Source organism: Pseudonaja textilis, chromosome 14 (genome assembly GCF_049901715.1).
Source record: "Pseudonaja textilis isolate UNSWEBS1 chromosome 14, rPseTex1.2, whole genome shotgun sequence".
Lineage (NCBI taxonomy): Eukaryota > Metazoa > Chordata > Lepidosauria > Squamata > Elapidae > Pseudonaja > Pseudonaja textilis.
This window is the reverse complement of record NC_142003.1, coordinates 1,348,505-1,418,951: the sequence shown is the minus strand read 5'-3', so window position 1 is coordinate 1,418,951 and position 70,447 is coordinate 1,348,505. Positions and strand designations below refer to the sequence as shown.

At 49.2% G+C, this 70,447-nt stretch overlaps 1 protein-coding gene across 9 annotated transcripts; it reads right to left on the bottom strand.

Annotated features, from left to right (window-relative positions):
* Window positions 1–15,172: 15,172 nt before the first annotated feature.
* Window positions 15,173–51,201, bottom strand: PEMT (phosphatidylethanolamine N-methyltransferase). Of its 9 annotated transcripts, none has more exons than XM_087912844.1 (8): window positions 50,913–51,006; window positions 46,858–46,965; window positions 38,271–38,386; window positions 35,958–36,017; window positions 32,028–32,173; window positions 27,337–27,448; window positions 20,020–20,094; window positions 15,173–17,336 (listed from the first exon to the last, which is right to left on the bottom strand). In XM_087912844.1, the coding sequence occupies exons 2-8, from the start codon at window positions 46,948–46,950 to the stop codon at window positions 17,291–17,293; spliced, it is 648 nt and encodes a 215-aa protein (XP_087768970.1). In that variant the 5' UTR covers window positions 46,951–46,965; window positions 50,913–51,006; the 3' UTR covers window positions 15,173–17,290. The 9 variants fall into 9 exon arrangements, with proteins under 9 accessions (XP_087768970.1, XP_087768969.1, XP_087768968.1 ...); XM_087912843.1 differs by lacking the exon at window positions 50,913–51,006 and adding an exon at window positions 50,623–50,760; XM_087912842.1 differs by lacking the exon at window positions 50,913–51,006 and adding an exon at window positions 49,046–49,231.
* Window positions 51,202–70,447: the final 19,246 nt, after the last annotated feature.

Sequence of the window (70,447 nt, the reverse complement as noted above, 5' to 3'; positions counted from 1 at the left end):
ATCGAGGCGTGAAGCAATCCAGAAAGAAGAAGGAATTTTCTGACAGCCAGAACAATGGATCAGTGGAACGGCCCCCCTCCAGAAGTTGTGCGTGCTCCATCCCTGGAGGTCTTGAAGAAGAGATTGGACAGACATACCAGAATGGTGTAGGGTCTCCCGCTTGGGCGGGCGGGCTGGACTAGAAGACCTCCAAGGTCCCTCATTCTGCTCTGTCATTCTGCTAAACCAGCACCGAGGGCTGTAGCCATTTCCCTCTCCTGCCACTAGGGAGTTCCAGAGGGCCCTCCAAGGTGCAACCAAGCCTTTCCCCAGAAATTCTTATCATAAGCGCTTAAGCTTCTTTGCAAGTTTTGGGGAGCAGGGATATTTTCTGCACCCCTTTCAGGAACCCAGGTGGAGGTGATTTTACGCATCGCTTGTTAGCTCCAAAATTTTGTTGTCTGCCTGCATCTGGGAGGGAGAGAAGAAAAAAAAAGAACTGAAAACAGCAACACCCTCACCCGGAGAGAGAGAGAGAGAGATTTTACGTGCACCCCGTCAAGCAAATAAGACACACGGCTGGTGTGGGAAACGGGCAGCTGGGAGGGCAGAAATGGAGGAACACAGCGAGGAGCAGAAATAACAGGCGCCCTTTGACCTGGGGGTGAGAACTGATGGAAAATTAATCCTTCCCAGCCAGCAGTTCAGACCCCGGGGCTTTGTTTTGTTCAGGCGATTCAAACAGGGAAAGTGGTTTATGAGCTAATTATAAAAGCCACCCACAGGATACCCTCCTGCCCAACCCATAAACACCGTGTGGATAACAAGAGTTAGCAGCAACAACCACGGAGAACTGCTATTCCTCTGGGCCCAAATTAAACCATTGATTATGATTCTATCCTTAATGACTTAGACTGCAGCTAGGGCACTGTGTTTGTGTGCGTGTCTGTGTTTATGTGTGTGTGTTATACAAATAACCAGCTCCTCTGAGCATAGCTGGCATCAGGCAACATTGGCTTTTGTTTGCTCCGTTGATAGTTGGAGGTGGTTTGGGTGGGAGGGGTCTCTGACAAGCTTTGGGGTGCTGGATCAGCAGAAGAGAAGCAGGAGCCACAGAAGGTTCTGGAAGAAGCCGGAAGAAGCCTTCAAAGAACATTGTACCCCTAAATACCCATGAAATTCCTCCTAGGGACTTTGTAGGGGTCGTGTTTGGCTCCCTTGAGGTCAGAGGTCCTCAAGAAAAGAAGCTCAAGCAGTGGAGAAAGAGATGGATTGAGTCCAGGGATTTTCCTTGGCCCATCCTTGAAGGCCACCTTCGGTCACTTCTGCCCTGGACTGACAAGTTAATTCTGCCCCTCAGATTAGATGACACGAATCCTAAACCACCCAACAATGCACAGTATCTGATTCACTTTCCATAACTCCAAGCGTTTTGATGTCCCTTAGTTGACCGGATGGAGCCTTAGAAAGTTACCTATAGACGTCCTTCAAAAACTTGGCAGCTGCGGTGGGGTCGCTATCCAGGGTCCTGAAGTCCATCCATTGCTGTCCCCCTAGAACAGGGGTGTCCAACCTTGGCTACTTTTAAGAGCTGTGGACTTCAATTCCCCGAATTCCCAGCCAGCTGGAGACTTGGTCCCTGCATGCTGGCTGGGGGATTCTGGGAGTTGAAGTCCACAGATCTTAAAAGTTCCCCAAGCTGTGGACAGCCTTGCTCTAGATGAGCCTTTGAACTTCTAAAATGGATTCGCCTGGGCTCCCCCCCCCTCTGAAAGGCAGCGTGTTTTCAAATATTGCCCTTTTCTAACCACTTGGGAAAGCCATCCTTTCTTCTCAACAGGAAAGAAAGCAATATTTTTCTCGTATAATAAGGCAGAAGATGATAACCTGCAAGGACAAATTATCACTTTTCTTGGCTCTGGGGGTTTTAGGGGATTATTCTTCATTGGGTCTCTTCCCATCCAGACCAACCCCAGCCTTTCTTGCTGGGGTTTCTTGTTTCTCTACACCTGCCAGGGGAGCCTCTGATTCATTCAGTCCACACTATTTCCATTTAGCATGCAGAGAGTTATGAGAACCTTAGATTGGCTTTGAGAATAAAAACCATTTCCAGTCAGCTGAGCCCCAGGAGGTCTGCTTTTGTACAAATCAGCAATATACCCCACACTATTCTCTGAGGCTCCTGGTGGCATTTTGTCCCCTCAAAACCATCCAGGAGTTGCAATCCCAGGAAAATAAGCGTTTTCTGGCAGTGCAGAAAATATCATTCTCAGAAATTATCGGACCAGTTTCCCTGTGTCTGACTAAAAGACGTTTGTCATGTCTTCCTTTTAGAAACAGCCCCAAGCACAGAAATCCAACAGGTAAATGTTTCCCTGGCAATCTCATTTCCAATCCAGTCTGGAAGAAAAAGGTATAAATCAAATATAATGTGGTCATGTGCCTAATAAAGGAGAGAATTTCCAAGAATTGGACATGATAAAACTGGTGCAGTTTTATTTGGGCCTTTTGCTTTGTTCAGAAAGACTGTTTCTCAGAAAGTTAAAAAAAATAATTATTGCGACAAAAAGAAAAAGGAAAATGTGTTTCTCTGCTATTCACAGGCTGTGTTCACACAACGCATTAACCAGGTTAGTGAAAGACCTAACAGATAGACTTGCAAAATAAACGAAGGTGGGACGTCACTACCAATCTTTCTTTCATTTTGCTTCTTCTAGCCAAACATGTTGTGGCAATCCAGGCAACTGCTTAGGCTGTGACTCAGGGCATTGTAGAAACCGAGACAGTGATTAAATAATTCACATTAAGAGTGTTGCGGGAACAAAGTCCACACTAGAATTAAATAGGTGGTAGCAATTAAAGAAAAGAACGGGATTGTTTTCTGCAGCACAAAGCTATATTAAGGAATTTGATGCCATCCTGGCCCGCAGATTTGAAGCAAGCCGGACAAAATCAGGGGGGTTGTTCCTGATGGTTTCTGGAGTCCATATCTGGGGATGCGGGGGAGAATGTTGGTTTATGATGCTCCACATCCATGGTAGCTAAAGCGGCACTGAGAAAGTCAATGGGCTTTCTTATCTTATCTGGAAGTCGGTGGGGTCTCTAGGAGTGCTGAGGACACAAGCCCTGGAGGTCATTCATCCCTCTTAAAGTCCCTATGAATGAACATTTGTGGATGAAATTGAATCTATTCAGCTATCTAGCAGACCCATTGAAGACGAATCTTCAATGGACATTGAAGCGTATTTTGAAGTTGAAGGCTGGAGCTTGTATGTTCTCATTTCTTCCAGGGATACGACCTTCCGGCCTATTCTCTTTTTAATAGGAATATCTGGGAAATAATGATCTTCTTCCAGCTCATTGTCCACAAAAAGGGGCCAGATGACCTATCAAAGCATCTTGACTTTGGCCTCCAGGGGACTTCAGATCAAAGGGATGCTGGCGGCAAATGCATGCAGTCCGAGGTCAACACAACCATTTTGCTAAGACTTCAAATCTAATTCTGGGTCACTTGTACAGCCTGCGACTTCCTGAACTTCGGTAGCCTTCGTCTCTCTTCTTTCTTTCTCTTTCTCTCTCCTCCTCCCGACCTTTGCAGCCTCCTGTGCCTGAAGTCAAGGAGGACTGGGGAACGAAGGAAACATGACTTGTAAATATTTCTCCTTCACAAGTCGCGCACAAAGGCAGCCGTTGACGTTTGCATGCTGCCAGTTGCTATTAGCTGAGGAGTTCGCAGCACCTTCTGAAATATGAGTTATCCCTTTGAGGTAGTCGAGAAAGCCATTCAAAACGATGGCGTACCTGCCTCGAAGCTTCCCCTTGGCTTTTGACACCTGCCCTATAATGCAGGGCTCTCCAACCTTGGCAGGTTTTAAGACTTGTGGGCTTCAACTTCAGCTACGCTGTCTGGGGGATTCTGGGAGTCGAAGTTCACAAGTCTTAAAGTTGGAGAGCCCCGCTATGATATAGAAAGACAACCAGAATCCACTTTAACCTGCTGGAGGGCTCTAGGTGGGACAAATAAGGGCAGGGATCATACAGAAGAGGCAGCATTCGTGTTTCCTAGAATGGGCAACCTATTCTGGGCACTTTCTAATTTTGGGGCTTTTTTTTGCATTCCTCTGAACTGGTCTTCAGAGGTAGATTGCCTCTGGATATGGAGGGTTCATACAGTCCAAAACAGTAACTGGGTTGGGTAAATTTATTGTGCAATGGTCCTGTACTGGACAAAAGAATTTTACATTGTCTACTTTGGGGGGGGGAGGGGCATTCCTCTGAACTGGCATGCAGGGGTAGACTGCCTCTGGATATGGAGGATTCAAACAACCCGAACTGTGCCAGCAGTAGGTAAATTTATTGTGCAGTTGTTCTGCACACAAAGAATTTTACAAGGTTCCAGAGTCCATAATGGAGTTTTTCTTCTTCTCTTTTTCTCCTAGCTTGTTTAACTACAAGCATTCTTTTCAACTAATTTTTTTCCCTTCCTTTTGCCAATACCCACCAAGCAGAAGAGGGGCAATAAATTTGGGAGCCACTCAGACAAACTGGGGGTTTGCATTTGGCCAAGAAAAAACAAAAAGGCAGACCACGCCTAACGGGCCAAATCCTGCAGCTTGGCCTTTTATTTTTGTATTTTCAATTCTTTTCTCATTAGCCAAGCCATTGAGCTCACCTCTAACCTGCTCGACCTGCAAAGTTTGGGCCTGTCACAGGGGGAGCCATCGATGGCCTGGAGTTTCTCATTTCCTTCCCAAAGGAAGTAAACAGGTGAACACACCTGCCAAACAGGCAGATGGAGAAAACAGTTCAGCATCCTCTTAAAAAGCACCAAGGAGGCCAAACCAGGACACGGGGGCCTCTCAGCCTTGGCCACTTGAAGCCACGAGGACTTCGATTCCCAGAATTCCTCGGCTGGCAACAGGCAGTCCTCCTTTAGCAATGGCCTCATTTAGCGACCATCAGCGTTACGACCGGTTCTCACCACTTACGACCTTGGCAGGCCTGTAAAGCAAAGGAAAGCTGAAGGAAGATGGTAAGCTGGTTTCACTTCGCGACTGCTTTGGTTGGTGGCAGAATTGCCCCTCCCAGTGTGGTCACTAAACGAAGAACCCCCCCCGTAAAGAAATGGCCAAGGAAAAGGCAGCAGATGGCCACATGGGTGCCCTTCCTCCCATCTAGGCCAGTAATAAACTAATTAAGCTGCACTCATTTATCTGCTTGACCCCGGGCATTGTGCCTGCTCCATCCCTGGAGGCTTTGAAGAAACGACCAGACAGCCACTTGTCTGAAATGGTGTCGGGACTCCTGCTAGATCAGGGGGTTGGACTAGATGACCTCTAGGGTCCCTCCTTACTCCGTTATGCGGTTAATTTCATGCTTTTCCCTGCCAGAAAAGTGACTTTTGCACGTCCACGGAGAAGCCGCCGGTGACCGTTTCTTGCCAAGGCCTTGCTGAGTCACCGAGGGTACCTCCTTCGCCAAAGGGTGGCGGGGGGCGGACCGGGCCCCCACCCCACCTCTCTCCCCCACAGGTGTGCCCTGGCGGGGACTGACTCATTGCTTTTGACCTGCCGAGGGCCTTGGGGAAAAGCCAGCCAGAGCTCCCTGGTCAGGGCAACACGTGGGAACCGTTGTGTCAAAGAGCTTTGGTGTACACTCATGTCATCCCACGGGGTTCGGAGCATCCTGCTCGGATCAGGACGTCCCAGCAGGACCAATGCGGGGGCGGGGGGAGCATCTCCCTCCTCCTTCCGCCCCATGTTTGCCGCTGGGGCGAAGGTGTCAGAGGCCGGCGTCAAAATCCAAAGCCGTCATGTTGATAAACATTGGCCGTTGAGCTCCTAGTGGGAAAAACTCCCACACCGAGACCTTGAAAAGCACACGGTGTTTATAGATAAGACGGAAGGCGCTCCGTTTCCAAGTTGGTGCTCACAACAGGAACGGGGTAGAATAACAACCTGGACTCGACTATCTAAGAATCTCTCGGCTCCTGAACAAGGCAGAAGGCCTGCCCACTTGGGCCGGGAGATTTGAACTCGCGGTCGAGTTCACCCATCACGTTTAGCCAAGGCTTTCGCCCCTCTTGCCCCGGGAGACCCAACACACTAAGTCGTAAATCACGATTCACTCGGCTCTCTCTTGATTGCAACTGCGACCAGAACTGCCCTTGCTAAGCGGTTACTAAGTGAGTCGCATTCAAGTCTGTGATCTTTTTCCCAATGGATGAGTGAAGCCTGCGGTCGTTAAGCAGATCGGGATGCCCCCCCCTCATTGCCTTTGCTTGTCAGGAACCAGCTGGGAAGGTCACGAACGGTCCTCCTATGACCCTGGGACATCACAACCGCCATAAATAAAGAAATAATCGCCCATTGCCAAAGGTCCAAATTTGGAGCACGCGGCCATGGAGATCGTGGAAAATGCAAGCGCTGGTTGTAACTCATGGTTTCCCAGGGCTGTTGCAACCTTGAGCAGTCACTAAACAAGCCATTGTAAATCAAGGATCACCCCAGTCCATGCCACAAAGGCCGCGTGCAATACGCAAGTGGAAACCCACCAACCATGTTCCGACCCAGCCAAGGTAACAGCTGAGTCAGAGGAATGAAGAGAAATATTTCATTGCCTCGCAAATAATGAAGGCCCCAAATCAGCCTCTCTTGGAAAGGGGACAAGGACAAAAATGTGGATTTTTTTTTTTCAGACCATAGGAAGAAGGACAAGCAAGGTTTGGCTTGTTTGGAGACCAAGGGATTAGGTTTGTGTGGCCAGCAGCCCTGTGCGATGAAGCCCTTGGGATCCCACTGGCCGTGGGCTTGGAACAGAACTGAATAACTGAATAGTAAAGTCCTACACTTAGGCAAGAAAAACCCAAAGGACACATATAATAGACTGGGTGGAACCAGGCTCAATAGCAGGAACTGTGAGAGGGATCCTGGAGTCTTAGTGGACAACCAGCTAAATAGGAGCCAGCCGTGTTCAGCAGCAGCCAAAAAAGCCAATGCAACCCTAAGTTGCATTAACAGAGGGATACAATCAAGATCAAGTGAGGTACTAATACCACTCCATAAAGCCCTAGTAAGACCACACCTAGAGTACTGCATCCAGCTTTGGTCACCACATTATAAAAAAGATGTTGAGACTCTAAAGTACAGAGAAGAGCAACCAGGATGATGAGGGGACTGGAGACTAAAACATACGATGGACATTTGCAGGAACTGGGCCTGGCTAGTCTAGGGAAGAGAAGGACCAGCGGAGACTGGAAAGCATCTTCCAATATTTGAGGGAGGGCCTGCCACAGAGAGGAGGAGGAGGGGGTCAAGCTATTCTCCAAAGCACCTAAAAGCCAGACAAGGAATAACGGATAGAAACTGATCCAGGAGAGATTCAACCTGGAAATAAGGAGAAACTTTCTGACAGTGAGAACAATCAACCCATGGAACAGAAGTTGCTCTCAGAAGTTGTGGGAGCTTCATCCCTGGAAGCTTTCAAGAAGAGCTTCAAGAACAGAGCTGGGAGGGACCTTGGAGGTCTTCTAGTCCAACCCTCTGGCTAAGTAGGAGAACTTTTCCCATTCCGAACAAATGGCTCTCCAATCTCTTCTTCTGAAGGCAACTCGCTCCACTGATGAATCGTTCTGCTAGGAAGTTTCTCCTTAGTTCTAGGTCGGTGCTTGGATGATTCCTCCCCCCACTTTTGACTGTGTTCATATCCCCCCTTCTCCACCCCCCCAATTTTCACCCTCATGTTCAACTTTCTCCTCTCTGCTTGGTTACAAAGGCACGCACTCAATGTTCCAGCCTGATCCTCGGTTGAAATTATCACCCCCTGGTTAGCTGGCAGCGACGCCGCTTCTTCAGAACACGATGTTTAGAAACAGGACCCCACTGTGTTTCAAATTCCTGGGGGGCAGGGGGGGCGGAGAGAGAAAAGCAGGTTTTTGTTCCCTCTGGTGGTGGAGACCGAAGCATTAGCAGGTTGTGCAGCTGTCCCCAGAAAGTGAGTGCCATTCTAACACCTCGGGCTGGCTTTAAAAGAGGGCAGGATTAGGTGGCAAATGTCAGCGGTAACCAGAGACAGCCTGAAGTCTGCACATAACTGTGAAATATAGGCCACGGAGAACAGGGAGGCCAGCTGTTGAGCTCCAAAACACCAAAGCAGATGTTCTGGTCTCAACCATTGGCTTGGTTGTCGTCTTCTTGAGGACTCGAGAACTCAAGATGTTCTTGTAGGCTTTCAAGCCAGGAAGGTCAAGTTTTTCCCTCTACAAGAAATCTTGGGTTGCTGCATCACTGGAGAGTTTCAAGAAGGGCTTGGATTCATTCGGAATCCTATTGGGTCTCTAGCCAGAGCAGGTTAGGTTGGACTAGAACAGGGGTCTCCAACCTTGGCACCTTTAAGGCTGGTGGACTTCTGGGAGTTGAAGTTCTAGTGGATGAGAATTCTGGGAGTTGAAGTCCACCAGCCTTAAAGTTGCCAAGGTTGGAGACCCCTGATCTGGAGGATGGAGAACCTCCATAGACCTCAACAACCATTGTCCAAGGAGCAGCCACTTCCTTTTTGCAGGATGCCCCGTCCTTCTCCTCCTCTTTCCAGGATTCCTTTGCTGGCTGAGGAACTCTGGGAGTTGAAGTCCACCAGCCTTAAAGTTGCCAAGGTTGGAGACCCCTGGACTAGAAGTCCTCCAAGACCCCTTCCCTCCTTATTATTCTAAGTTCTCCTTCCCTTCCAATATGAAGTCTCTTAGGAGATACTTTCCAGAAATTCTGATTTATGAACATATCTGGACAATTGTTCTTTGTGGTCTTCTTCTAAGATCATACGGTGACTTGGCTGAAAATTATCCAGCCTGTTTGACACCCCAGGGTAAACCTTGGCATGCTTAAACTACCATGGTTTATGGTGGAACCACCTTGCTGGTCACCCAAGGTACAAAGACACCAACAAGGTTTACCCACAGCCACCCTAAGGCCAAACAAACCATATTATGACTGATACATGAATTGAGGCATAAAAGATGACACTTAAGCGTTGAGATCTTGGAGATGTGAATAGGTTTGATTCCCTCTGTTTAGCACCAAGGTTATTATGTTGGTTTTAAATGCAAATGGTAGCTCCTTCAAATCATCCCCGGCCTATGAGAAAGAATCCGCACTTTGCAATAAATGGCACTTTGTTTAGCAAATGAGTTAAGCCAAATTGGTTTGCTAACCTTTTCAAGAGTTGCTTCAACCGTCAGATGGGTAGCATATAAATTTAATGAATAAATCCGGATGCCTTTTTTGAAAGCACCAAGTTGGGTTTTGTTGCAAAAGGAAGATCTAATCAAAAGAAATCAGCCCAAAATTTGTCAAGAACCAAGCTCAGAGAGCATCAAAGACCCCGTAGTCCTCCTCCTCCTCCTCCTCCTCTTCGAAGTGATGATGTTACCTAGTTGGGTCATGAAATGTCCACAAGAAAACCTCCCAACCTCATAGAGCACCAAGGACCTCAATTCAACCCTGAGCTACAAACATGCTCCTGGATTGAAACCAAATCACAAATTATCACCCGGGGAGCGAATCCAGCATTAACTGAGTCAGATCGGAACCCGTTTCCCCATCTTTGCAGGCATTTCGCTGTTTATTTATTTCCTGTGAGCTGGATCGCACACACACACCCCGCCCCACGTGGATCCATTTATTTGTTTGGCGTGAGAAATGTTTGCTCGCCCTGAACTGGGGGGACTCTTAGTTTATGTGGAAAAGCAAATACGGGCCCGGGTTCAGAAAGGGCCAGGCAAATATTAACGCTGATTGGACCAGATGGAGAGAGTGGAGGAAAACAAAAAGAGAGAGAGAGAGAGAGAGAGAAATCGGGGAACCGCGGGCCTTTCTGCAAAAGGGCACTTTTGTAACGTCTACGAAACAGGAAGAAAACACTGATAAGAGTTACTAGCAAAACACTTCAATCACTGTCCCAGGCAGGAAGCAGCGTAGAGCAGGCAAGGATTCTGCATTCTGCAAACGAAGGAAGGGTGTCATGGCGTCCCTGGGAGCAAGAGGGAACCGCATGGCAGCTCTTTTTCAGAAACCCGGGCAGGAAACGTTCCGAGGACATGACGAAGGGGAGCAGTGAAGACCCCACCCCTGCCTCTTCTCCAAACAGGGGGGGGGGGTTATACACACACACAGAGACACACAGACACGTCTTTGTAACAGATAACTGATAATCAGAGTTGGAAGGGGCCTTGTAGGTCATCTAGTCCACCACCACCACCACCCGTCCAAGATTCGTTATTATAGATTCGGTAGAGCTGTAGTACAGCTAGTCCTTGCACTTACGACTGCCCCTTGAGCGACTGTTTGAAATAAGGCACTGGAAAAAGGGGGCTTGAGACCGGTCCTCGCGCTTACGACAGTTCCAGCGTTCCCAGGGCCACGTGACCCAAATTCAGACCCTTGGCAATGCTTGGGTTCATATTTATGATGGTTGCAGCGTCCCGGGGAGCGAGTGTCACGGCACGCGATCCCCTGTTGCGACCTTTTCACAAGCAGAGGGAATGGCGGGGGGAGGGGTAGCCAGATTCGCTTAATGACCGTGTGACCAATTTAACAACCGCAGGGATTCTCTGAACAAACCTGGCAAGAAAAGTCATAAAAAATGGGGGCCGGGGGAGGGAAACTCACTTAACAAATTTCTCACTTAGCAACAAAAACGTGGTCCCCTTTCCCCTTTCCCCCAAACCCACCATTCTCGGTCAATCCTTGGCAGGAATCAGGGAAACACCAGCCTCTCCACCTGCCGATTAGCCAGAGCAGGTTGGATCTGATACCGACTATCCAGGCTCCAATTAATCTGCACCCCACCAGGCAGAAATTCAAACACAACCATCTCTTAAATCAACAACAAGCAGGGCTCAACACAGCTTTGCCCCGGGCCTTTCAATCTGCTTCTCTTCCCTCCTGCTGAGCCTTCATTCATAAATGTCATTGAGCTGCTTAATTAAGTCCCCGGAGAATGTGATGTTGTTTCTCTCTCTCTCTCTCTCTCTCTCTCTCCCTCTTGAAGGATTATTTGCAGGGGACGCGCTCTGGAAAAAGGCCAGCGTTGAGCAGATCACAGGGAGGACAACTGGGGACCAGAAGTTGGGGTGCAGAGGCAGAAAGTTGTGCAAAGCTGTAAGATATTTTAATGGAAAGGGGCACCCCCCCTCTATCGGGTAGAACTCAGACCACCCATCTTGGCTTTGGCCCTCAAACCGGCTGCAACCGATGCTTTACAGGCAGGGCCAGAAGTTAAGTTTCTAGTCCTTGGCATCCCAGAACCTGAGATATTTGCATTTCCAAGTTCTTGGTTTTGCCGTTGTTACCTGCCTTCCTTCTTGTTTTGGTTTGTGTGCGCATGTAAAAAACAACAACCCACAAACTCTGCAGCTGCTTTAAGACTAATGCTCCGCCTTTATAAAGTGACCCTGGCAGTGTATGCTGCAAAGTTTGGCGATGCCATCTTGGGGGTCTCTGGAAGCTGTTTAAAAAGGGTTGGGTGGGCTGGGCAATGCTGTGAGTCCAGCTTGCTCAACACCCCGACTTTACAAAACACATGTGAGCCAAGAGTTACTAAACTTCACTACAGCAATAAATCCATGGGTTTGATCCTGCTTTATGTACAGTAAGGAAGTCCTTCCTAGGTTTGATCTGAATCTTCTGCCATGACAAATTAAAGATCCCCAAGATTATTTTGTTAGAAGGGAAGGAAAGTGCAAGTCGGGAGGTCTTTAAAAAATGGCGACAAACAAGCTAAACGTTGGACTTTTTGAAGGAAGATCTAACCACGTATCTGTTGCTAGAAATAATGCCCAAACACCCTCACACGTTGAAGGAAATAAGATCAACGTTGCCTCACTGGGCTGAACCTGAAGATGAGAAATGAGACTTCAGCCTGGCACTCTGACAAATCAGCCATCAACGGGCACGTAAGACATTAATAGCATCTATGATTAGATTAATTCGTAATTAATACATTAAGTAAGGAGATTACAAATGATGAAATAAAATGTATATATGTATAACAAAGTTAAGTTGGATGTGTTGTGTTGTATTATCATAATTAAAATTAAAAATAACTTTAAAAAACAACAACAATGGCCCAATCAAGGAACTGCCAAAGAAGCCAACAGCAAACAAAGAATCAAAGCATCTCTACAGTCGTTGCCACTAATACTGACAGGTCAAGCCATTAGGCTATAAATTGATGGCAAACATCACTCCTTACTAGCTCTGATGATGTTACCTAGTTTGGTAAAGAAACATCTGCAAGAAAACAAGCCAGCCCAGAGAGCCCCAAGGACCCCTCAAACCAAGACTTGTATTTGCACAAACACAACTTAGTAGGTCTGAAGGTGTGTATTCATCAGCCTTTGTTAGCTTCTTTGGGGGCCAAGACACCAGACTGTGGGTTTTGAGTTCTGCTAAGCATGGTCAAGAGAAGACTAGCAAGGACAGAGTCCACCAGAATTTTCTTTCGGTTGAAAAACCCATGCCAAAAAAAGAGGAATTAAGAGTTGAATAGAGAAAATATGATGTGAGTGGTCATTAACATTTCCTCTGCACAAGAAGTTACGATTTCTGCCAAGGAGCACAAAACAATGTGCTGAAGCTCTCCAGGGAAGGCTGAGCAAGAATCTTCAACAAGGATTAGGTCTGACCAAGAGTAAGGAAGTTGAAACTAGCCCGGTCTGCTTCTGTAGGTAGAGCAATTATCGATCAATTATTTTTGTTTTTAGCACCTAGGCAACATTTAGCAAAATTCAGGCAAGCTTCTTGCCTCTTCTGGTTTTGCAGAATATCATGAACAGCTTGACATTGATATTAATTAGAGAGATCTACCCTCTTCGTATTTTTTTTAAAAGCCTCCTTTCCGGCCCATCTCTAGCACCTTACAATGTTTATCCTGCCCTCCAAAGGATGATCGGCGAGGCCTCTATTGAGTCATAGTTGCTGCACGCAAAAGTATTAACCAAGTCCTGCTGTTCACACATTATACTTCTCCCTGGTAACTTTTAACCGAGTTTATTCAATTCGCCTGATTTTCTGGGTTCACACAGAGCCCCCGTTCCCCGAGTTAACCCATTTCCTGAGTTCACACAGTACAACTAACCCAAGGAGCTAGTTTTCTAGGACATTTCTGTACTAATCCACTCTAAACTAGCCCGTCCTGTGCTTTGCAAAATGCCTGTTGGCATCTCTGATTCTTAGAAACAGATCCTGGCCTGCGCCCAAACAACGGCAGCCATAATTCCATCATGTTAATACGCCCTATTTGTTCGATTTTAGGCTTCGGCGTATCCAGACTTGAACATTAAAACTGGCACAGACAACAGGACAATGGGGTGATATAAGCAATAAAACACCACTGCGGTCCATGTTTAGAGAAAAAGGATTGCATTATTTGGAAACAATCCTCTTGAAAGCTAATTAGAACAGCTGCTGCTATGGCTTTTTCCTAGAAAAAGGAGAAAAACTTGTCCCTTTTGCTTCTGGCAATTGTTCTTTCGACAAACACAAGATACTTTTAGGTCGGATGGGCTTGGCTGGTGCAGATCAGAGGACCGGAGCCCCAGTGACCCAAAGGAAGGTGACTCTGCTCAACTTACCTGTCTTGGGTTTATGAAATGGAGAGAGAAGGGGAGGAGTCCACTTTAGCCATCCTTTAGATCAGGGTCCTTGGCCATTTTTAACACAGGTGGACTTCAATTCCCAGAATCCCTCAGTAAGTCTTATAGTTGCCAAGGTTGGGCAGCCCTGCTTTAGGCAAGAATTTGGAGCTGCATCGTGTTTTGATGGAGACAAGAGGCAGAATGGACAATGGCAGCAGATTAACAGATTAAGAAAGCTGGAAGGGACCTTGTAGGTCATCTAGTCCAACCCCCTGCCCAAGTAGGAGACCCTGCACCATTTCTGACAGAGGGCAGTCCGGTCTCTTCCTGAAAGCTTTCAGGGATGAAGCTCCCTCAACCTCTGAAGGCAACTTCTATTCCATGGGTTGATTGTTCTCCCTGTCAGAAAGTTTCTCCTTATTTCCAGGTTGAATCTCTCCTTGTTCAGTTTTCATCCATTGTTCCTTGTCTGGCCTACAGGCGCTTTAAAAAATAGCTTGACCCCCCCCCCCCCTCCTCTCTGTGGCAGCCCCTCAAATATTGGAAGTCTGCTCTCCTGTCTCCCCTGGTCCTTCTCTTCCCTAGACTAGCCAGGCCCAGTTCCTGCAACCGTTCATCGTATGGTTTAGCCTCCAGTGGAGGCTAAATAGTAGAAACTGGGTTTCCTCCGGTTGAGCCAAAATAGTATTTCTTTGTGGTTTAGGGTTGAGCATAACCTTGTAGGACTAAGAATTGCTCTCCATCCCAAACAGCTGAATTGCGTCAGATTTAGGGATGGCTTTCATTTATAAAACAGAGTTTATAAAGTGGGTTGGCATTTATATCTGACACGGGCAATGTATTTTGTTCTAGGCACTAGACTGCCTTTTGCCTGTGGCTGGTTTACTGGTGGCAGGAGGAAAATTGAAAGAGACGTCATCTGCATTTAAATGGAAAGAAAATGACCCAATTCCTCTCCATTCGTGTATAAAACAAGTAGAATTTGGGATCAACTTTTGAAGGGTTTCAAGTCCACTCTGAAAGCTTAGGGACACCAAATTTCACATTGCCAGTTTACAAGCCATAGACAGGGGAAAAAAAAATAGGTTAGATTGTACAATTGGTGGCTACAGAGGCCAAGGACAAATGTTTAAAAATGGAGCAGTCATTCTTGCAAACAAAATGTGAATCATCTTCTTTTAAAGCTGAGGTAAAGAGAGATAAAACAGAAAAAAATAAGAGATAAAAATGGGACTGTCTTTGTAAACAGTTCGAGAAAGACAACAGATTCTTTTTCCTTCCAGAAAATTCCTCTTCATGATAAAAGAACAAATTTAAACCCATTACTGTAACTCAGATTGACAGTCTGGTAACGGTTGCCTGAATAATGCAGCGTATTTCTGCTTGTTCGGTTGTTATGGGTACAGCATGCATGAGAAGTGGCTACAGAAAAGGACTCTAAATATAAATATTCCTTTGCAAGAAAGATCATTATGAATAATAGGGATCAGAAAGTAAGACAGGCAGCAGACAATATGTAGGAAAGAAGGAGTGCATACCAATAAACTTTCTTGGAGATTGTGGTGCTTCTCTTTTGAAATTTATTTTGAAATGGTATTTTGTCTGCAAGGTACTTCAGTTGCAACTATTATGGACACAGTGAAAAATAAGGACATAAAATCCGTGTGACGTACCGCCCTAACGTGCTTTGTCTCATAGCGAGTCCAACATGATGGTTAAACCATCTCTTCTTCAGCTCCTGCTGGGCCAGATAAGCCAAACTTAGCTAGGACAGGATATAAGGGAGAGAGGGAGATGGAAGGAATTTATATAATTCTCAGAAGTTGGTATCTGGAGTTCGTTTGGAAAAAAACTGGAAAACAATGGGACGTGAAAGGAATTTACAATGTTTTTGTGATAGCTGGGAGAAGGAAAAAAGGATAGTAACGGAGAACAAAGAGAAAGGAATTTATAACACCCTAGGACACAAAGACAAAATCTTGTGAAAGGGCTTAGTTCACCTGATGGCTTTCCATTCTTTGATCTTCAAAGGATTTCGGAGATGCCACCAGTTGCTCAAATGAAGGTGCAAGGGTCTTTAGACAGACACAAAGGGAGCACTTTTCGTGGGTGACGAATCCAGGCCATCACAGAAGCGGCCTACATATCTGAGAATCCGTTCATCAGATGTTCACTTCAGCGAAGAACGGCTGTTTTTGGAGCTTCCGGGGAAGTTTGGGGAGATGAACTTCATGAATGAGGGTGAAAAATGGGTGACAAAACTCTTGCACTAGTCAAGCAATGGGAAAAATACTGCTGTTTTTTTGTTCCTTTCCCAGAAATGAACACTTGAGATTAACTAACCGCACCCCTGAATCTGACCTATTCCTACATATCTGAGTAAAACTCACAGCAGCTAAAGCAACACTTTGGGGCTTACGGATATCTGTAGGGATATGCTCTCAATATCTCGCATTCTCTGCAACATCACAGAAACTAAATCACAGTTGCTTTGGCTGCAGAAGTCCACCAACCTTGTTGAGAAAATACACAGTCTGTGGTGAGGCCCAGAAGCCAGGAAGGTGCTTTCAGAAGTCAAGGCATCATAGCACATAGAGGAAAGGCAGCGATAGCAATAAATGGGGTGTATCTGAAACCCCCGAACTGAAAAAGTCATCTGGTGCAGCTTTTGAAGGGGTGCACTATTTCAGCTGGACGAGATACAATGCAAATACTGTTTTCTAGCAAATTCTGGAGAACTTGGATTTTAATCTTCTTCCTGACATCACTGGTTATCCAGAGAGAATCTTCGCATTTTCATTTAAAGAGCAACGTTTGCTCAAAATTTGCCACAAGCTACATTCCCTTCTAGCAGGTTGATGATGTTGCCTAGTTGGGTCATGAAACGTCGGCAAGAAAACAACCAAGCCTCAGAGAGCACCAATTACACCTCATGCTAAAGGATATCAGATCAAGCCTTCCTAAAAACACACTAATCTTGGTTTGGGATCAACATGGTTAAGGTTTGTTTATGGCTTTGCGTATCTGAATAATCTCAGCCCTTTGGTGATGACCTTAAGGCATGGCGCTAATCCGGAAAATGGATGAATTCAGTTCATCCAGTTGCATGTCTGTTGCATGACTACAGAGGCTGCACGATCACAGGTAGTCCATGCCTCCCCACTGAAGCATCCAATCCCTTCCCCCCACCCACAAATACGGGCAAGCAGCATTAGCGCCTATGCACCCTCGTGGCTTTGTTCTCCTGTCAAGGAATGTATGCGTGCTTTTTCATTGTTTCAATCTCTCCCTTTGTACGTGTCCTACACGTGGTTGCAGTTACATCAACCGCTCCTGCCTGGGCCACCTTTTTTTGATGCTCTCCAGCCTATAATCAGAACATCCCAGAATTACGTAGCTAATGGAAACGGCGTTCGAAAGCACCCTTGCTGTGCCTGGCTTGGCCTTGCGCTTGTCAAGTCTTTCCTTTCGGAGTTGGGCGTTCCCATCAAACCGAAACAAAAAAAAAAGGAGGGAGCTGTTTGTGTGTTTTGTGTATTCGTCGTCGAGGGGTTGGAGGAACGTGACAGAAGTCAGGCTGAAGTTCTCTCATCCTATCCAATTGTCCCATCTTGGAGCCACCAGCAGGCTGGCTCTCTTGTGTCCAGCATCGGGGAGGTCTTTGCAACTGGTGCTGTGGCCTTATTCACCCTTCGGTGCTTTGCGGTAGATCTCTTCGGTGAAAGGCCTAGGAGAGAGAGAGATGGGAGATGGGGTGAGGGAACAGCAGGCACCAGAGTTTGGTGGGAAGAAGAACAAGAAAAAAGAGGGGTGAATACTCCCAGGCCCCACTCCCCTCGCCATGTCTTCTTCATCCTGCCTAGATCAAGGTTCTCAACCTTAGCAACTTTAAGCTGTGTGGACTCCCAGCGTTCCCCAGCTGACATCCAGGCAGCTTCAAGTTGCTGAAGTTGAGAAATGCTGCCCTATGTTCTTCCTTTTTTCCCACGGGCAAAGAGTTCATCATACCCGAAAGAGAACAAATGGTGAGGCAGAGAGATCTCCACCCCTGTCCTCCTTCTCTAGTGTCCTGTGAGAAAACTATGCAAGAAAGATCGTAAGCAGAAAAAAAATATATATGTTCCATTTGTCAGTGGAGGGAACTCATAAGTACCAACCCTCTGAACCTCTAAGCTCAATTTATCATGCTGAGAGGGAGGTGGAGCTCCAGGTGTAAAGTTCTGGTGGATCTCCATTCTCCCTTCTCTACCGAAATCCCTTCGGGTGAATGCCTGGAACCCTCTTCCATAGAAACCACAGAAAGTCACCATTTATGCTTGAAATACCTATGGAGACTCTCAGTCATCCAGGTCATGGTTGGCCCAGAGGTGCTTTTTGAAAGACAACTGGCCTTTCTTTTTTCCTTGAAATGTCTTCAAGGAGAAACAAAGACTTTTGAAAAAGCATCTCTGGGATTTTTCCTCCAGGCAACCTGCTTTCTATCCACAACCATCTCTTTTGTTGGACTAGAGTACCTGGGATGCTAGGAGGACTATCAGCTGGAAACAGAGCGTGGGTGGCTTGTTCTGGCCTAGTGATTTAGAATAGAATAGAGCTGGAAGGGACCTTGGAGGTCTTCTAGTCCAGCCCACTGCTCAATCAGGAGAACCTATATACCATCTCAGACAAGTGACTGTCCAGTCTCTTCTTAAAAACCTCCAGGGATGGAGCATCCATGATTTCTGAAGGCAACTTCTGATTAACTGTCCTCACTGTTAGCCAGTTTCTCCTTAGTTCTAGGTTGCTTCTCTCTTTGATCAGTTAGACTGATGTTCCGCTATTGAGCAACGTCAATATTGGCCTTTGATCAGTGAGAAGTTATTGATCAGTTGAGCTTGATCAAAAGGCAGAACCTCTACTGTAACTAAACCCAAGTCCAGGGTTGAACAGGGTTGAACACGCTCAGCATCCTAGAACATAAACAGTGAACAACACAATGGACACAGCTTGCCCCGCTCTTCAGGTTGATGGCATTGAGCCGGCATGGAAGGAAAGGCACAGAGGGTAGCTACCTCAAGGCCCTTCATGTGCTCCGAAGAACTCAAGGTAAACCTCCCCTTCCTTTTATGAATCACTTCTGAATGAATGACCTGGAAATATCCATAACTGCTAGCATACGATTAGCGCAGCTGGAAAGGCTTATTCTAAGTACGTGTGGGTAAATGCATCGACACGTCAATGAAACTTGCAAAACACAAGGTTTCATGGAACAGTTGGACCACGCATTGTTATATATGTTATAAATGTTCTCTCTGCTGGGTTGTTCCCATCAGGAGTTTCAATTGACCAAATGAAACATCAGCTCCAGGTTGGCCCAACCCAGCTCCATCTGTCAGTCAAACTCTGAAAAACAACCTCAGGTGTTGACATTGAAATGGCCTTGATTCTCCAAAGTTCTAGAATTCCTCAGTCTCATTGACCCAAAACATGTTTATCATTTCATAGGAGAAAAATCCAAACGTGGGTCCGAACCTATTGAGCTGGAAGGTCTGTTACGGCAGATTAAGAATGACTTTTTTCTCATGTAGGTTGAATCAGAATTGAGCTGGAAGGGACCTTGGAGGTCTTCTAGTCCAGCCCACTGCTCAATCAGGAGATCCTATGCCATTTCAGACAAGTGACTGTCTCTTCTTAAAAGCCTCCAGTGATGAAGCACCTTCAACTTCTAGAGTCAAGCTGTTCCACCGGTTCATTGTCCTCCTCTCCTCAATTCCAGGTTGCTTCTCTCCTTGATCAGTTTCCATCCCTTGTTTCTTGTCCTGCCTTCTGGTGCTTTGGAGAATAAATTGACCCCTTCCTCTTCTTTGGGGCAGCCCCTCAAACACTGGAATGGTGCTATCACCCCACCGCCCTCCCTTAGTTCTTCTTTTCTCCAGACTAGCCAAACCCAAATCCTCCAACCGTTCATTGTAGGTTTTGGCCTCCAGGCCTACAATCCTCTCAGTGGCTCTTCTTTGCAACTTTTTCCAAAGTCTCAACATCTTTTTTTGGGGTAACGTGGTGACCAAAACCGGACGCAGTATTCCAGGCGTGGCCACCACGTTACAAAACAGGATTCTGAGAGCAGGAGATGGCAACCTCTGTTCTAAGTAAGATGTTCCCCACTACAACTTGTATCAACCCCAACCTGCCTGTCCAAGGATGAAGGTTATGGAAATATCTGCCAGTGAAAACATCCGGAGAAGAATGGTAGATTTGATGACCAGGGTAGATAATACCAAACCCCCGCTCTGAATCATCTTTATATTACATCTGCTGGGAAAACACAGCAAGTAGGTTAACTGAAGGCAGCGAGGGAGGAGGGGAAACACACCATCCCTTTTCTCATGATGAAATCGTTATTTTTTCCATCCCGCATGGAGGCAACTCACCCTTCGTACAGCAGAGCAACTGCGTAGCACAGAGCCACCACCACGGTTAGGACGAGGCCCACTGGGCTGGCGTTCCTGATTGGAAAAAGCAGAGGAAGACACAAAAGTTGGGAAGAGAAGAGAAGGCGGAGTCGGCAAGAGAGACACGGGGGTCCCCTCCGTCCCCAATACCCGCACTGGGAACCTGCCTGCCCACAAGCTAATTAGGTCACCCGGTCAAAAAGTTGCTGGCTTCTTTGCACAAAAAGAACAACAATAACAATAACAATAACAACAACAACAATAACAACAACAACAACAATAATAATAATAATAATAATAATAATAATAATAATAATAATAACAATAATAATAATATTTATCCTGACCTAATTGAGTCATAACTCCATCAAGTCTTGGAGGGTGTCAGCAGCTTTGGCTATGTTAAATAATGTGATTTGGCTCCGTGAAGATGGAGCTACGAGAACAAAGCTGGAAAATTATGACGGCTCTGAAGAAGTCGGTCATGCAAGATGGGGAGCGGGCGGAGAGTGGCTACAGCGGAGCAGAAATCTCCCCAAATCTAGGGCAAAAATGTAGGTCGAGCTCAGAAAAGGCATGAGAAATGATCAAAAGCTCAACAGGCTGAGATGGGTCTCCAAAGGAAGACCACGGCCCAGTAGAATGAAGGCAGGGCCAACAGATCTTTTTTTCCCCCTATAACAATTAGTCCTCTTGGCAACTTTCTGCCAAGATTGGTTTATCATCCAACTTCTGAAGCTTTGTAGACCTCTACCTCTCTGTGATGGAAAATGATGGAAAGATGATAGCCGGTGGGTAGAATGATGGGTTGACTATTTAGGAAAGACCAATAGGAGAGAGTATTTGTAGCTCAGGGTTGAACTGTGGCGTTCTCTGGGCTTGGATGTTTTCTGGCAGATGTTTCATGACCCAACTAGGTAGCATCATCAGGACTAAAAGGGAGTGGGATCTGCAGAGAGGAGGAGGAATACTGTGGGGTCCTTGGTGCTCCCTCAGCCTGATTGCTTTCTTGCAGATGGGAAACATCTGCTAGAGAACAACCAAGCTCCAAGAGCACCAAGGACCCCATATTTAGGAGGCAACTGGATGGTCTTCCAGATGTTGCTTGACTGGACCTCTGGCAGTGCTGAGACAATCCAGGCAATGGTGAAGGACCTCTAGAGGGTCTTCACGTCCTCTGATTCAACTTTAAACCCGTAAACTGCTCAGGTCTGGCTTTCAAATTAGACAATCCTTGCCACACTATGAGCTGGAGGCGCCTGGCCTCCTTCCACCCCCCACCCTCAGATCTCCTTTCCAAGCTCCGACCGGTCCCAGCTCACGTGGCAATTTAGAAGAAGAGCAGACTCTTCCATTTGGCCTTCTAAAGTGCCCAGCAGTGATATTTTTTCTTTCAATCTGGCATTTAATGAGTAGTGTTGATTTAATTATTTATGCTTACGAGACTGCATTGCTGTCTTCCACATTGCCTTGGTGTTTTTCAGAAAGTTGGCCCCGAAATATCTTATGTTAGGCTACTGTTGTCTGACGGAAATCTCAAGTGAAAGCTTTTGAAGAACGGCCAACGGATCAATCCCAAAAGTGCTTTTTCCAAGAGGCGAGTGGTTTTTCTTTGAAGACATTTTGCTTCTCATCCAAGAAGCTTCTTCAGCTCTGACTGGATGGTGGATGGATGGATCCAGTCAGAGCTGAAGAAGCTTCTTGGATGAGAAGCACAATGTCTTCAAAGAAAAACCAGAAAGTCCGTCTGCCTCTTGAAAACAGCACTTTTGGGACAACCATGACCTGGAGGGCTGAGACTCTCCATAGGATCAAAAGTAAATACATTCAATCCATCTAATCTCCAAAGAGGCACCCAACAAAAGGCTGTCTTTAATTCTCAAAATTGCTACTTAGATAGGATTTGTGAAACCTTGTGGGAAAGCGCTGTAAGTTTGCGATGAGTTCTTATCCAATTTGACACCCTAAAGCAGGCAGGCTAACCGGGAATCAACCCAGTTTCCCAAGACAATCTTTTGACCGTTTAAGCAACCAGCTTTGATCTCACCTCCCCGTAATTGGCCCCTTTCTTCAGCCAAGACTAACTCATGACATTGTTTCTGCCTCAATCTTAAATATGTGTAGGGGGGAGACCTTCATCCGTTTGGCCCCCTCTAACCCGACTTGACTGCTCCAGAAGAAATGGGTCATTGGCCAAAGGAGGAATGACTGGTCGTGACTAAGCAGGAGCTAAGAAGGGCTCGCTGAGAGGCAGAACTTAGTGGGTTACTGTGTCCAGTTTCACAGATGCCACACTGGGAAGTGCTGAGAGAGAGGACATTTAAACACCAGGGAGTGGAGATCAGAGGGCCTAACTCTATGGAGCACAAAACAGAATCGGTCAACAACGCATCTAAATGAAGTCTGAGGATGAAAGATTCATTCCTTGGTTCCTCTGTCAAATTCACCCACAGGGATCCTTCCCTCCCAACAAGCCAAACACCGAGGTGACTGAGATTTTCAAAAATTATTGAGCCACAAAAGGGACAGGGGCCTGAAGGGTGGCCTCCTTCCCCTCCCCAAATTATGAAAGCCAAAGAATCCAAAAGAAAAGGGGGTCCCCCTATAGCTATTGAGGAACCTGTATAGGAGAAGGTGCCCCAGCTGTGAGACGTTCACAACCACTGGAGACGAACAGCAGGACCATAAATCTGAGTGCTGTGAAAGCCAAGAACTGGTGGAAATCCGGTGTCCTCCTTAAGACCGCTGGGCTGTCCAGACGGGGCAGAGAAAGCGTGCAAAAATATGGACTCCCTAAAGACCCCCTTCTCTTGAAGCACCCAGCAATCTTTGGAATTCTTTTATTAGGGCTTCTTAATGTTCTTCAATAAATACGGCAGATCAGAATTTCTTCTAGCTTTGAGTTTGAGTCCAGCCTGCAGGTTTAAGCTCCAGCCAAGCTCTGGAAGAGGGTTGAAGCTAAACTGTTGTGGGTGCGCCATCACGGGAGATTGTTTTAAGAAGCGTCCATTATGGTCCGTTGTCTGAAATGGAGTCTCCTGCTTGAGCAAGAGGTTGGACTAGAAGACCTCCAAGGTGCCTTCCAGCTCTCTCTTATTCTGTTAAACGCAGAGCCTTAGCCAGTTTTTGTTCCCCCAACACCGACGGTCTCTTGCACGCACCAAAAGAGCTTCTAGCCAGCCTGCTGGAACCTCAAACTGACCTCATCTGCGCCTGGAGATGAAGTCACCGAGATCTTCTGGTGGAGTTACTGAGTCTGACTCCAGGGAGATGATATCAGGAGGACCTCAAGAGCCCCCCTCCCCTCACTCTAAACAGATTGCTTTTGGAGCGCAGCCTAGACCGATTTGGGGGACCCTTTTGGGGCTGCTTCTTGAGGGGGGAAAGAGGGAAGGAGAGCAAGTGGAAGAGAGATTAAAATAGCCTCAGTTAAACTTCTGGAACACGGCTCTGTTATAGATTTGAGTCATTAGTCCTTAATCACGCTTCTGCCCATATGCGAGCTCATGTTCAGACCCCTTAATAAACATGGATTTTCTTCTTCTTCTTCAAGGGGAAAGAATTAGCTGTCAACAGGAAGGCTGCGTAAAAGAGGACACTCAAACTTTCCTTTGGGGCTGAGTGGAGAAAGAAGCCCTTAAATCTTCTCCATTTTTCTTGCTCCGTTTTCCTCCTCCTCCTCCTCCTCCTCCTCCTCCTCCTGCTGCTGTTGCAGTCAACTTTCAGGCAACCAGCAAATAAGCAAAATGCAGAAGAGGGTCAACCATGAATGATGAGGTGTCCAGCACCTGGAGAAGGGACCTCTTCCAAAAAACATTGCTTGAAGGTTGGGGCCCTCTTTGATTTTTGGAGCTCCTTGGCTCAGCCTGCCCCATCCTGAAGTCCTTCAGATATAGGATCCAGATTTCTGCCCTTTCTACAGGGAGCATGTGGGGAGCTCTAATTGCACCCCAACCCATTTGGGGGTCTCAGTCTGGAGGAGCAAACCTGCCATCAATCTTATGAGTATGTACAGGTCTTCTTCAAAGAGATGGAATTAGAGAAATCCAGTTCCTCTTAGATTTTTTCCCAATCTAAAGCTCATTCCATGCGACATCTGCATATAATATTTCCCTATTTTCATCTGTTCCAATCCAGGCAAATCTGAGCTTTTGGGAACCCATTTTTTTCCTCAATTCATTTCTTTTTGGACTTTTCTTACCTGACTTGTTTTGTCTGCAAATTTTTCCCCTCCTCTTGGAAAACTTCATTGCAGAACTTTTAACTTGACTTTTAAAAAATTACCATTCGGATTGCAGATTTATTTGGCAAATAGAAATCAGAATGTCAGCCAAATAAGTCTTTGTATCTTACCCTCACAGTTTCCAAGATCTACAGTTAAAATGCTGTTTATTTAGAAACGTTTGACTTCTGGGGGGAGGAATCTTAAATTATTTTTTGGACCAGACTTTCCAAAAACAGGCAGGTGGCTTTAAAAAACAGCTGCTCTTTTCCAAGTCTTAATTTTGTACTGGTACCATGCATTGTTTTGTATATCGGCCCCTACAGTAGCACATAATCAGTAGCCATTAAAAAAACCCAAAGTGTTGCATTTCTTAAATGCATTTATTTTTTTCACCCTGCTAGACCTGTTTCAAAGACTTGATGCTACTAAATCCCATTGTCAGGTCTAGTTCAGTCCTAAATTTGCAACCTATATGAAGAGGAGAATGCTTATTGCTGGGCCTTTTTTAATATTATCCCGGGTGTGTTTAGCTTAAGGCCAGGAAATTTGATCTGTTCCCTCCGTCCCTTTCATGAGGTCATAGCAAAAAATGTTCTTGTGAAGTGGAAGGAAATAGCCTTGGTGTTTGGATGTCATGGAGACAGGGATGAGGTAGCCACTGAGAGGAGAGTGTGGCCGCTCGACAGGCCTCTTTTATAACACAATCACAGCATTTCACTCTGAATCAGCAGCGGGGAGGGCTAGTGATGGAGAGAGCCATCCGTTGAGCTGGCTTAAAACTTTAATGCTTCAATTTTATTTTTTGCAAACCCATGGACACATCAGAGTTAGGCACGCTCTGAAAACCCTGCAAGTTCTCCAGATATGATGGTCTACTTTGTCATTGGAAAAGGAAGCGGCTCACCATAAGCCTGATCCAAAGGCCCCAGCATTGGGGAAAGAGTGCCCAGAAATGCCACAGGCTGTGGGAAAATGTTTGCAAAGACTGACAGAGCCTTTGGAGGGGTAGCTTAAAGGGAGGAAGGCTAATCCTGGGGAGAATGAGAGACCTTGGGTCAGCTCATGTGTCCCTCGTGACACCAGGATGGGATTTTTCTGCAGGAAGAGGGAAAATACGGATCTGGATTCAAACCAAGATAGGCTCTTGCAGAGTGGGTTGGAATCTGGCAACTTCAGAAGCCAGAGAGATTTTGCCTGACGGTGCTGGAATAATAGGAGTTAACATCTCTTCTGGGAGCCCTTCCAGTCTGTGTTGGTGTGCATTGCGTGTCTGTGTGAAAGAGAGACCGTCAGAGGGAGAACAATTGGCCCTATTCACATCTGCAGGAGGGTTGGGGGAATTGAGGGGAAAGTGAGGGCCTCTAGCAGTTTCTCCACAAAACCGTTCCATCTCCCCAAACACCTCCCCCAAATTGGGGAGCGGGTGGCCTGCCCACCTGCCCACCCCTCCAGCCAGACCAAGCCTGACGGGCACTTCGAGGTGGCAGAATTTGCAGGCTCTTTTCCAAGCAGCCTCATGCAGGCCCACCGCTGCCTTAAGTTTCCACGGGAAGAGCCATCTTGGGACAGGGACCGTTGTCCTTCAAACGGCCCCCCAGGGCAGGGAGAAGACCGCTGTTGCCACAAAGCCAGGGGTCAGGCCAGGAAAAAGAAAAAGATGAGCCTTGAGAACCGGACGCCACAAGGATGCTATGCGCCAGCTCCTTAGGAGAGCTGCGAGCTTGCAGGCTGAGTTGTGTCCCTCCGAGACCGTTTCTTGGCCACTGCTCAAGTTCTGAAGTGGCCGTTAAGAGCGCCTTCTGCATCACTGCCTAAATAGCTCTCCTTGAGGAGCTGAGTGATCTCTCCGTCTTCCTCTCTGATGCTTTCTTGGCTGGAGGCTGCTTTTCACCCCCACTTTAGGGAGAGCCATTCAGCGCCGTTGCCAGCTCATTGCAGCACTCATTTAGTGGCCAATTAAAGCGGCAGAGATGTGTCTGAGCAAAAGCGAGCGCATCGTTCAGGCTGGAGCTCTGAAGCCTCATCGCTATCCTGATTTACTCTCTCTCTCCTCCGAGGAACACCTGGCCTCACCCCAGCCCGGCTTTGACAAGGGGTGTGTGAACCCACCGAAGTCAGGCGACTATCTAGTGATCTCCTTCCCTGCCCGATCTAAGACGCCTTCCTAGCATTGCACAGATTCCGTAGGTAGCCGAGTCATTCCTTCCAAGGATGGCGGGCCCATTTCTGCTCTGCCAACCCGGCTGGCAGCTTCCACCCAGGGGACAAAGCTTGGGAAGACGAGAGAGGGTGCCAGAGGGATAGAGTCAAGATCGTTTGAGGTGTTAGTACCGCTTGATAAGGCCTTGGGGAGGCCACTCCTGGAATACGGCATCCAGTTTTGGGCCCCACAAGGCTGAGACTCTGGAAAGAGTGCAGAGAAGAGCAACGAAGATGATTAGGGGACTGGAGACTAAAACATCTAAAGAACCGTTGCTGGAATTGGGTACGTCTAGTCTAGTGAAAAGAAGGACTGGGGAGACATGAGAGCAGTCTTCCAATATCTCAGGGGTTGCCCCCCAAGAAGGGGGAGTCAAGCTATTCTCCAAAGCCCCTGAAGGCAGGACAAGAAGCAAAGGACGGAAACTGATCAAGAAGTTAAGCAACCTAGAACTAAGGAGACACTTCCTGACAGGGAGGACAATCCACCAGTGGAACAACTTGCCACCAGAGGTTGTGGGTGCTGCTACACTGAAGGGTTTGAAGAAGAGGCCAGACAGCCATTTGTCCAGAATAGGATAGGTTCTCCTGCTCGAGCAGGCGGCTGGACTAGAAGACCTCCAAGGTCCCTTCCAATTCTGTCCTTCTATTGAGATGAACCACCTGGGTTGTGATTTGGGGTGTTTTATGGGGAAAGCCGTCCTCTCCTCAAAGAGCAAAGTCACAATCCTTTTACGTCAAAGCAGGGAGCAAGCAATGACTCTCTTTTCATTTATGGCTGTGGATAGCAAAAACAAAACAAAACCCCCCAAAAAATGAAACGAAAAATAGCTCTTTGCCTGGTGAAGAAGCAAGAGAAAAAGAAGACTTACATGAGGGACCATCCGAAATAGATGGAGGTGCTGCCCCAGTACATAGGATTCTCTGTGACGTTGAAAGGGAAGGAGGTCACCTTCTTCTCCATGAGAATACCAAAATAGTCACCTGGGAAGGAAAGACGACAAACGGTTGAGTCAATCAAGGACCCGCTTCGCTCTTCCTGCAGCAACCCCCCTTGGGTGACATCGATGATCCCAACAAACTCAAAGATCTGGAGAAGGCTGACCGGGAAAGTCCACCACCACAGCGGAAACTGCGAAAGTCCTTTCCCATCCCCGCTGTTTGGGCCATTTTCAGGTCGTTCACAACCAAGACTTCTCCTGTCTATAGGTGAGGGACGATAAAGGAAGCTGCTTAGAAGTAACTTTGCACCTCTCCCTTGTTGTTGTTGTTGTTTTTTTGAAGCCTGGCACAAACTTACAAATCACACAAGCTCAGAATGACTCAGCCGGCTGCAGAAATTGTCAGGCAACACTGAACAATCATACCGGTGGATAAAAACTTTTTTTTTTATTTTTGGTCATCTCATTATCCCACTAAGCTGCCTCTGGCAATCAGGGAGGGGAAGAAGGGAGGTGAGAGAAAAAGAGATGCCAGGTGGGATATTTTTCTTCGCCAGAGCTCCAAAATGGCTTTTTGACATGGTAGGAAGCTGTGGAAATTGCCAATCTGACCCAGGTACCTATTACTAATAAATTATTGCACTCTGCTCACTGGCGCTTGAAACGTGTCCTTAGCGCCAATTAAGGGGCCCGGTTTTATAAAGAAGTGTCAACTACAGTGCAAGGAAGGGGACCAGGAGAGAAATAAATGGCTTTGTATTTGATGACTCAGGGTAAGAGCCGTAATTTTAAAAAAAACATTCTCCCCCGATTTTGTTTTTTAATAAAAAGCAATATAGAAGCTGTGACACCCACTTTGTCCTGCAAAAGTAATTTGGTTCCATTCCTGTATACTTAGTTTGTTCAAATGGTCTCTCTCTCTCCGCCCCTCCACCCCACACACACACACACACACTGTGTTGGATGACAGAGGATGTGTGAACTTATGATCCCACCGGGAACCGTTATGGCTTGGCTGGTTTCTAAAAGGGTTGGATCAATTCGTGAAGTCCTGGGGATCTTCAGCTTTGAGGCCACAGAGATCTGCTGAGAAACTGGTGGGCTTCCTTGCACAGTAGATCGGTCAACTGTTGGAGGAAGGACTGCTGGATGAGTGGTTCTGAGTAGTGCTGGCCACCAGCTTGGCTGACTTCCAAAGAAGAGTTGGGCCAATTCATGGAGATCCTGGGGATCAGCTGGTCTTAGCCTTGGGGGCAGGCAGGAGGACCTCTCCTGAAGGCCATTGCTGAGAGCCTGGTGGGCTTCCTTGGTTGACCTCTGTGAGAATGGACTTCTGGATGAGATGGGCCAGACTTCCAATCCAGCAGGGCACTGCTTACATTCTTCTAACCTTAGCATGACATCCAACCGAGGAGAAGTCCTCAGGTCTCCTTCCTCCAAAATTACAATCCTTCTGGACAGAAGGATTGAGAGAGTGGACCGAGGCAAAAGATACCCCTCCTTCCCAGCTGGACTCGACTTCACTAAGCCACGCTTTAAAAAAGGGGGGCAGAATTTGGGTGTTGTTGTTTTTTCCTGAATGGAATCGATTGAAGTCTCCAGCCGTTTCAAACTAGTCCTAAGGGATGTTGGAAGATCACCTGGTCCGAAGGGTGGGAGATGCAAGAACGAGGGCCATATTGTTTTATAAAAAGCAGTAGGGACTTTCTAATGCCTGCAAAGGGTTGCAGTCAATGGAGCCAAAGGCATTTTGCTCTCGAGGGAATCAACATCGTTCCGGTTTCCTTCACGAGGAAACGGCTTATCCTCTGCCCACAATGTCTTTCTACACAAACCTACGTTTTGGGGATGGCTCCTTCACCCCCAACGGATTGCAAATCTTGCACCTCTCCTTTCCTCCTCCCAATTCCAGTAAAACCTAGCCATAGCTGGCTCTTCCAAAGTTATATCCGAGGAATACGAAAAGCCAAGGAAATAAAGTTAAAGTGGATTTGGGTTTGTGTTCTATGTGCAGGGGTTGTTCTTTTGTTCTCTTTCTGTTCTCTCTGCCTCCCCCCCCCCCCTCAATTCCAAATTGCACACAGCTGCGTTGGTCCATCTGGAGGAAGAGACAGATGGAAAATTACTTTCCCCTTTTATGGGAGGGCGAATCAAAAAGACGCAGGAGAAGCTTGTGAGTTTGTCAAAATTCATCGCAAAGGAACCAGATAAAACGGGGTGTTTGGAGATATCTGGATGGGATATAAAAAAGTGGGGAGAATCTTGCAATCCCAAGCAAAGGATCAAGCAAGAGGACACGGCAGAGACAGAAGGTTCAAGAGAGAAATCGTTTCTGCCGGAGAAAATAAATTCATTTCCCCGTACCAGGAGGTCGTATGGGGCCATTTCACCGCCTAGGAGTTTGGGGTGAATGATAAATCCATGCCAAACGATGGGTTGATTCCTTCTTGGCGGTGAGATCCTGATCCAGAATGCACCGAGAAAGGTCCAGGGTTGGGAAAGAGAAGCAGTGGCTGGTCATTTCTGAGGGACACAGTTAGATGGCCTCAAGTGTTCTCAAGGAAGCATTGCCGCACCAGAACTTCCTGCTACAGAATGTCATGGAGGATATCACTTGGATGCCTTGACAGAAGAGAAGCCAGGCAGAGCAGTTGGCCCTTAACAGACACTCCTCGAGGGCCCAAGAGGTTCTGATCTGGTCCAGGTCAAGGTCCACAGGTCTCCAACCTTGGCAACTTTGAAGACCTGTGGATTTCAACTCCCAGAATTCCCCAGCTAGCATGCATGGACCTCAACTCCTCAGTCAACCTGCATGGCCCAAGTCTCCAGCTGGCTGGGAATTCTGGGAGTTGAAGTCCACGGATGCTGGCCGAGGAATTCTGGCCATCAAAGCCCACACAACTTGCAAGTTGCCAAGGTTGAGGAACCCTGAACGAGGCCCTGGTCCGAGGCAGCTGCTCCGGTCTCTCCAGAGGAAATGTGGGGTATCGTACAAAGCACTTTCCTCCTCCTCCTCCTCCTCCTCCTCCTCCTCCTCCTCCTCCTCCTCCTCCTCCTCCTCCGTTAAATTCCCTCTCTAACTGATACCGGAAATTGATTAAGTCACCGTGTCATAAACCTTACTGGACTGAATTCCTAGGAGATGAAGAATGACACAACTTGAAGAGACCTTCACTCACAAGATACAGCTTCCTTTCCCGCTACGTCAAAGAGTGCAACCCTCGGGGAAATCAAGTCAGCAACCATCTCTCCAAAAATCGAGATGCTAGAGACAGCTATGCCCCCTCCCCACCCAGGATTCTAGCAACAGCTATGCATCCCCCCCGCCATCCACTATGGCCTGGATCTTGGATTAAAATGTCGGTCAAGCAGTTCTCTGGCTGCTTACATATTCACACACACAGACACAAAGGAAGAAAATGGGCCAGCCAAGTACGGTGGAGAAACTGCCCCTACTGTGAAGGAAATGGGGAGGCCACCGAGCCGTTGTTCAAGCAATAGTGAATCATTCTGTGCCAATCTAACCCCGTAGCCTATATTGGAGGCTCCCAGGAAAATAACCATCTCATTATTTAAACCCACGGATTATTTAAACACGCCGTCCCGGATTGCGGAATCGGAGAGAGCCAACTCTTCGTTCTAGCAATTGCACGATAAAGTGGGGAGGGGGAGGAGAGCAGTGGTGGTATTCAGCTGGTTCTCACCGGTTCAAATGAGCTGGTAGCAAGGATTTGGCGTGGGTCGCCGAACCGGTAGTAACTTCTGGCTGGCCACGCCCCCGCTGTGGTCCCTGCTCAATTGCTTGACCCCCCACCCGCCCGATGCTCACCCGCCCAGTCACTCCTTAAGGTACTTCTTTTTTTATCACTCCCGACAATCCACTGTTCCTAAGATCAGCTGTGCCGGCATTTCTCTCGCTTACTTAATGCTTCACCCAGGAGGCTCCCCTGAGGCCCAGGAAGGCCCCCACCCCCTCCATTTTTGGCCTTCCTGGGCCCCAGGGAGGCCCCCAAATGAACCCTTATGATGGGTGTACTGCCAGTGTTGGTGGAGATGTGGCTTTTCTTACTGGTAGTTCCTTGCGTAGGGTATTGTTTTCTGCTTTATTGTTTGTCTGGTGTTAATCCATGCTTCTCAGGGTGTTGGCTGCTGGAAAGATTGTATTCTAGTCTTTCTTTCCCTGGCCTGGCTGGGAAATTCTGGGAGTTGGAAGCCCATCCATCTTCAAGTGGTTAAGGCTGGAGTAGAAGGTTCTACCCTCCTACTCTACAATTCTACGTTTCTAAAGTCACCTCCGTATCATCAAGAAAGTGATGCAAACATATCTATGAACTCAAGAAGAGCCATTGTCCCACTGAACAATCTTGGACTGACTTCCCCAAACCTCCAACTTCAATATTATATATTGTGGCAGAAAGAGAAAAAAGTAAAAATAGTGGTGTATCCAGAGCCACCCAGGACAAAGGAGCTGCCATTTTGATATCTTGGACCTCCCTTGTAGGAGTCCCCATAGTCAACCAGTTTTGACTTTGGGCAACTTGGAGAATGTGGTCTGTCTGTATCAACCTAGGAGAATCTGGTTGGAGAATGTTGGCATCAAGCCACAATCAGGTTGTCCTTACCTAAAAATGTCCCAATAAAGCCCAGGGCGATGAAACTGGAGGTCACCAACAGAATGCCCACTGCTATGAGGGTCACACTGGCATAGTACCCCCAAAGACAATCCAGCAGTGGCAGCTTGGGCTGACTCTTCATTGCTTCACTGAAGCTGCAAGAGATGACAAAGAAAGATTGTTGACATGACAACGGAAGTCTTTCTGAGGCTTTGCAGGCTGAAGGAAAGGAGACTCCGTTAATTACAAATGCTTGACGTGCCTAAAACTTTTACTGAAAGATAAAAACAAGGCAGTAAGATAGAAGAGTGAATAAGTAAGAAATAAAATAGAACTAGAAAGAAAAGAAAGAAAGAAAAGAAGGAAGGAAGGAAGGAAGGAAGGCTTCCAATCTTTTTGATAGTGGTAATAAATGCACTCAAATGTTTTCTCTCTAAACTTACATTGTAATTTCCTTCTTTCCATAAGAGATCCTTTCTAATCTTCAAACCCATAAATCGTTTGTTTTTTTCTCTTTTTTTTCCAGCAAAAAGTCCAGAAGAAGCATTTTTAGATCGAGCATCTTTGCCCTGGCAAACAGAAAACTCAATTTCCTGCCCTGTTTTTAGTTTGCTAAGTGCAAATGGCTTGTTTTCTTTCAGTCTCTCTCTCCCTCTCCAAGCGCAGCAGACTGACACTAACACCAAACTCGGGTGTTTCGTGCTGCACTTTTCCCACCCCGGAAGGAAAACAAATATTGGGCGAAAGAACACACGAGGTGGGTTTTTGGTGGCTGGGGGGGGCGGGGGAGGGGGCTCCTTCTGTCAAGATGGGGAGCAAACAGGCCCAAGCCCCCCACCCCCCACCAGGAACAGGTAGAAACGGCCTCTGGGGTTTCCCATTGTGAAAAAACTTCCAGCCTGGGAGGAAATGGTGTAGAATTGAATTTGATGTCACCATAAACTGGGCTTGTGTTTGATAGTTAGCAGTTAGTTAGCACCATTATCTGACAATCCAGTCATTATGAAAGACTTAATGACTTTCCTATTTCCGGTTCTTACTGATTAGATACGCCTAGTTGTTATAAAAATGGCTAGTAAATATTGTTCTATAAAAGTAAAAAGTTGAGCTTTCACGTTGATATCTTATTCTACTGGACCAAAAAGACTCCATACTTTTCTTTCCTCTGGCTTTTCCCTCCCTTATTTTCCCATTATTTTCATTTTGCTTTGCGTTTCTGTATTTTATATTTTGATAAATACGGTTTTTTTAATGATGACGACTTCCTTTCTTCGTTCACTAAATGTATCCGTCAGAGCTACAGACCGTGACTTCCTTTTTCTTGGACTCCAACCTATTTCACCTCACGCCTGAAACAAATGTACAATAAAGGGGAAAAGGAGAGAAAAAAAACGATACTACACGATCGCTTGGGTTTTTAATTCGAAAAATAGCAACACAGCATTTGAAGAGAAGGGACTTTTCCCAGTGCCCCAATTCTGACAACCCACCAGCTTCAGGGGACACCAGCTGGTTCCCCTTCCCTTCTTCCCACGCTTTCGAACCGGCCCCTCGGCCGGTTAAACAACGATGACAAAGTTGATTAAATGACCACTTGACACACAGCAACGGAGCTTTGGGGACACGTGGCCAGGCCGGCCATCTTCCTTTCACTCTGGACTCCCATGCTCGCTCATGGTTCAACTCTTCTGCAAACAAGGATGGGGCTTCCATTAGCCACCCTAGTCGAGATACCTGTGTTTTCAGGCCAGCCGAAAGTGTTTGCTCATGCTAATGGGCCATCTTCTCCCGGAGACAAGATGGATGGTTTCCTAAACAGAGGTTTGTTTGCCTAACATGTGAACTCGGAGTTACCTCCGTTACCCACTCGCTCCCACTATTGATAAATAAACCTTTCAAGCGTTCATATCTCTGGCCAATGCCACTTTCTGGAGTTAATGTCATCGGTCTGGCATCACGAGCCAATTGGGTTCATGGCATGCTACTCGGAGCGATCAATCGACCAGCCTTGGTTCACGGTTAATATAAACCCACTTTACAGATGGCTGTCTCCCTCTGCTGACTTCATGCACTGTTAAATCGGAGGGAGGGAGGGAGGGAGGGAAGGAGGGAGGGAGGGAGGGAAGGAGGGAGGGAGGGAGAGCTGCTTGGAAGCAACCTATGTGCCCAACATTGGCAAAGAGACGTGCGACTTTAAGCCTGCCCATTTTGGCCAGAGGATAAGCAGAACGCCAACCAAACAACCATGCTTAAAAGCTTGTGAGTTACATTCCCCTTGTGCTGCTAGAGTCGATCAAACTCTTGCTGAGGAGCGATCTAAGAGTTCCTGTTACCTGTAGCCTGATTAAACTCAAGTTAGACTACTGTACTGTGCAACTTGCGGGGCTGCCCTTGAATACTTTGGGGAGAAGAACCACAGCTCACAGTCCGTTAAATACTGCATCGCTTGGGTCTTCTGCCCTTAGGGGGACTGAAAAACCTGCCTGCTCCATTGTCACCTGCCCTTCATCCTTGCACACCTGAGACAGGGGTCTTTCCAGACGGGAAAGAGCTTCGAGGGTGGAGTTCCCCCCCCCCACAAAAGAACAGCCTCTGTGGGGGCCTCTTCCCACTCAGCCTGTTTAATAAGTTCAGTTGGTGTGTAATGAGATAGACAGATATAGACAGACAGACAGACATAGACAGATGATATAGATAGATGATAGACAGATAGAGATGATAGAAAGATAGATAGATAAAGAGAGACAGAGACAGTTATAGATGATATAGATAGATGATAGACAGATAGAGATGATAGATAGATAGATAGATAGATAGATAGATAGATAGATAGATAGATAGATAGATAGATAGATAGATAGATAGATAGATAGATATAGATAGATAGATAATAGATAGATAGATAAATAGATAGATAGATAGATAGATAGATAGATAGATAGATAGATAGATAGATAGATAGATAGATAGATAGATAGATAGATAGATAGATAGATAGATAGATAGATAGATAGATAGATAGAGACAAAAACAGTTATAGATGATATAGATAGATGATATATGATAGACAGACAGATAGAGATAATAAATAGACAGTTAGGGAGAGGGAAGGAGGGAGAGAGGGGGGGGATAGGTGATAGATGGAGAGAGAGAGAGAGAGAGAGAGAAACGGGGGGAAGTTCTCAAGGCTGCTCAAGTGCAGACTTCCTTCCCTGGTTCACTCTTCTTCTTAGAAATGACTTGTACCTTATACAGCAGCAAATCACTGACCTGACCCTTCGGAGCTAATAATTGAGTTTTGGAGCTTGGCTGAGCTCTGCCTCCAGGTGAGGGACGCAGCTCTTGAAAAGCTTTGCTGGAAAACTCGCCATTTCGAGGAACTCCACCTCAAGAGCTTCTGGGCTAAACGGACGGATCCTTTGGGTCGTGCCCTTTTCTGCTTTTCAAAGTTCAGGGAAAGCGTTCTGGCCTTCCACAGAACACACATTTACTGGTGTTCCTTGACTTATGACCAGCATGCGGCCTGTCCATTAGGGACATAAAATGAGTCACCCACAGAACTGGCTCAATTTTATGATTTCTTTTTTTGTAGCTATCACTTAAAGCATCATTAAACACGATGGTTATTAGCAGATCAGTCATTCCCCATGGGGCGGTTTAGAAAGGGTGAGTCTGCAATTTGTTTTCAACTTTTATAGAAGATTTCCTCGTACATCATTTATTCCGGCTCTTGAGCAATGCCCAAGGAAGATTTTAAAACCTCCAAACACGCAAAACAAGCTTAAGTCCGAGATTCTCTTTGCCGTCACCAGGCTCAGGACGCAAAAGCTGGATTCTGTGTCCTTTTTCCTCGGTCCCCTGGAATAATTCATGACCCCAGAGGATGTTGGTTGGGGGGGGGCAAAGGAAAGAGAGGGTTTAGGTTTAGCTGGTCCTCACTTTGGATTTAATCCTGTATCCCCCTCGGCCTTGAATCCAGGGCAGAGCGAACCTTTGGAGCTGTTGTGGATAGGGAGGAAAGTCAGCCGGCCTTCTTAGATTACCTTCCTTGCAACGAGAACATCTAAGGACACATTATCATAATGTACAGTACATCATTCATGCTGGATTACAGAGAGCAGGTCTGAGTGGGGAGGGAAAGCATTATCTTGCCTTATCCGAGATAAGAGAGTTGAAATGACCTGAGAATTAAATGCACAGATAATCCTCCGTGCTTCTGTAAACATGAAGTCACTAAACTCTGAAAACGAAACTGCGCAGACACCGTGTTTTCCTTTCCTTCTTGAAAATGGGGGGAAAAGAGGCAGGAACTGAGAGACTTCCTTGTGGTACCTAGGGATAAGGTAGAGCCACAAGGGATAGGAATAGTAGGGGCTGATTTTCCCCCACCGGGTTCCATTACAATCTCATGGTAATTTGGCAGAGCATCAAGTTGACGATGCTGCCTTAAATGAGATCAGAGCCTTGGATCCCCAAACCCGCCTTCGTCCAACATACATTTGGAGGCCTCCTTCAGCAGAGGAAGGTTGACTGGAATGGTGATATTTAGCTGGAGATGGTTTCTCACGGATCTTTCAAGAGGAGGACCTCCAGCCTAACCTATCTCCCCAACTTTGTGGTCATCAAGAACTCTACAATCAAGTGAGGGCCAGTCTACTCATGTCCATTGGCGGAAAGGCATTAACTCAAAGCTGGACAACGGGCTTCAGTTCCTATAGAGTGACCGATGTCAGTGTTCAGCTAGGAGAGACTGAGGTTATGGGTCATGGAAGCTCACTGGGGGACTTGGGGCAGGCCACACTCAACCCAACCCCTCTCACAAGTCTGTAGATGGGACAAATTGGAGGATGGATGTTTTGTAGGCACCTTGAGGTGCAGGTGTCAGCTTTGGAAGTCGTATTGAGATCCGATGCTCCCACGCTGCCACAATTGAGCCTGGGAAAGTGGGAGGGGGGAACTCATTGGAGTAATTCTAGTTAGACATAACAACATTCTTTTTCTGATTCAAGGCCAGGTCGTGTTGCGCATAGTGAAAGGAAGTCTTACTGTGGGATGGATGGTGATTGGGCCATGGGATGCGGTGATGGGTGCAGGGGATGGATTTGTAGTTTTTACTTTATTGTAAGGAAGCCCGGAACTTTAAGATTTGGGATTCCACCGTTGTGCCACTTACTATCCAAATAAAAGGAACTTTTGAGAGATGTCTGTCTTGGAGTTATTGGCTGGAGTGGAGGTTTGCTGGAACGCTGACATCAGGAGTAAAAGTAGAATATAAATCTAGTCAGAACTGAAGGGAGGAGATGGGAGATTAAATTTTTTGGGAACTGTCCAAGGTCCTGCTGACATTTGCCTTGACTTTGACGTGGAATTTGAACTTTTTACTTGAGTTCTTTGGTGTTCCTTCCTTATACGAACCTCGCTTCCTAGGATGGGACTCCATCAGACGCTACCGTTTCCCCCTTCAGGTCTAGATCCCAGATCATGCACAAAGTTCTTACGTTTACCCTCACAAGGAGCTCCACGGAGCCCAGGCAAGGCGACTCTTTTCCTCCAGCAAAGAGGCAAAGCGACTGGGCTTGAAGAGAGATCTGCATTAGCTCGACTTCCCCGTTGCTTTCCAAAGGGAGGATAAGGCTTCTGCACTTGAGCGCTGCTTCATTTGCAAACGAATGCACGGAAGTCTCCTCCAACCTTTCCAAGCTTATTTTATTTCGTTTATTTATTTAGCCAAATGCTTACAATATAATAGAAATAAGAATAAATCTAAGTTTAAATATACAAAAGAGGAACTAATAACTGGGGGCAATAGGACAGGGGTGGTAGGCACGATGGTGCACTTATGTACACCCCTTACAGACCTCTCAGGAATGGGGTGAGGTCGATAGGGCAGGGGTCTCCAACCTTGGCCACTTGAAGCCTGGAGGGCTTCAGCTCCCAGAATTCCCCAGCCAGCAAAGCTGGGAGTTGAAGTCCCCCAGGCTTAAATTGGCCAAGGTTGGAGACCCCTGCAACGGAGGTTAGTTTGAGGGTAAAGGAGTGAGGGTTTGAGCAGGTGACAACAGAATCAGGTAGCGAGTTCCAGACATTGAGCACTCTTGCTGAAATCGAGTTTGGAGTGGTTTACATTAAGTTTATATCTGTCGTTGTGCTCTTGTGCTGTTGTGGTTTTGGGGAGGAAGCCAACCAGCCATTTGAAGGAGGTGTTTCCCTCCAACTTTCACCAAAGGCCTATCAAACAAAGGTGAGACTCACCAGTGACTCCGCAGAAAGTTGAGGAAGATGATGACAATTCCCAGGAAGTAGCAGGCTGTGTAAGGCGAACCGAAGATGCGTGTGAGCGAACGGTTCCTGTGCTCCCATCTCGCGACCTGAACAGACAAATAATAATAATTTTAAAAAGACATCAAAGAACCAGCTGGACGAATGACCACATAACAAAGACCTTTTGCAACATCCAAGGCCTCTGCAAGGGAGGAGAAGCTTGGAAAGATCCCAAATTACTAATGCCTCTTCTGACAGGAAATACAGCCTCATCGGTGGATTCGTAATTCCGTTAATCAATAGTACCTCCATTCGGCCTGGAGTTTAATTTTGATGGATAGGCCTTCCGTCATCGACTCTCAGCGCTGATTCAGAATTTCCAAAGCCTTCCCCAAGGATGATGGATGAGAGATGGGGCAACTGCCCGTTGTTAGATGACAAACATCGGTGGATTGGTTTGTCGCGTTAGTTTCATAAAAATGTTGAAAAAAGGAGGAATAACAATGAAACTCTGGGATGCAGGTAGGCCTTGAGTTACAACACTTTACTTAGTGACCCTTCGAAGTGACAAAAGTGACTTATGACCGATTTTTCAGACTTATGACCGTTGCAGCATCCCCGGGATCAAAATTCAGACGCTTGGCAACTGGCTCCTATTTATGACAGGTGCGGGCACGTGACACCCCCTCCTGACCGGCAATGTCAATGGGGAAACCAGTTTCACTTAACAACCGAAGGGTTTCACTTAACAGCCGTGGAAAGGTCATAAAATGGAACCAAAGCCACTGAACAAGCCTCTGGCTTAGCAGCAGAACCCTTGGGCTCAATTGTTGGTCGTATGTCGAGGACTGTCCTGGCCCCTCATGGGCCGTTTGCATTTTGAAGAGCGCCCTGACTCGGATGCATTTCTGCTCGGCCTACGCAGGAGGGTCCCCACAGCCCGTTCTTGGCCAACCTGCCTACCAGGATCAGCCGAACTGGCTGGAGAGACGCCCACCCGCCGATCCATTCATCCATATGGAGTGTTTGTTCCCAGGCAGGGATATACGGTTTCTTGCTCATGCAGCTGGACGGATTTTCTCTCCCCCCCCCCAAGGCCTTGCATTTTAATGGGGACCCACCTCACTTCTGAAACCTGTCTCCGCTTCTATTTTATGCTGTTCCATTTTTATCTCCAGCTTACCGCAAATATATGGCAGAGAGCAGGGTATTTCTTTCTGGTGAGAGTCCTTAGATGGCCCCCAGCCATGTGCCACTTCTGCCAGGGACAATGTGAGCCTAGCAACCGTGATGCTTCTGGAGAGGCTTGTGGGTTGTTCCCTGATGGGTGAGCCCAGAGAAAGAAAGAAAGAAAGAAAGAAAGAAAGAAAGAAAGAAAGAAAGAAAGAAAGAAAGAAAGAAAGAAAGAAAGAAAGAAAGAAAGAAAGAAAGAAAGAAAGAAAGAAAGAAAGAAAGAAAGAAAGAAAGAAAGAAAGAAAGAGGGAAAGAAAGAAAGAAGGAAAGAAGGAAGGAAGGAAAGAAAGAAAGAAGGAAAGAAGGAAGGAAGGAAGGAAGGAAAGAAGGAAGGAAGGAAAGAAAGAAAGAAGGAAGGAAGGAAGGAAGGAAGGAAAGAGGGAAAGGAGGGGGGAGGAAAACAAGGGAGGAGGAAGGGAAGGAGGAAGGAAGAAAGGAAGGAAAAGGAGAGGAAGGGAGGGGAGAGAAAGGAAGGAAAAGTCGGGGAAAAAGAGAGAGGGGAGGAGAGGGAAGGAAAGGGGAGTCCCCCCCCCCCACAAATAAAGTACAATCTTGAAGCACTGCCCAGAGCAACTCCTGTGTGTGAATGCTTGCAATTTCCTTGCAAAAGGGGAGATGCCAACATGCCCTAAAGTTGGCAAATGGCCCTCTGCCCCCTCCCTCCGGCCTTGCCCCATGGCCAGCAAGAGGGGGGGGGGGGAACGGGAAGTGGGAGGTGATTTTTAATCCCAGCAGAAACCGCACAGGGAGGGTAAGGCAGGAGCAACTGCAAAGCGGGAGAACAGAACAAAAGGGGGGAGAACTCCCTGCTAATTACTCTGTACAAGCCAGCAATTAAGAGAGGCCTATTTGCATGCAAGCTCTAATGAGCCTCTTTAGGAGCTGCCCTACGTGTGTGTGGCTGGATGGTGCTGGAACATTCAAGGTGTCTCCACAGTGAGGGAAGAAGGCTGGGCGATTGTCCATGACCCCCTTCCCCCCACACTACCACACCAATTAGCCCCACAAGTTAATTAGGCAGCTTAAACAAGACTCAAACTTGCTGCCAACCGTTGGCCAAGTTCATGCCATGACTTGCTGCGTGGCATCAGCTTCCCCCGGGGAGAAAGTGCAGCTGGGTGAGGGTTTTTTTCCAGCGTACAATTTTTCTCTTTTTGCTAGAATTATGCACGCACGCACACACACACACACACACACACACACACACACCAAAAAGATGCTGCTGGATTGGCAAAGGGGGCAGTTTGGGTCTTGTGAATCGGACAATGCATCTCAAAAAAGAAGCTCAGCTGCCAAAGGTAACGCAGAGAAAAGAACAATTCTGCTTCCGAGCAACGTCCATTTTTTAACTTAAAAAAAAGGAGGGGGGGAAGACCATTCTTTTTGCTCTTCTTGGGATGGATTTATACACGAGGGTTCTTGAGCTTTGCACAACTCCCAGACAGTCACCCAAAGCAGCCTAGCCACAGGATGAGGGGCTAACTTCTAAAGCGTTCTCTGTCCTTAAGGCAGAAGGTATGAAAGACTTTTAAAAACAGCAAAAACCAGAGTATTTCATTTCTTCCTTCCTTCCTTCCACACCCAAGTGAGCTTTTATTGGTGGTTTCTAAGTCTGATAAACAAAAATTTTTTAAAAAATAGTCCTCGTTTAGTGCCTGCCTCCTTTAGCGACCCCTCGAAGGGATGACGGGGTGGGTGAAAAAAACGCCGCCTTCCAGCCAGTCCTTGCATTTCTTTTTTTTAATCTTTGTAAAGCAAAAGAGGAAGTTGAAAGAAGATTCTAAGCCGCGTCAAAAGGTCCATTTAACTTCGCTTCACAACCAAGTTGCCATTGCGGCCGCTAAACGAGGACCCGTCTGCTTTTCAGAAGAGGTTAGACTCCCAAGACTCTTCTTAGATTAAAAAGAAGAAGAAGAAGAGAAAGAAGAGAAAGAAAGACTGGAGGTCGAGATGGGATTTCTGCCAAGTCAGGTCAACGCTTTTAAAGAGATGAATTCCTTATCAGGGGGATTTGATCGGTGGGGGGGGGGGGGGGGGAGGCTTTAAAACAGGAGGCATAATCTTCAGAGCCAGGTAGGAAGGTAAAAGGCAGCCAGGAGCGCCTCAGCCTCATGAAACCCAGGCCGATGTATTGACTGCAGGGTTTAAACTCTCCGTTCCTCCATAATAAGGAAGCCATTTCACCTAATTGCTTTCCTCTGGCAGAGGAAGGTGTTATGAATTTGGAAGCCGATAAGGTAAGCCGCCCTTGCACCTGGGCCAGCCAGCAGGCTTCAGCAAGGCAGGGGAGGCCCAAGGTGACCTCTCATCTGACCAGGCTCATTTCCATCCCTCTCTCTCTCTCTCTCCACACAACCCCAATCCCCAAATCGTGTCCGTAAGGCCCAAATCTAAAGTCACAAGGGCTGCATTTTTGCAACGGTTCTGAAAAGCCCTCTGGATGAACGGCTAGATTCTCCATCATCCAAGTCACGGTGGTCCCAAAGGCGGTTTTTTTTCCCCCCGAAAAGGCACTAAGACTTGGGGTTTTTTTTTCCCTTCTTGAAAACATTTCTCTTCCTATCCGAGAAGCATCTTCGGGTCCATGCACCCCGATTACTTGATCCAAGCAGAACTGAAGAAGCTTCCTGGATGAGAAGCGAAACGTTTTCAAAGACAAAACCCAAGAAAGTCCAGCAGCCTTTGGGAGAAAGCACTTTCGGGGGGTCCTCGGGACGATTAAATCAGGCATTGAGGTTCTGCCTCTTGAGTTTCCTTCTTGGAAGAGGGTCTCAAGGGAGAAGGATTTTGCGGCAAAGGCGGGATGGCTCCCAAGAGGGAAAGGACCCTTCAGAGTCCTTTGCAAAACTGTCCCACCCTCAACTCATCCCAGAAACCCACCTGGAAGGTGCTGGACCCCTGGCAGGATGCTTATTTTTGAGAGATAAATCGGGGGGACGACGGGGTGGGGTGGGGGAACCAAACTAGAAAAGACAGCTTTGCTTCTTGTGTTGCACCTCTTCTTCCTCTGTATTCACCCAGCTCCACAGAGATGCCATCCTGGACTACCGATACCATCGTCCCCTGCTTTGTCATTAAGGGTCTGGGCTGGGAAGGATGAATGGACTCTGGCTAGGTATCATGCGGTGGAATTACATTGCTCCTTTAGCGCCCCCTGCTGAGGGATTTGAGGAAAGGAGAGACCAACAGGTGAGCAGACGGGAAGGGAAGGAGAGGAAAAAAAGACCATTTTTGATGGATCCAAACCAAAGGTCCCCTGAACTTAGCGTCCTTTCTACGAGGAGGCCCACCAACCTTAGGCCTGCAGAAACGCCCAACGCTAACCTCTCATGTCCATGGAGATTCTCAGTCCTCCAGGTCATGGTTGCCTCAAAGGGGCTTTTTCAAGAGGCCACTGGACTTTTCTGGTTTTGGTTTGAAGACGTTTCGCTTCTCCTCCAAGGAGCTTCTTCAGCGCTGACTGGATGGTGGGGAAACGGAAGGATTGATACTCCTTGCAGACAGCTCTGGTCATTTGCATCCTTTTAGAGGGTCGTTGAGGCCACTTGGAGGTTAGTCCGTGTCCTCAGGGTTGCCTGAGTGGTGTAAATGGCGGCGGAGCCTTCTCCACGCCCATTTGCATGAAAACATCTGCAGAAAACATCCTGCGGCCAAGAAAGTTCCACACCCATTTGCACCATTCAGGACACAGAAGAAAAACCTCCAGGTGGCCTCAACAATCCTCTAAAAAGGATGCAAATGACCGGCTGTGTCTGCAAGGAGTATCAATCCTTCCGTTCCCCGCCATCCAGTCAGAGCTGAAGAAGCTTCTTGGAGGAGAAGTGAAACGTCTTCAAAGAAAAACCAGAAAGTCTAGTTGCTTCTTGGAAAAAAGCTCCTTTGGGACTCTCTCTCTCTCTCTGATATTCTCCTGGCACAGGTAGTCCTCCACTTATGACCACAATTGAGCCCAAATTTTCGGTTGCTAGGTGAGACGGTTGACTTTTGTCCCATTGTACAACCTTTCCTGCCACAGCTGTTAAGCAAATCAGTTCGTTGTATGCTTGTTCAATGAATCTGGCTTCTCCATTGATTTCGCTTGTCAGAAAGCCGCTAAAAGTGATCCCATGTTCAGAGTTTTGCAGCGTAAATCCAGCGCCAGAAAAATAAACACAGATGCCTGAGGTTTCATTTAACTTCTTTATAAACATATAAAGTAAATTTTACAGTACCGGTTGTAGATTTCTCCAACATGAAGCAAACTCCAACAGAAGCAGACTGTTACAAGCAACTCATCTTCAGCACACAAGCAAGCAAGATACACAGCAGAGAAGAGAAGCAGTTTGATTTTCAACAGACAGACTCAGAGCTCCATGTAGCTGCAGAGCTTAATACAGAGCCACGCCTAGGCTACTTCTAGTTTCAGTTTCCAAACAGTCCTCATTGGCTGACTTAGTTGCTATGCCTATTCATTGGCTGACCCTGTTACCACGCTCTATTCCAGTTCATGAATATACTCTGACATGACTCCAGGGTGCTGCATCCATTCTAAATACGAACCAGCTGCCAAGATTCTGAATTTTTATCATGTAACCACGGGGGATGCTGCAAGGGTTGTAAGTGTGAAAAACGGTCATGTCACTTTTTTCAGTGCTGTCGTAATTTCAACCCAGGCACTAAATGAACTGTCATAAGTCAAGGATTCCGAAATACAGGGGCAGCCAGCAGAAGATTAAAAGCATTTTTCAAAAACTACGTTTACGGTTGAATACCTGTTTCCAACTGGTTTCAAGTGGGTGGCGCCTTTTTCATTTGCTATAAAGGCTTTCCAGGTTTCTCAGGCTCGTTTTCAACTGTTCTTATTTTTCTCCAAAATGCTTTGGAAACAATCAAGATACCCACAGTGGGAAATTGGGTCAGGGGGCAAGAGAGAAAGAGTTGTTGAAACAAACAAACAAACAAAAAAAACACGGGGGCTGCGCAATTGCACGGAGCAGAAGCAGAAAGACCTCCCCGAGTAAAACTTGCACAATTGCACAGAGCAAAACTTGCACAAATCTCCTCCCTGTTGACATTAAACAATGCATTCCAGCATGCGCGCGCACACACACACACATACACACAATTCACTTCTTGCAAATAGGACACTGAACCTGGGAAGGGTGGTGGTGGTTGTGCTTCCGCTGAGCCCCCAAAATGACGCATTGTTCCCAGTGCGCGCACACACACACACACACACACACATACACCATCCCTCAGGTTCTCTGACCCAATTCCCGGAGCCTTTGTGTAACAGAGTCCCAGGGGGTCATTAAGATACCTAATTTTAGCTATTCCTTCTCTATATATATGTTTTTGTCCTGCCTTGCCAGGTGTGAGAACTTTCTGGCAAGATAAGTACAGTCAACCCCTTTGTCACTTTGCAGCCGGCAGGATGGCACAGCATGGGCGATCGATGCTTTCTGGCCTTGAAAGAAAAGGCTGCCTGATCGCTGTTCCCCTCGCCCTGTTTCGATCCCCGGTCGATGGTCATTAAAAGCAACATTTAAAGAAAACGGTCGGGGAGGACAAAAACTCAACCAACCAGGGCCAGTGTGGTGGACAGAGCAAAAAAGCAGAAGGCCTCATTGTCTGAATAAGGGATGATGCTAAACGGCCTCTCGGCACACCGAAAGAGACAGAAAGAGGGAACAATGGTTATCTAAGAGGAAGGAGAAGGAAGAAGGGCCCCCACTCCAAACTCCAACTCAAACCAGGAGGAACAAAGACACAGCTATAGCCTTTTTTTAAACACTGGAGAAGGTGGCGCTAGCAATAGAACTTATATCCTGCTTCACGGTGCTTCACCCTCCGCTCTGAGCCGTTTATAAAGTCAGCCTCTTGCCCCCAACAATCGGGGTCCTCCTTTTACCCACCTCGGAAGGATGGAAGGCTGAGTCAACTTTAAACCAGTCAGGATCAAACTGTTGGCCATGGGCAGAGTCTGCAATAGCGCATTGTAACAAATGTGCCACTATGGCTTCCTTCCTTCCTTTTTTCCTTCTTTTCTTCCTTCCTTCTTTCCTCCTTCCTTCCTTCCTTCCTTTCTTCCTTCCTTCCTTCCTTCCTTCCTTCTCCTTCCTCCCTCCCTCCTTCCTTCCCACTTATCACTTAGACTTATATACCTCTTCACAGTGCTCTTACAACCCTCTATGCAGTTTCTTTCCCCCAACAATCGGGGTCCTCCTTTTACCCACCTCGCAAGGATGGAAGGCTGAGTCAACCTGGAGCCTGGTGGGACTTGAACCACTGGCAAACAGCAGTCAGCAGAAGTTGCAGTACTTCACTCTAACGCTAACCGCTGCTCCGCCATGGCTCAAGGTACCCACGATGGAGGAAATAATTCTAATAAAATGGGGGCTACACCCTTTCTTCTCCTCGCCTTTTAGATACGGGCGGGGTCAAAATCTACTTCATCTCTTTGACTCGTCCCACCAGGTTTAACTGGCACTTAAGTGAGGCCTGGTTTAATGAAAAGAAGGACTAGGGGTGACATAAAAGCAGTACTCCAATATCCATGTGGCTGCCCCAGTGAAGGAGTTAACCGATTCTCCAAAACACCTGAAAGCAGGACAAGAAGCAACAGATGGAAACCAACCAAGGAGAGAAGCAACCTGGAACTAAGGGTTGAAGTGACCAAGGGAACGTCCGACGGTTGTTAAGTATGATAAACGGTCATAAGTCACTTTTTTCAGGGCCGTTGGAAGTTGGAACGGCCACTGAATGAACTGTGATAAGTCAAAGACTACCTATAAAGAGTCTGCACCACCCGCCCCTTTTCCTACCACAACAGGTGTTCAGCAGACAAACCCTGGCAACGTGAAGACACATCTCTTTGCAAGGTCACTGCTAAGGCAGGGGAGGTCTGGGGAAGGGCCAGTCCCAGGTTGGGGGTCACCTGAGCCCAGAAGCTCCATTTCTGAAGGCTTGATGGGGTTGGGAAGGAGCTGCCTACCTGACTATGAGGAATACCTGTATGCTGAATACGAAGGATTGAAGGCAACGCAGGTTGAGGCTACTTGAGCTGTTGCCAAATCATTGCCAGCTCTTGGGTCTCTGGGAAGGTGTGACTCCACAGGGAGCTCTCCTTGGTCCTGAAAATTTGCCTTCCCCACTTGGGCAGCCTGGGCTCCGAGGCTCCTCTCCACCTGCTCTGTCCTCCAGGTGGGCAGCAACAGCCCCTTTCTGACCAGCCTGAGAGGATACAGGTCGATCCCCCCCAAAAAAACCCTGTAGAGAAGACCCCGGACCCATCTTTTATCAGGGGGTCATTCTGAAGCCCTACTTGGGTTTTGTAGGTTGAACATTACCAGCGTTTGGTACCTACCAGGTTCCAGAACAATGGGTTGAAAACGATGGAGAGGGCAGCCACTATGAAGTTGGGATCCGTCACGTTCACGTAATCGGAAAGCAGAGTCATAGCCGAGAGGTCAACCTGGGAGGAGACACTGAGTGTGAGTTTGGCTCTGAGCCAGGAGAAGCCCCTCCCCCGGGCCGGCGGTTGAAAGGAGATTCCAAACCAGGGTTTGCATTCACAGTAACCGAAACCCTAAATCCCGATCTGCATTCAGGCAGGCCTGTAGCCATGGTCTGGGCAGTTCCCTCTTTCCCCAGCCTCTTACGCTGCGGCCAACATCAAGGTTTCCAGCAGGGGACGGCCACTCTAAGCGACACAGCAAAAGGCAGGGGCTTCAAACCCGCAATCCCAAGGCTGATTCTGTGAAGAGGGTCCTCGACTTAGGACCAAATTGAGCCTCACATTTCTGTTGCTAAGCGAGACATTGGTTGAGCGGGTTTTGCCCCCATTTCTTACCATAGTCATTAAGCGAATCATTGCACTTGCACAATTAGTCACACGGTTGTTAAGCGAATCCGGCTTCCCCATTGTCAGAAGGTTGCAAAAGGGGGCTCACGTGGCCCTGGGGACCCTTAACAACTGTGGTAAAACACGGTCGTAAGATCGGATCTGGTCATACAAAATGGCTGATTTTATGGCCACTTTGGCTAGCGACCGAAATTCCGGTCTCAATTGTGGTCATAAATCAAGGACTTACCTGCGCTACCACACATCCTGGGTTCATGCACCATGGCAACCCTGGATTGTTTAAAAACTGTGGTTTGTTGAACCAGCCTGAAGTTGGAGGGGTAAAAATGAATGTACTGCCAAGCATCGGAATTTTGATTGCCTGACGGCGGCAGAGACTGCAATGGTCGTAAGGGTGAAAAACGGTCATAAGCAGCGGTGGGATTCAGCCGGTTCTGACCGGTTCTAGAGAACCGGTAGTGGAAATTTGGAGTAGTTGGGAGAACCGGCCAATCCCACCTCTTCTCTGCCTCCCATTGAGTCCCAGCTGATCGGCTGGGTCTTCTTTGGTTGCCCAGCACAGGAGAACAGAGCCGGAAAGCAGGTTAGGGGGGAGGGAAGGGAAGGAGGATTTTGCAGTATATCCTTCCCCTGCCACGCCCACCAAGCCACGCCCACCAAGCCACGCCCACAGAACCGGTAGTAAAAAAATTTGAATCCCAGCACTGGTCATAAGTCACTTTTTCAGGGGGGCGTTGTGACTTCGAATGGCCACTAAGCGAACCGTTGTAAGTGGAGGACTACCTGCACGGCACGTCTACCTTCAAGGTGGTTTCGGATTGTCCAGTTCAGGCTAATAATTAAGCGTATGGCCTGCTTGCTTTTTCCTCGGCCAGTTCCAAACGGATCCAGACTATTTAACAAATAACGAGAAAGAAAGAAAGAAAGAAAGAAAGAAAGAAAGAAAGAAAGAAAGAAAGAAAGAAAGAAAGAAAGAAAGAAAGAAAAAGAAAACCAAAACCACTGTCCTCCTAGTCATTTGATCTTGGTCAGAGTTTCTGTAAACTCCAATGAACGTTGGAATGTTTTTCGATGTGGCAACTTCTCTGTTTACTTTTCTGATGGACTTTTTTGTCTCTTTGGCCTCTTGGGGCCCTTTGAAGCCGGCTGAGACAGGGAGATTTCGGGGTTTTCTTAAGCGGGGGGAGAGAAGACGTTTTCCCCCTGGAGGTCAAGAGAGTTTTGAACGACAAGGGGGGGGAGGAGGAGGGGGGGTAACCGAAGGGAGGGGGCGCTCCAAGATCCAGGGAGACTTTTTTTTATCATTGTTGCAAAGCGGGGAAAAAAAAAATACATCAAGGGGGGAAAACAACCAGATAAACAAAAACCGAGCATTGCAGTGGAGTCGATGCCGGGGTTGGTTTGTTTTGCTTTGCATTCACACCTCCCCCCCGCTCAGGAAAAAGCCCCCCGCCCCTCCCCCGCCCTCCCTCCTTCCCCGCAGACCTCTTGCTCCTCCTGGGAGTAGCGCCAAACGCCAGGCTGGTTTTCTTTCGGGCTCGGCTTGGGCTCTGCCCCACCCCCCACCCCCACCCCCACCGGATTTGCAAGGCATGGACCCCCCGCCCCCGGCTTTCATCTTTCATCTGTACACACACACACACACACACACACCCCAGAGCCTTTGCAACGATGGGAAGCGCGCCTGTACCTGGCTATAATCCACATTATTGAGTCCTCCGCAGCAATCCAAGGGAAAAGGCATGCAACACCCCCCCCCTTCCCCCCTTTAGAAGCCGGTTTAGCAACGCCTGGTTCCTTTGGGGGGGGGTCCCTCCCCGCCCCCAGCCCAGCAACTCAGTCCTCCCTCCACCCCATGGAAGCGATGCCCCGCGACAAAAAGCTGCTCTAACTTCCGGACTGCTCGTTGCAAAAAAATAATAATAATAATTTTTTAAAAAAATAAAATGTCCCGCAAAGGAGGCTGGGAAATTGAGTCCGCATCCCCCTCCCCGAGGATTGAAGCGCCGCGCTCGGTGCGGAGTCTGGCAGGAACTACAACCCCCAGAAGGCTGCGCGAAGCGGGCTGTTCGAGCCCGGGGTGAGGGTGCGGCTTTCTTTAAAACTAACCACCCCCACCCTCTCGAAGTGCCACCCCCCACGAAGGTTTGGGGTCGTTTTGCATCCATTCCAGCTTTGTACACGCGATAAGGAGGCTTCACACGTGCTCTGGGGCCCGAAGCGTGAAGCTCGCTTTGCCTGCTCACTGCATAAGCTGAAGCAGTTGCGGGAAACGCTTGCAATCCGTTTTTTGTCTCCGATTCTTTTTCAGGCTTTGCTCTTCGGGAACATTCAGCAGGTACTGTTTCGCAAGTTCACCTCCGTGACGCGTGTATTTGGTAACTTGCAGGCACCGTTTCCTGCATCCACTCGGTTACAGCCAAAAACCGCATCTGACCTGCACCTCTAGCACCATTCACACATACCCAGCTTATCGAAAGGCCAAACCAGCTGCATTCACACAACTTTGATCAGCTCAAAATGTTTGCTTGCTATTTTCATGGTTTATAGCATGTTGTACAAATCTGGACCTTTTGAACCCTAGTTTCTAACTGCAGGTAATCCTGACCCCGAAGATGAGTTAGTAGTAACCCTAGTTACTACTAGCCCAGGATTTGATGAATATTGGAGGGAGAAGCCCCTTCGAGCTGCTTGCAATAATTTGAGAGAGCCAGAGAAGACCCCCCATCCTCACTCTAACATGATCTGGGTTCACACATTCAGCTAAACCACTGTTTGAATTGGCGGGGCACAAACTCTGATTTGCAAACCGCCATGGGCCCAGCTCGTGAAATGTGGACGCTGAAACCAAAGTGGGCTTTCTTTGTAAAACGTCTGAATTGGGTGCCTGAGACACAGCCGTGCAACTCCCGAATCCACAAAAGTTCTGAGCCAGATTCATCCCACTCACTAAGCTCCTTTTCTCCCCCTTCCTCAAAACCCAAAGTTCAAATTAACTACGATTAGCATTGGGGAGGGTTTTGGGGGGGGGGGGGGTAACGGCACAGAGAGAAAGAGACCAGAAAACCTGGACGGTGAGCCAGGAGGTCCTTTTTTGTGCCATGCTGGAGATCTCTAAGGACCGAGTTGGTGGGAACGGAGCTGGGGAAGTTAAACACCCCCAACCCAAACAAAAGTGAAGGGGAAAAAAATAGAAACAGCAGCAGCAGCAGAAGAAGAAGAAAAGCGAGGAGGGAGGCAAAGGAAATCTCAGCTGCCGGCACTGACCTTCCTGGGATTATTCCGTTGTGGGGATGTGGCAGCCGGGGAGGGAGAAAGAGAGAGAGAGAGACCAGAGTTTCAATCCAGCTACTTCAAAGGGCAGGATTGGACTTTGCCCCGCGGATTTCCCAAATGGAGAAACAGGCTGGTGCCTGGCACGTTGGCAGACCCGGCTGTTTTTTCTTTGCCAGGCACCGGAGGGGCTTCTGCCAAGGGGGAAGAACGGGGGGGTGGGTTTCTCAGGGGAACTTGGCATGGCTTTAAAAAAGGGAGGCGGGCAGTTCCTGTCCACTTACCCCTGGACGTTCCTAGATGCGTTTTCTTGGCCGGGATTAGCTCACCGGAGGGTTAGGGAGATAAACTGGAGGATGGTCCTGGCTTTTGTTCCCCGGGGGTGGGAGCAGGTGAGAGGTGAACACGTTGCAACTGAGTTTAGATGCTGCCCGAGGAAGCAGCGTAACAGACTGGCATGAGTTCCCTTTTAAAAAGTTTCTCCTGGCTGCTGTTATATCTTAATTCTATTGTAGTCTAGTCTAGTCTAGTTTATTGTGAATTCTATTCTTATTCTAGTCGAGAGTCTAGACCAGGGCTCCCAAAACTTGGCAACTTTAAGACTTGTGGACTTCAACTCCCAGAGTTCCTCAGGGTGAACTCAGGGGGAACTCAGGGTGAGGAACTCTGGGAATTGAAGTCCACAAGTCTTAAAGTTGCCACGGTTACCCCTTGCTCAGGAGGAAGCCCTATGTACGATTTCAGACAAATGCCAACAAAGTCTAAGAGAGGCATCAACAACCTGGAGACCATCTGCTCGGATGGGATTAGAACCCAGGACCCAGAAAAATCAGGTTTGCTCTGGAGCACCTTGGTCCAGTTAGCCACGGTTCACTTCTGGGTGTGCCCGGCCTATGCCAGGCGAGTTCTGCAGCTCCTTCAGCGCCACCACCTCTCCAGTTGGTGGGCATGCGAGGGTAGCGTTGTAAGCTTGGGTGCACAGGAGGGTTATTTTTAGCCTGCACCTGTTCCTCCAAATAGACAAGATGCTGGTCTAAAAATAGCCTCACTGGCAGAGGCGGGAAGCTGTGCCGAGAGTCTTTAGGCAGCGCCCGGTGCCTTTGGGTGCCCGGTTTAATTTATGGGCCATAAATCTGCGCTGGACAGAATGGGGCCTTTCTGCCCGGCTGCTGAATCAGGCAACTTGGAGGTTTTCACTTGCAAAGGGCAGTGGGGAGGGGAGGAAGTAGGGGGGAGGGCTAAGGAGGAGGAGTAAGGAGGAGAGGTTGTGCAAAGGGTGTTTCGTCTGGTTTCGCTTTGAGGTGTGAGCCCGGCCGGCGAGACTAGCCAGGTGTGGTTTCTAGCTGGAGTGAGACACGAATCCCTCCAATTTCAGGCTTATTCAACCAACCCTAGTTTACAACAACCCAGGGTTGATGTAGTGCATGAACCCAGGGTGAGTGTTAGTGCAGGCAAACCCGATTTTACCCTTATTATCACTGTTGTTAAGTGAGTCAGCCATACACACACACCCCCTACATAATCCGCGTCCCCGCCCATCGAGTCCAGTCTCTGCTTCTTTGCCTCGAACCATCTCCAGGGCAGGCTTTGATCCTCTGCATGGCCTCCTCTGGAAGGAGAGCCCGCCTGGCGCCTGCCTCTGGCCCCCTCTTCCCCTCGTTGGCGTTGGATTTTGGTCCAAAGCCTAACCTCGGCTGCCCTCTACCGCTCCACACAGGCATTCTACTCCGGAGCCTGAAGCACGCTGATATGGATCCAGCCAGGGCAAGAATAACAGAACGGGGTCGGAAGGGACTTTCGAAGGTCTTCTAGTCCAACCCCCTACTACGTGAGAGATTATCCCATTCTGGACAAATGGTTGCCTAATCTCTTCTTAAAAAGCATCCACCACCTTTCGAGTCAAATCGTTCCACCAATTGTTCTCCCTGTCAGGAAATTCCTCCTTAGTTCTAAATTGCTTCTCTCCTTGATGAGTTTCCATCCATTGCTTCTCGTCCTGCCTTCTGGTGATTTGACCCCCTCTTTTATGGGGGACCCCCTCCAAAATGGGCCGACTGATATCCTGTCCCCTGTAGTCCTCTTCTTTTCCCTGGACTCGGACAATTCCCGCAGGCGTTCTTCATATGTCCAGCCTCCAAATCAACTTTGTTGCTCTACGTTTCACTTCATCATCTCGTATTGAGTCATTTGTCCATCGATTCACCCAATTGTGGGTCATCTTCAACTACAACTCCCAGCAGCACCCCCAAGCCGCAAGGGCACCGGACTGGCGGAGACAGGCTGAAGTTCTACTGACCCATTAATGGTTAACTCGGCAGCCTGCTTGCCTTCCTCCTCTCCGCCTCTAATCCATTAAGGTCCTTAAGTGACGGCTAATAAAATGTAATTGTGTTTTAAAATAATTCAATACATTACACTAATTTATCCCAATTAAGCTGCAGCAACTTGGTGCAGATCCACTTAATGCAGGAATGGGTAACTCTCTAGGGTTGGGTGCTCCCACTATTTTTTCCAAATGATTGACGGGGAGAAAGGAGAAAGGGCCCCCGCCCCCTTTTAATGACCCCCTTCGCTATTATTCTTAAAGGATCTGGGGGGGGCAGAAGATGAACTGAGGAATCCAGAAATGCGAGTTTTCCCTTTTGCAAAGCCCGGACGGTCCTTTGTCCACAATGCGATAGGATCTCCTGCTTGAGGAGTGAGTTGGACCAGATAGAAGATCTCCAGGAAGAGCCACCAGGATGATGAGGGGACTGGAGACTAAACCATACAAGGAACGGTTACAAGAACTGGGCCTGGCTGGTCTAGGGAAGAGAAGGGCCAGGGGAGACATGATAGAGGTCTTCCAGTATTTGAGGGGCTGCCCCAGAGAGGAGGAGGAAGGGGGTCAAGCTATTTTCTAAAGCACCTTTGAAGGCCAGACAAGGAACAATGGATGGAAACTGAACAAGGAGAGATTCAACTCGGAAATAAGGAAGAATTTTCTGACCGTGAGAACAATCAACCCATGGAACAGAAGTTGCCCTCAGAAGTTGTGGCAGCTTCATCCCTGGAGGCTTTCAAGAAGAGACTGGACTGCCATTGGTCAGAAATGGTGTAGGGTCTCCTGCTTGGGCGGGGGTTAGACTAGATGACCTACAAGGTCCCTTCCAACTCTGTCTCTTTTAAAGAACCCTATTAAATGGCCCTCCCTATTTATTCATGTTGGTCCATTACCTGTAACCAAATAGAACCAGGACCAAACTGGTGGCTGGTTGGACAAGCAGTTCTAACCCCTTTGGAGCCCAATAAGCGAGAGAAGGTTGACCTTGGCAGATTCTTCAACCTACCAAGGTGTTTCACCTCCAGAGGAAATTTATGTCCAGGTCCTATCATGGTGCATCCTCTCCATCCCATCAGTGCTTCATCTCCAAGGTTGCTACGCAGAACCTCAAAATCCTTTTTTCTTGACCCATTTCCAGTTTGGGTTCCAAAGACCTCTTTGTGTCTTTCCCCGAGTCTGGTCATGAAAGACGAATCCTGGATGTTCACCTGTGGTCTCCTCTTCATGACTCTCGCTACCTAGGAAAGAGCTGCCCCACCTTGGCAACTTCCAAGACTTGTGGAGCTCAACTCCCAGAATTTCCCGGGCAGCAGAGCAGGAGAACCGGCTGGGGAATTCTGGGAGCTGAAGTCCACAAGCCCTAGAGTTGCAAGGTTTGGGACAGCCCTGTCCTAAAAGCAGGCGGTGGACGGGCGCATGTAGGACCCCATCCTTGGCAGATGGGGGGGGATATTCTCCCAAACTAGCTGGGGCTTGGGCTATCTACGAAGGCACGAAGCCCTTTGTGGCTTTGTATGCTGCACGAAGGTGACCCTTCCTGCTCAGAGTAACCACCTCCTCTTCTCATGCCTTGTTTAGGGGATCTGACCCACGGCCTTCGGGGCAGCAGTTGTGCCCACGCTGGCATTTGCGTGGCTTGGGAGGCCACAAAACAGCCCCCCAACCCCTTCGTGAGCCTCAGCGTGGCTGTGTCCGGAGCACTCTTCAGCAGATGCAGCCCACGAGAAGCCCTGGGCGTGTTCGGTTACGAAGGCCCATCCAGGCACAGCCTCTTTCTCAGCCCCGTGGCCGGCTTTGCGGGCCCCCAGTTGCAGAGGAGATGGGAGGGGAGACGAGGAGGAGCCGCGGGCCTCTGCGGCTTGGCGCAAGACAAGCCCCCCCTTTTCCTCGCTTCACTTATCAGCCATAGCTTAGCAGACCGACAGCATGGGGTGGGAAGTGTTTTATCTCCTTGGCCAAACCACAGCATCCCTAAAGCGGTTCTGATTTGCTGTTACTATGGCGACACGGCTGGGTTTATCAGGGCTGAATTTGTAGTTGTTTAAGTGCTGAGCAAAAGGGATGTAGGAGGGACTGGCTCCCAGCAGTTACCGGGGAAAGGAAGCCAGCCAGCATTTTTCAGAAAGCCTTGCGCTGGGCCTTGGTCCCAAAGGATGCCTGGGAAGCCCCCCCCCCTCCTCCTCCAGTCCCCAAAATAAGAACAACGGGGGCTGGGAATGGGGGACCAGAGAGCTCCAGAGCAACAGAGGGCTGTAAATTTCCCCCTCCCCGCCCCGATTGCAATTGAAAGGGTCTTGCCCCACGGCTGTTGTTCTCCAAGGATGTTGGGCAGTGGCTGGGCACAGCGGAGGCCCCCCAATATCTGGGAGGATCAGATTAGGAAAGGCTGTACTGATGAGATACCTCTAAAAGTCACTCCTTGAGGTCTTCGGCTGTTAATTTTCCCTGCCTTTAATCTTCAGGGCAGGGTATCCAGACGAGTGAGGAGAAAATCCACGTAAGGTTAAAAAGCGCCAAATGTGGCACAATGGAATAACAGAATAACCGAGTTGGAAGGGACCTTGGAGATCGTCTAGCCCAACCCCCTGCTTGGGCAGGAATGGAGAGCAGGAATGAGTGCAAGCACCATCCCACAATGACCGAGCAAGCAAAAAGGCTGCCAACACAAGAGGTTTTGATCTCATTGTGGGAGTTTGCGAGAAAAAAGGGATTTGATGGAAGGCGATGAAGGCAGCTGGGGAGGGGGGCTGACCCTAGGGGTAACCTTTGCATTTTGTAGCATGAAAATGCACAGGGATAGTGGCCGGGGGGCGGGTGAGGGGTGGAATGGGACGGTGACATGAAAACAGCTCTGCATTTCTTCTGTCAAATCCCTGTGGTCCATCCTCTTCATTTCCAAGAAAACCAAGTTTTTAACTATGGGTAGAAAGAGGAAAAAAATACTTTACTGTACTCCCAAGTAAGGAACTAGCAATTCAATATTTTTTTTTTAAAAAAAAACTTGAGATCAAGAAACAATAAGCACGGACAATTGCCAATGACTGTTACATCGAATTCAAGTTCTTGGCAAACTCTGATCACAGAAGATGCAAGAGGAAATTTAACTCTTGCATTTAGATTCAGGGGCTGGGTTCTTTTTTAATGTATTAGTTCAGCTTCTGTATCAGTTTATTTATTCATTCTTCCATTCATTCATTTACTTATATGTTGAAATTCATTTTTTTATTATTATTATTATTATTATTTCAGCTTAGATGTGGGAATGTATTAGCTCAACTTGCAGTTTTCTTGAGGTTTCTTGAAGTGTTTGTGACTGAACCCTCCTTCATTCAACGGGCCTCTTATTCTAGTGTTAAAATCTGCTGGAAAAGGTTTCTGTTCTGTTGCCTTCCCCTCCGTCCTCTTGCAGAGAAGCTGGGGGCATGATCGTCTCCACAGAATTTGGCAGCAGATCAAATTCCCACAAAAGCTGCTAAAGTTGCAGAAAGTGGGCCAGCGAGGCTGTCATAAATTTCTCCTCCTCCTCCTCCTCCTCCTCCTCCCAGGAACATCTGGCTTGGAGAATCAGGATGACCTCTGGAATCGGCCAATAAATATGTGTTTGGCCTTTGTAAAGGCCAGCAGGACAGACTATCGATACTGATATACGGTTCATCTTGGCAGGAGAATTACGGCATTCAACAGACTGAAACAGAAAAGTCAAAGTGTTTGGAATGTGGCAGGAAGAACAGAAAATTAAAACTCGGGCACTTCAAGGTACTTTTCTCATTTCATTCCGACCTGGAAAGTGGAAGGAAGAGCCGACTTGGTGCTCTCTCAACTTGGTTGTTTTCTTCAGATGTTTTATGACCCAGCTAGGGAACATCATCAGTGCTAGAAGGGAGAGGGGTTTGTGGAGAAAAGGAAGAGGAGGAAGGGGACTGTGGGGTCCTTGGTGCTCTCTGAACTTTTCTTGCAGACGTTTCGTTATCCAACTAGGTAACATCATCCATGCTAGTGCAGTGAAGGAATTTAAATTGTCCCACTATTGCATCGTCTGTGGTGTTTGCACAGATGTGACTTGGAGAGCATTGCCATAAGCCAGAAAAGTTACCCCAGAGAAGCATCCTCAGGTAGAACTTCAAGGACATCAGAGGAACAAGCCTCATACTACCTCTAGTTCACGGTGCCTAGCATGGAGATCTGCAGGCCCAACTCTCAACTTCTACACTTGGTTATCTTTGCTCCTAGCCCGATGCCTCTTCCCTCCTTTCTCAACTTCTCCCTCACCTATCCTTCCCACCTTCAGCACGGCCAGGAGACCCAAAGACCGCAACTTGTAGGTGCAAAATACACCAGGCTAAGAAGGCAGCAGGTGTGTCCTGCCCAGAGGTGGGATTCAGCTGATTCTTACCAGTTCTGGAGAACCGGTAGTGGAAATTTGGAGTAGTTCAGAGAATCGGCAAATCCTATCTCTGACTGGCCTGGCCAACCTCCATCTCTTCTCTGCCTCTCACTGAGTCCCAGCTGATTGGCTGGGTCTCCTTTGGTTGCCCTGCACAGGAGAACAGAGCTGGAAAGCAGGTTACGGGGGGTGGGGGAGGGAAGGGGATTCTGCAGTATATCCTTCCCCTGCCACGCCCACAGAGCCGGGAGTAACAAAAAACTGAATCCCACCCCTGCTGGAGACCCAAAGACCCAACTTGTAGGTGCAAGATACAGCCGGCCGGGGAGGCGGCAGGTGAGTCCTGGGCCTCTTCTCTGAGCTTCAGGTAAAGCGGCGAGGAAGCGGCTCAGCCGAGGCACCAGCGTGACCCCCCGCCGACCCCCGCCCGAAGCCTTCCCTGCGGGCGGAGCGGCTCTCTCGGGGCGCCTCGCTCTCGGCGGCCGCGGGATTCCTTCTCCCCCGCAGCGGCTCCCGGCCCAGCCTGCTTTCGGCACGGCAGCCCGGCCGAGGCGGCCCCTCCTGGGCTGGCAGCGAGCCCGGGAATGGGGGTGGGGGGGCGTGGGAGGGTCCTTGGGGCAGCGGCGCCCGTCGGGACGGGGAGCCGACCCGCCCGCCCCCGCCCCGGGCCTCCCAGGCTCCGGCAGGCGGCGCTGTTGGGCTGGGCTGCGGCGTGGCTCTCCCGGGGAAGCCCGCGCGCGTCTCCGGCCGCCGCCGCCGCCGCCCGCGATGCCCCGCAACTTTTCCGCCGGCCTCGCCCGCGCGCCCCGCCCGCTCCTCCCGCGCTAAGCTCCGCGGGGCTCCGCTCCGCCACCGCCGCCGCCGCCGCCGCCGGGCAGACGATGGGCAGGCCGGGCCGAGCCGCGGGGGCGGAGGGCGCAGGGCGGGGGCGCCGCCGCCGCTGCTGCTGCTGCCGCCGCTCTTAACCCGCTGCCGCTCCCGCGCCGCCTCCTCCGCCCTTCTCGGCCCGCATCCCGCGGCGGCGCCGGACAGCGCCCCGAGCCAGCCGAGCGCGCGCCCGCTGGATGGGCACGGCGGGCGGGAGGCTCCGGCGACGGAGGTCGGCTCTTGCAGCTGCTGCTGTGGCGGCGGCGGCGGCTCCCCGGTCCTCGCTGAGCGGCGCGTCGGCCCAGCGCGGAAGGCGAAGGCAGGTAAGGCCGGCGCGGGGCCCGCCGGGCATCCCGGGGCTCTCGGGGAGGCTCTCCGGGCGGGGCGGGGCGGGGGCGCCGGAGAACAAAGGAGGCGAAGCGCCCGGGGCGGGTGGGGGGGAAGGGGCGGCGGCGGAGGTCCGAAGGGGGACGGGCTGCCGCCTCTTGGGGTGGCTTAAGCGAAGGGGGGCTTGTCGAAGGACTCCAGCCCCCATCATCCCCGGCCAAGCCAAGCCCCGCTTGAAGGAGGCGCGCCAAGCCCGGGTCGTGTGGAAGCAGCCTCGACTCCCCGGCCCGGGTTTGGCCCACTGGCCAATGCCTGCTCCCCGCCGCCCCCCGGCCATCCCGGGCTGCCTCGCTGGGGTCTCCTCCGTCGGGGTCCACCGCTGGGCGGGCTCCGCCGTTGGGAGGCGAGCCAGGCGGTCCCGGAGGCTTTGGGGGCAGGGAGGGGGAGCCCCTCCTCTTCCCACCCCACCCGGGCATCGGGGGGGCGGCTGCGCGGGTCCCGGAAGGCGCCGCTTCCTCCTCCGGGAGGATTCCGGCCGCCGGTGGCTGCTCGGCGGGTTCAACCCTCGTCCTCTGGGGCGCCGCCCCCGCGCTGCTCCAGACAAACCCGCGGAGCCGGAGGGCTGCCAAAGCCGCGGCTGGTTCCGGCCCAGCCCGGCCTGGCCTCGCTCCCCGGGGGGGGCTCTGCTTTGCATCCTCCCGGGCGGGGCCAAGGGCTGGGAGGGTGGGGGGTGCAGGAGGGCCTCGCCTACCGTTGGAGCGGCGGCGGGGACGGGTGGGGGGGCGCACCTTCCCTCCTTGGCAGAGCCGCCTTTGTGGACCTTTCTTCCTCCGGCTTCCCGAGGGGTGAGCGCAAGGAACGGGGAAGCTCCCCCGGGGGTGGGGGCTCTTCTTTCCAGCCTTGAGGTCGAGGGAAAGTGTGGGGGGGGGGGAGGCAGTGAAGACCTCACAACTGGAGGTGCAATTTGGTCAGAGTAGGAACTTCGCTCTGCCTTTTACTCAAATATCTTTCCAACCCCCCTCACCCCAGTATTGCAGTGCAGACCCGTCCAGTCCCATCCTGGTGAGAGGGGGTTTGGGCCAGAAATAGGTTGCCTTGATGAAGATAGTCAGATCCTAGGTAGGTTGAGACCCTTGGAGAAACCTTGGAAGTTTTGTATTGTCTATCTTGGGCATCAAGGATGGTTTGTAATCCTGGCTCTTCAGCTCTCAAAGGTCTTTTGGGGGGAGATTTGGCATATTTTTCTGGATAGAAGTAGCGTCAGGTGTTCTCTGCACTCTGTGTATGTTCCAAACCCACTTTGCGCGGAGAAAGATGATGGCCTCGAACCCCAAAGTCCTGTGGAAGATTGATCTTCTGTGGAACAGACTCTGGTGCTTTAGATGGCTCAGTGATTTGATTTAAGATAAAAACAGTGAGAAGAGAATGGTAACATGAGCTATTGGGGAGCGAAGGTGCTTTTTTGGGGTTGAAATCCTGGACCTGGTTTTCACCTGGAATCCAGGTCTTCAAATGCTCCCCCAAAAACGTTGTTTTAAAAAAAATGAGCTCAAAAGGGGAGGAGATTCTTATCTGTGTGGTCAGGAATGAGGATAACCGCATTTAATTCATTGTTGTTCTTCTTAGAGTCAATTAACTCGTGTTTTTCTCCTGACCCCGTCCATTTTTTACCCTGTTCATTTCTTTGTCTTCTGTAAACCCACACAGAGATGAAATCGTAGAATCGTGAGGCTTGGAAGGACCTTGAAGGTCTTCTAGTCCACCCCCCTGGCAAAGGAATTTCTTGGTTTGAAAAAAATACTTTCCCACATTAGATGCATGAGCGTTTATATCTTTTTTAACACTCCTAAACTGGTTTGTAGGAGTGCTGAACTGTTCTGAATTATGGCAGAATAGCCAAGGATTAGACCTCAACTCATCTCAGGTAGACCCTAACTCATCAAAACCTGCCTTTTCCAGGGTTGCCACCTTACACTTCTAACGTTTGCTGATTTCTGGTATTACTCCGACTTCGTGCCTCAGCTTGTAACGAGGGAAGCATCTTCCTAACTTTATCCGTAAAGTTTTAAGATGGGCAAAGCAAGACAAAGCAGGTTACACCTGGATACAAAGTTGTTTATGATAAACATCTGCTTTTAAGCCAGGTGTCTTACAGGTAGTCTTTGACCTACAACCACAACTGGGCCCCAAATTTCTGTTCCTAGGTGAAACATTTATTAATTAAATTTTGTCCCTTTCTTGCCACACTTGTGAAGCGAATCCCCAGTTGTTCAGTTAGTAACTACGGTTGTTCAGCTAATCTATCTTACCCGTTGACCTTGTTGGTCAAAAGGTTGCAAAAGCTTGACCCCAGGACACTGCAACCGTCATAAATATGAGTCGATATGGCCAAGCCTCTGAATTTTGATCACATGGCCCTGGGGAGGCCGCAACAGGTCGTAAGTGTGAAAAATGGTCATCGGTTAGTTTTTTTTCCACTCTGTTGTAACTTTGAATGCTATTGCACGTCAAGGACCCATAGCAATGGGTTTGTGTCTACGGACCAATGTCTGTGCTTCCTTGGTGGAATTATCGCAGAAATTCATCTAGGAAATTTGGAATTACTTTGGTTTCTTTGTTTCCTTCGTTGGTGGCAGTTTGCGTTTTGTTTTCCAGTAGGGCCTTACTGGGCTTACGCTTCTGTTCCAGTGCGTTGAAGCCTGGTTTAGCAGACGTTCTAGCGATGGCCTCGTGCATGATGGGCTTGGTGGTAGTAAATCTGGCTTCGCCTTAATCACGCAGGTCTTTTTATTGGTGGAGGGTTTCCTAGTCTGCGATTAGGCAGAATTGTAGTGGGCTTGGTGAAAACACTGGGAAACGGCAGGAGGTGGTGTTCCCCGGATGCTGCAGAAATAATAAATAAATAAAATAAAATAAAATTGAAAACACGAGAATGCCGTGTTGAGGTTTGTACAACCCTGGTGAAAATCTCTCGGTCTGGTCTAATTATTTTAAACAGCCTTGCAAAAAAAAATCAGATTTTCCTCTGGCACAGGGGCAGGAAATTGGTTGCGATTGTCCAGCTGCTTGGGGTAGGATTGTCATCTGCTGTTGGCAAGGATCTGTTTTCAAGCCTGCTTCAAAGTCCCTGAAACAGAAGCTGCAGAAAGATTAGTCTGAAAACTTCTGGATTGGCCTAAGATATTTTATTACCCGACTGAAGGGCAAATAATATCTTTCTTTTTTTTTTCCTCCCAGTTTTGAGTGAAAGCGGCTACGTGTTTCTTCTGGACTGGGGACAGGACAGAGTTTTCCACCATAGCTGTGTGCCCTCCAAATCTCACAACCATTGTCCTTGTGCTTGCTTGCTTTCCCTCCCTCCCGCCCCCCACAAAGGTTGGGTAGCATGCTTTTTTTTAAAAAAAAACAGAAATTGGCATCCTTTAAACAAAGGGACGACTCGTCTCCTGCTCAAATTCAACCGTAGCTGTCGAGATGAGTGACCCTTCCTCTCTCTCTCTCCTTTTTTTTTTCAAGTTAGTTTTGCAGAGGGTCCTCAGGTGGGGGACCCAGATCGCTACCTCCCAATGTCATGGCCCTGATGGAGACTGACGGAGTCAGAGGAGGAACAGCCACTAGGGAGTGGAAGTGTGGCTCCGGAAGTTGTGGAGGACGGCTGGGCGGTCAGAGGAGGACCCAGGCCCATCCCCTCTCCATCCTAGGGCAGGCAGGGAGGAGAGGATAAGGGAGAGACGTGGTCTCCCGGGGAGGAGAGGGCCTTGATCCTCTTCATGGGCTGCAGCTGTGACAACTGAATAAGAGGATGGAGCTGCGTACTGGCGAACGCTGGAAACAAAGCGTGTAAATATCTCTAGATTATAGTTCCTGTCTGACTTTGGCGTCCTTCCCAGTGTGTGTTATCTGCGGGCGTCCTTCTTTGTGTAACCGTGTGGGAGGGTTTTTTTGGTCTTCCGTCAAAGGTATTCGGAGCTTGGAAGCAAAGTGAAGGAATAAAAGGGGCTTCACCTGTTTTCTGTGACTGTGTTTGTTTTGTATCTCACCCTGGGTCATCACACGCAAGGACTATGGTGGAGAGACCCGAACGGTAAAGACTACAAGTCCCAGCAGGCAGTGCGGGCTCTGGAGTCCAACATCTGCCCCCGGGTGCTGAAATCCAAATGATTTGGTGCCTCCTGGGACTTGTAGTCTCCTCCATTTGGGGGCTCCTCGGAAAGGCCGCGAGGGTTTAGTACCTCAGAGGAGGTGCTAGAAGCAGAGCTGGTCTGCTGGGGGTTCGCAAGCATTTGGGAGACCCTCTAGCTAAGATTCTGCACAGTTTGGAGAACCCCCCCAATCCCACTCCTGGATGGCCCCACCTACCCCTCCCCGGAGTCCCCAGGTGGCCCGTTTTGGATGCAGGTATGTGCAGAGCCCCTGCAGAGGCTCAGGTAGGGTGAAAAATAGATCTCCCGGAAGTTTGGGAAGGCCGGAAATGGGCCCGATTTCAGCTTCCAGAGAGCCTCCGGAGCCCGGGGAGGGCAAAAACGCCCCCCCTCCACTGTGGTGCAGGAGGCCAACTAGGCCACGCCCACCCAGCAACTGGGCCAAGGACCCCCCCCCTTTTTTTTTGAAGCCCACCCCTGGCTAGAAGACCCAGTCTGGGGGAGTTGAGAGAGGCAAGGCCCCTCTGGCCGGGCCTGGTGTGCTCAAGGCTTGCCACCTTCTCTGCGCCGTTTGCAAGGTGACTCACTCTCCCCAAGACCCAGAAGATGCTCTCCAAAGCGTTGGGAGATCTGAGGATGCGCTTATGAAAGGCGTCACGGACGGCCTCCTCTTTCTTCTGAAGTCCACCGCTGGGAAAGGACAACGGGGAGAGAAGAGGAGCAGAAAGAAGCAGCGCTCTCTCTTTCTTTTTCATCATTAAAAGGAAGCCGTGGAGGAGCGGGGGGGCTACGTTATCCCTCTGAGAAGAGCCAAGAAGGCCTGAAACCAACACCGTGAAACGCCAATGAAGGAAGACTTCGGCGGCTGTCTCTTTTCTCCCAGCCATCCACACCCATCATCCCCCGGCAGAGTTAATGGAATACATCTTTTTTTGGGGGGGGGGTCTTTCATGCCAGACTTCTGGAGGGGCTGGAAGGGCAGGAGAATGGTAGGCCATCCACCCTTCTCCAGGGGATGGTCTTCCAGAGACAGGAGGCATTTCACAAGGGACTTTCGATGGAAGAAGACAAGGCCGGGGGTCAAGAGTCCAGTGTTGAGAAGGATTGGACATCCAGGACCTGGGGGTGGGCTGGCTGCCTGGACTCCCAGCAGAACGTTTCCTGGTTTTCCAAGGTCCCCCTGAACCCCAAACCTCTTGACAGCACAAGCAGGCAGGCAGAAGCATAGGTAGCAGTGGTAGGATTCAATTTTTTTTTTTACTACCGGTTCTGTGGGCGTGGCTTGGTGGGTGTGGCTTGGCTCAATGGGAGGAGGAGAAGACACGGGGTTGGCCAGTTCTCCGAACTACTCAACATTTCCGCTACCGGCTCTCCAGAAACCGGTCAGAACCGGCTGGTTACCACCTCTGGTATGTAGGCAGTCCTCAACTTAGGATCACAATCGAGCCCAGTGTTATTGTCGCTAAGTGAAACATTTGAGAAGCGAATACAGCCTTTCTGATTGCAGTGGTTGAGTGAATCCCTGCAGTTCTTAAATTAGTTTCCCGGTCGTTAAGTGAATATGGTTTCCCCATGGATTTTACTAGTCAAGAAGGTCACAAAAGGGGATTGTGTGACCTCTGGGACAGTGTGACCGTCATAAATGTGCACCAGTTGCCAAGCGCCTGAATTTTGATCACGCAACTCCGAGGAGGTTACAATGGTCATAAGTGTGAAAAATGGATATAAGTCACTTTTTTCAGTCCATGGTAACTTCTGACCGTCACTAAATGAACCGTAGTAAGTCTAGGACTACCTGTAATAGATCCATCATTTTTTAAGTTTCTTTCGGTTTCTAGACAGTGCCGAAGAGGTAAGCTAATTTTGAATATCAAATGAAAGCGGAAGAAAGGCTGGCATACTCAGCCGTAGAAAATGGCTGCCGTGGAAACGTTTACCCCAAATCTGTGAGCCATTGTCAATCTTCTTGACCTCCTTCACCACCTCCTTTCTGGAGGTAGAACTGCCTGGAAGGTTCTCAAGGGATAAGCTACCTTCTCACAGGTATTTGGACTTCGACTTCCAATTGTATACGTGAGCTATTCTTCCTTGAACCCATGGACCAAAGGAAAGCAACCTGGAGAAACCGCATGCATATTTTATGCTAGTTGCAAATCAGTAGAAACCTCTCCCGTGAGCCCCAAGCCAACACTCCTGAGGACTTTGTGAACTTCATGGCTGTTTTTCTTGGCCAGAAGTGATTTGGTCACTTCTTCCCAGTAGCGTCAACCATCTTGACATGCCTCGCAAAGAAGGCTTCAGTTGCGCCATCTGTCATGGACGCCATCTTGATTTTTTTTTCTGGCCGTATTCTGTAGAGGTTGCAAGAAGGCGACCCACCTCTGATCTGGCTAGAGGTCTTATTTTTTTGGCATCTTCTATTATTTGAGCATTTCCAAGCTGGAGACTTCGAAGATTGAATGAGTTCTACTTCGGCTCCTTCCTCCTCTGCGAGGCCAGGCCTTCGATCTTGAGCTTTGAGGAGCCGTGCTACTACTACTACTACTACTACTACGAGCTGCGAGGGAGATGTGTGCTACATCATTCCTTCCCAAGCTGAGGAAGGAATGTGAAGTTGGGAGCTTAGCCAGAGGTCCCGTCTTTGACCCCTGCCTGGGTTCGCAGCCTGGAGGCCTCCTTTCGACTGACTAGCAGCAGATCCGAAGGGAAGAGGGGAGGCACTTAGAGGAGGAGTGCGGGGTGCGGGGAGCGCTTCATCCTCTAAGTAGCTGGTGGGAAGAGGACAGTGGTGGCATACTGCCGGTTCGTCCCGGTTCACATGAACCGGTAGTGAAAATCATTACCGGTTCAGCTAAACCGGTAGTAAAAAAACAAACAAACAATCCGGTCGGCTGAACTCCGACAATCAGCTGAGAGGATAAAAGAAGCGACAAGCGGGTGGCACGCTAGATTTCCAATTCTTCCTCCTTTCAGCTGATGGGGGGGGCGTGCATGTGCAATCACCCCCACCCCGAACCGGTAGCGACCAAGCTAGGAACTCACTACTGGAAGAGGAGGAGGAGGAGGGGGAGAACCAACCCTCCTGGGTTCAGAGATGGAGATTAAGTAGCACGAGCATTGAGCTGGCTCCAGGCTGAGAGCAGGATGGAGAGAAGGAGAGAAGAAAAGGGAAGGGAGTGTGAGAAAAGCCCCAGGGAAGAGAAAGTGGAAGCCACCAAGGCACCTCTTGGCCCTTGGCCATCGCCACAAAAATCCAACATGGTCCACCTCTCGCCAACCCGAGTCCTTATCTTGCAGAAACAGAACCAATCAGCCTGCAGGAAGCCTCTGCGGAGAGCGAAAGGAGCCCCCTCTTTGACTCACAAAGAAACAACAACAAAATCCCCCCTTTTTTTTTAAACGCACAAAATGCACACATGAAATTAAAAGGCGGCAGCTGCCCGGCTGGCACTTGACTCTCGACACCGCTCTCCTCCCCCTTGTGGGGAGGGTGTCTCTGGTGTGCCACCACGGCTCCTGCCACGCCGGGGAGAAGTTTGGAGGGCAGAAAATGCTCCTGACGGACCTGCCACCTGACTTCTTGGGCTACGTCGAGCCCCAAGTCACACACACAAACACACACACACACACACACACTGAAGCCATTGGACGTGAAACCTTCCGCCTTTGGGGTGAATGCTGTGGGCTGAGACCCTTGTTGCCTCCCTTCTAGTCCTCGTCAAAGCTCTGGATCTCTTCCATCCTTCCTCTCCGAGTCAGAGCATTGCACAGTTTTGGCAACTCCGAGAAGGACACGCAGCCAGGCTGGATGTGCACTGCCGGTTCCCTCGCCGTCCAAATATATGTTCTGTCAGCTGGCAGCCAAAGTGGGAAAGAAGGTTTTGTTTTTTCCTGAATCCCAAGCTGCTGGATTACATTCACATGATCCTCTCTCTCTCCTCCTTTTTCCTCTTGAGAAGCTTCCATCCTTCTTACAGATCCTGAAGAGCCAGTCCCGGAATCCCACAGGCAAACGGAGCCAAATCCCCTCTCTAAATTCCTTCATTCCCACTTGTCATCCTTCTTCCGCTTGGAGGGTAGCACGGACCCACCTACCCCATTTCTGCAAACGGCCTGAGATTATCTTAACTACCACATTCAGGATGTTTGTCCAGGCTGTAGCATATCAACTAGTAATAAGATGTGTAACGGTCGGCTGCCTTAATGCTCAGACAGGTGGCATGCAGTGGTGGCATGCTACCGGTTTGGACCGGTTCAACCGAACCGGTAGTAAAAAAAAGCCTCCCACGATCAGCTGAGAGGAGAAAGCAGAGCAAAGCGCAGGATCGGCCCTCCCACTCACCGCTTGCGCTTTTCTCTTCTTTCTCCGCTCAGGTGATTGGCGCTGCAGGTCTCAGCTGGGGTGTGGAAAGCTGTGCATGCACGTTAGGTGCATGTGCATTAGGTGCACACATGCGTGTGCGCGCAATCACTGAACCGGCGGTGGAACAGGTAGGATCCCACGGCTGGTGGGATGCCATCCTGAGGCAGCTGGATTTGGGCAGCTGAGAAAACACCTGGTTCTAGCTTGCCCTTCCGGATGCCAGGCGCTATTTTTGGTACCTACCGCCAACATCTCTGTAAGCTTAGGCCAGTGTTTTTCAAACTGGGCCATTTGAAGACGCGTGGACTTCCAACTCCTAGAATTCCCCAGCCAGTTTGTAACATGTAAGCAAATAAAGAACGGAATTATTCTGGCTGAATTGTTCCGTGTCGTTCTTGGGCTTAGCGTGACGGGAGCTGAAGTCTGTTCTGCCCCACTGCAGCCTCCAGGCACTGGGTCAAGACATCGACAGCTTCACCTGTGTGCCATTTGGGCTAACCGGTAGAGCTAGGTATCCACAGCATTCAAGAGTTAACTATGTCCGTGCCTGCTGGCTGGCTGGGGAATTCTGGGGGTTGAAGAGTCCACTCAAGCAGACTGGGGGATTCTGGGAGTTGGAGTCCGTCTAAGCAGGCTGAGGGATTCTGAGACCTGAAGTCCACCTAACTAGACTGGGGGATTCTGGGGGCTGTAGTCCACACAACTTAAAATGGCCAAGGCCCCGGGTTCTTAGTCTCTCCTTCCAGTGGAACTCTTCAACCATTTTGCTGGGTGGGGGTGTGGGGACTCCTCCCCTTCTCCAAGCCACTCCCCCTAACTGAGTCTGCCAGTCTCTATTCTTCTTCATTTAATCTTTATTGCTCCCCTCCAAGCCCCCCCCCTCTCCCCAGCAGAAGCTCCAAGCTGGTTGGGAGAATGAGTCACGCTGAGCGTGTAAACAAAGCTTTTCCGCGGTGAGTGAGCGGGATGGTGCCTAACCTTTCCACTGCCCGTCGACAGCTTGAGGCAGCTTCTCATTTGCCCGGTTCCTTCTTTGGAGCTGTCCGCCTGCCAGCCTTCTTGGCTGCGGCTCAGGCGCCTCCAGCTAGGCCTGTGCAGGCAGCTTCTGCTGGTGGCGGGGGGGGGGAGGTTTGGCACGGACCCTGGCAAGTCGATGCGGTAGGGAAGGAGGGGCCACCGCGCAGGGCATGGAAGCCGTGGGCATCCTGGCCGATCAGGTGGGGCAGCTGCCCAGATGTGGCGTGTACCTGGCCGCTGGCACTTCCCTTCCTTTGCCCCTGGAGCAGGAAGGCATAGGTGGGCATCCTGGCACCCCTCCAGGCCTCCTTCATTCCTCAGCAGCTGGCCCCTCCCATTAGGTGACCTCATCCCAGCTACATCCTTCTCTTGAGACGCCCCTTTCGAAAAAGCCCCTCCCTACCTCCGCCCCTCCCCCCTTCCCTAACCTCAGGGAGTGATCCTTTGCCAGCGCTGGCATCAAAGCTCCCACCTCGCCCTCCTTGCAAAGGTGTGGCCCAGGTGCGCCTGGGGCTCTCCCCTTCCCCCTCTCCGCAAACCCCCCAGTAAGCTGACCTCCCTCCCCACCTGCCGTTGGAAGGTGCGGCCAGGGTGCCTTGAAATGCGAGCTGCGGCAGACGGTTAATCATCTCCCTTAACAGGTTTATTTGCTCGTTAAACATTTAAGACTTGTTTCGCTTTATCAATTGCAGGGAGGTCCTGGCGCAAAGATTTATGTGGCGCGCCACAGCAGGAAGGGGGGGGTGTTCTGGCTGCCCTGGTTTTGGCTTACCTGAAAATGGGGAGGAGGGGGCCGCTGTAGCCGACCCGACAAGGCCAGGAAAGGGGTGGGCGTTAGTGCTCTTCTCTGCCACCTGTCCCTCCATCCAGCCTCTCTCTTTCTTTGCACCCTTTAAAAAAACACCCCATTCCGAGCCGTGAGACTGGGGAGCACCTGCTGTCCCCCCTCCCCTTTGCAAAGAGCTCCTCTTCCTGCAGGAAGCCCACCCACTCCTAACCGATGCGGGGGTGGGGGGAGATGGGGGGGGCTTCTTTCTCCGAGTGGCCTGCTGGAGTCCAGGTAGAGGGGCTAAGCCGCAGACCGTCCCGTGGGTTTAAATAAAGCTCCCCTCGCCTTCCATCCGCAGGACAGCTGGGGAATTCTGGGAGCTGAAGTTCAGATGTCTTAAAGATGCCAAGGTTGAGCGACAGTGACCTAAACCGGGGGAGTCCAGTCTTGGTCACTTGTGGACTTCAACTTTCAGAATTGGACTTCAGTTCCCAGAATCCCACGCTTTCAGAGTTGGACCATGCTGGCTGGGGAATTCTGGGAGTTGAAGTCCACAAGTCTTAAAGTCCCCCAGAACCTCGTTTCCCGTAAAAGGACCCCTTCCCAGGACGGAAGAAGGGAAAGGGCGTGTTCTGCTTTCTAAACCAAATGGGGGCTTGCCAAGTTCTGAATCGGTTCCAGAAATATGGTGCAGTCTTAAGGATTGGGGAGGGGGTGGAGAACCCCCCCCCCAGCTTCTGCAGATCAGCCTCGTGCTGTATCCCTAATGCAAGAGAAAGTCCTGGTTTTTGCATCGCCCCGTCGGCCTCTCTTGGCAAGTCAAGGCTGGTAGGCCTGCAAGGGCTTCCTGTAACACGTTTGGCAGAGCCACCCAACTCTTCGTTGTTCGCTCCACCCAAACGTGTCTGGATCTGGAGGAATCTGGCTCCCTCTTCCAGACCCTGGTAGACAGCAGGACGGACGATGACAGCTGGACAGTGGCTCTTCCCCCGCAGCTGGCCTGCTCCGTCTTCTCCAAAGGTCCACGTTTCCTTCGGAGATCTGCTCTTTCTTTCAGCGTCCTTGACGTCCCCCCTGGACGTGCCCCCCCTTGCCCGGAGTTGATGGGGCTCCGGGGGTCTCGACTCGCGACACTCAAGGCTGTGGTGTGCGGCAGCGCTGGCAACCCCGCCATTGGCCGGGCGCGTGATCGGTTATTCAGCAGCTGGCGAAGCCTCAACGTCTTGTGACATCTCGTGGGCTGCGGGTTCTTGTCCCGGCCATGCCACCCGTTTCCGCTCTTTGGCGCAGGCTGAGCCCATCCTCAAAGGAAGGTTTGACCGTCCTTGGCACCGCCGGTGAAAAAGTCTCTGGCACGGGGCTGGCAGACCTTCGCTCTGCCGCGGGAGCCTTAGTGGCCTGCGGGGGGCACATCCGCCACTGATCGAGAGCTCGGCCCCCTCTTCTTTCCAGGGTCGGCTGTTCCACCCTGGTCTTCCCGATGCTGCCTGGGTCCTCCTCTGCCACGCCAGGCCTTCTCCGGCCTGGATATAAGATGGGTCCCACCGCCTCTCGCTTTTCTCCTTTTTCCAGCAAAGCGAGTCAACCGAAGGAGAAAACGATTGTTTTAGCCTTAGCCAGGAGAGCT

Coding starts and splice junctions, on each gene's coding strand:
- PEMT (XM_087912842.1), bottom strand. CDS start 49,099: ATGCCTTTTCCCTTGGATTGCTGCGGAGGACTCAATAATGTGGATTAT. Junction 32,174..35,957: donor GATACAGGATTAAATCCAAA/GTGAGGACCAGC, acceptor CATCTCTTGCAG/CTTCAGTGAAGCAATGAAGA. Junction 27,449..32,027: donor CTTTATTGGGACATTTTTAG/GTAAGGACAACC, acceptor TTTCCTTCCCAG/GTGACTATTTTGGTATTCTC.